The sequence below is a fragment of the Ictalurus furcatus genome, chromosome 7, assembly GCF_023375685.1.
Source record: "Ictalurus furcatus strain D&B chromosome 7, Billie_1.0, whole genome shotgun sequence".
NCBI lineage: Eukaryota > Metazoa > Chordata > Actinopteri > Siluriformes > Ictaluridae > Ictalurus > Ictalurus furcatus.
Window position 1 is genome coordinate 34,742,673 of NC_071261.1, and position 72,089 is coordinate 34,814,761.

Here is a 72,089-nt window from a genome sequence, read left to right on the forward strand (position 1 = left end):
AATTAAACATTGATACCATTAACTTTTGGCCCTCCATCAATTTCTTACCATTGTATATACTAATAATACAATAGGCTTTATATTTTATCAGGTGTAATCCTTCTGGACCCAGAAGGACTTTGAGCCAAGTCAAAATTAACCACAAGAAAAATAATATTTCATAAACTAAATTTAACCTAACTAATTGGACCAAGATTCTATAATAACCTTTATCTAGGTTCTATATAGCCACAGGAAGAAGGCAGAGGCCCATAAAATGGGTGTTGGACCAACAGCACCTTCTCTCACTCCCGCTCAGGAGCTGCCACTGTCCCTTAATCCAGGGGGCAGTTCCAGGGGGCAGTTCTGATCTCATAGTAACTCTGGATGGTCTTTCTGTTTCATCATGTGCAGCAGTAAAAGACCTTGGAGTAATTATTGACTCCAGTCTATCATTTGATGCTCATGTAGATAATATTACTAGGATAGCCTTCTTTCATCTCAGAAATATTTCTAAGATAAGAAATATAATGTCACTACATGATGCAGAAGTATTAGTTCATGCTTTCGTCACCTCTAGACTAGATTACTGTAATGCCTTACTGTCTGGATGTTCCAGTAGGAGCAGAAACAAACTCCAGTTAGTCCAGAATGCAGCTGCTAGAGTCCTAACTAGAACCAGAAGATCGACCACATCACCCCGGTCTTATCCACACTGCATTGGCTCCCAGTGAAATCTCGCATTGATTACAAAATACTTTTATTAACTTATAAAGCACTAAACGGCCCCCCGCCACAGTATCTAAGCGACTTTTTGGTTTTCTATGATCCGCCATGCCTACTTAGATCAAAAGATGCAGGCTATTTGTTGGTACCTCGAATAGTGAAGGCTACAGCAGGGGGAAGAGCTTTCTCTTATAGAGCCCCACAGTTATGGAACAGTCTTCCTATTAGTGTTCGGGACTCAGACACAGTCTCAGTGTTTAAGTCTAGGCTTAAAACGTATTTGTTTACTCAAGCCTACCCTGACTAGACTTTCTGTTACGCTAAGCACAGTCCTAATAATCTTTTCTCTCCCTCTCTCCTTCTGCCGAGCCACACACGATTTTATGGAGATACTAGAGATCCAGATCCTCTCTGCTCTCCGGACCTGCCTGATCCGTTTCGGATGTCCTACCTCTAGAAGGAGCTCTCATCTTCTCCAATTCCAGACTGCTGGGACTACGGCTGCTCCTAAGGCCATACAGACTTCATATAAATCCATAATGAACTTTTTCACACTATCTGTTGTTACCCAGATGAGGATGGGTTCCCTTCTGAGTCTGGTTCCTCTCAAGGTTTCTTCCTCTTAACATCTTAGGGAGTTTTTCCTTGCCACCGTCGCCACTCAGTGGCTTGCTCAGTTGGGATAAATTCGCACCTTTAATATCTGTATACCATGTTGATATTTCTGTAAAGCTGCTTTGAGACAATGTCTATTGTAAAAAGCGCTATACAAATAAAATTGAATTGAATTGAAAGTTCATCAGAGTCGATGACCACCCATGATATAAGTGGCTTGGTAAAATTTATGTGTAGCATATTAGTAGTTAGACTTGTTTTGTTTTTTTTAAGTTTCCAGTGTTTTAAGTGATTTATCCTTAAACAATCAAGATGACCATAAACACTGCCACGGTCTTTTAAAATAACTCTTTATTGGCAATGTTTCACTTGTGTATTATGCATGTTTATTGTGTTTTACTGCATATGGTGTGTACTGTAATCTTAATTGTAATGCCCTTACTAGATGTTCCTTATGTCTTTGTATATTAGTTGTATTTGTTTGAGAACATACATGATTTAATTTTCTTACAGTTGCTGATGGACACGTCGTATTACTAAACCCTCCTGCAACAGAACATCCTGCTACAGGTGAAAGTGATGATTGTCTTCAGGTGTTATTTGTTTTCTAGACCAAACATCATTAGTAATGTGCACTGTAGGATGACGATGAAGAGACCACCTCTGCTGTGAAAGAATACAAAATGAAGATGCTGGGAGGCCCACAGAGGTTTAACATATAATGCATTCCCCTTTATTTATTTATTTATTTATTTGTTTATAGAATGATTATTAAAACTTTGTCATTGTCCCCTTAAAGATTATGCCAATTCCTGTACAGAAGAGGGTCCATCTACCTCCACACAGAATCTTGGAAGTGTAAAAAATAGTTTGCAGTTGACCTGATTAAAAATATTTGGTCTGTGTCTGTATTACAGACATTTATAATATCAATTATATTGAATTATCATTCTGTTTTCCTGCAAAAGGAGCTGAATAAGGTCCATCTTCAAAGACAAATTAGAAAAAGTGACATGGAACTGGACCTTCTACAACTTCAAATGGAGGCAAAAAAGCTGAACATAAAAAAGTCCAGACTTGAAAGTTAATTGCTGAAGCACTGGTTAAAGGTGGACAAAGTATTTACCTACTGATTATTATTATTATTATTATTATTATTATTATTATTATTATTATGTGAATTATTGTTAAATGGTAAAGCAATCAATTCAAATGTCTTTTTCAATTACAGAAAATTAAGAAACAATGAACCTCAACTGTTCATTTTGTGCATTAGTCATTTAATTAGAAATTAATTGGGCAGATCACATCCTGAAACACCCTGCAATCTCTTTGCTTCACTGAGTTCCTCTTGCCATCTTCATCAATGGTTCATCATGGTTTATGGCAAGGGAACTGCGCAAACTTGTGTAGCAACCATTTGAGTGCAAGGCTGTACTGTGTGAACCCTACACACCATTTTCTTTTCCACATGCTCTGCATCACCCACGTTATATACACAAAACACCCTGTGGCAAAAAATGAAGGGCAATGCATAAAATGTGCTCGGTGTTAAGCACTGATCCACGATGTGTCAACGATGTTAACGATGTGAGGTTTCAAAATATTACATTAACGTTTCTCGCGAAAAATGGTAACACTCTTGCAAATATTCATCTGGGTATGAAAAAGTTTTTGTATAATCTGTGCTACCTCGTCCACTGGATCTTCTTCAAAAGGACATGCTACACTCCATCAGCTCTCTGAAACAAACTAACCCTGGAACATAACCTGCTCCGGACCAGGTTATGCCATAGCAACTTACATACCCTGAAAGTTATCTCCGTTTTTGGAACCGAAGGTTGAGGTTATCCATTTACTCTGAGTAAATTTACCCAGGTAAGTCACATAACCTGCTTTCTGGAATACCCCCTGCTCTTCTGCTCATCAGTGTATGTGACGAAGCCGATGTCCCAGAACGGAGTCCATGACATCAAAATTAATCACTTTGCTCCATCCACTGCCGCTTCTGTTTTTCTCTCTTTTTTGGTCCCTGTATTCCTTTTTAAGGTTTTTTTTTCCTTTATTTTGTTGACCACTTGATTGGCAGAACAGCTACATCCTAAGGTGGCCATTACCCCTGCTATCTCCTCATGTACGCTCTTTTTTCTGATGCTACGTTCCAATTTGTCTTGACTTTCTCTAGTCGAACAGATGAGAAGGAGAGCGTTGATCTCTTCTGCCAACCACTGTAGAACCGACATGTTTAATCTTGGTTTCTAATGTTTACCGCAACTCTGAAAAGCTCTCTTAAAATGGTGCCTTTCAAACTGCATTCTGTAGTTAAAGCTCCGCGTACAGATGTCACCGGTGGCCTTGCTCGAGACCAGCAAGGTTTGAGCGCCGGTGCGGCTCCAGGAATGGGGCATCGGCCCAGGGGTATTTTTGTGTGGAGCTCTGGCTCCAGCCCTGGTGGAAATGATCTATCAGTCACTGCATGGACACTTCCACAACCGAAATATAATTATCATCTATAAATGACACTTTTACTGTCAGAATAGTTCCACATTTTATTCAGTAATGTCACATGATCACTGAGAGAGAACACTTCACCCTTTAAACATCAGATTATTCATAGTTTAAAATATTTATCTGAACACTCAGCATTGCATACCCTGCTCTGACTCTTTAAAAGTGAATTCCTCCAGTCTCACACTGACAAGGAAATCCTCTACACTTTCTTTATAAATAAACACTGTAAACTGAATTTTATTCACCAGGCTTGGAGGAGATGTGACGAAGTTTAATGACTGTGTGTATGTTAACTTGTACAGACGTACAGCTGTGATTGAGAAGTGATGGATAGAGATGGAAGCCACTTCTGCAGCACAGTTGAGGAGACAACGCAGGAATGAACAACCTCCCTCACAGAAACTGGGATTTATAAAGAAATACTTGGTGTGAAATTGGGCGTATATTTACAGAAGCTTTGCCCCATGTGTAGAGCCATCACTAACAATTTAGAAACAGCAGGAATTAGCGGCACCCTGTGGATGTGTAGAGAATTACAGCTAAATGTACAAATCACTGCTTTACACTTAACATGCAGACCGAAAATAATACGCTGCAGCGTGCGGTGTGAAACAGGCTTTAAATGAAGATGCAGGTACAGCAATAAAATCGGGGAGGATTGGCAACACATCGCCCCAGTTTGATACACCAGATTTTAACTGACATGTTTCGCGTCAATGAATCATTAATAAAAAATAAATGTAAAAAACCCAAACACAGTCTGTTCATTTGTATTGTTTGTGTTCAGCTAATATATAAAACGATGAAACCGTGTCGCTGCAGCTGAGATGACCTGCTGAATTTCCTGAATATCTGTATATAAACTATATCATGCCGGGGTTAGGAAAAAAGGACCTCATAAGACTGGCACACCGGGAACGTTCCCGAACTTCCCAATGGCCAGTCCGCACCTGAATAAAACTGATAGGTTACTAAAACTCCTCAACATCCCACTCACAATAACTACTGAATATATTTTATTTTGCTTTTCAAGGAAATTTACTATGAAACCCGAGAAACTTTCTGCAAAACGCAGTAGTTTTTACACTTCTCCTCCTCCTCCTCCTCCTCTTCTTCTTCTTCTTCTTCTCCTCCTCCTCCTCCATTTCTCCTGCACACTGAACCGGGAAGGAAGGAGGGAGAAGTTTGAACTCCGAGTGGAGTAGAAGTAAAGAGAGTTTTTAACCTTCACACGGTGAGTTCATTACAGATATTATAATACACTAATGTTATATAAATATTACAGCGCGGTTTAAACGACTGAGATGAGTTTATGTGTTAATACAGAGCTGAACTTTTAATAAACTCGTCGTGAAGAGTTTGTGTAAAATGTCCGCTGTGGAGAAAAAACACCGACAGTAAATAGTTGTGTACATTGCTGTATAGAAATACCGGCTTCTTAAACGGTGATGTATTTACTAGAGAAAATATCCTTAATGTAGTGAGGTTGATGTCTCAGGATAAACAGCATAGTAGACTGGGTGTAACCTGGCCAGGAAACAGGGCTGTAGCCAAGAAGATTGATTTTTTTCAGCCTGGGATACACTGGAATAAAGTTGGTGTGACGTTCGATATTCGCAGGTATGCGGAAATTAAGAGACAGTCTTTAAAGTTGTTAAACACGACGTTGTTAAACACGTTTATAACTTCAATAACATTTGAAGGGAATGACTTACAGTCATATAACCCACTGTAAAGTGTTCGGCTAGGTGTCAGGTATGATGCACACCTTTTAATTTTTTGTTATTTATTAAAATAAGCTATTAAATCGTATGTAAATTAGACATGTATTTCACTACCGAATGGGCTCAACAGCATTTGAAGGGAATAATGTACAGTCACACATGCAAGTGTGCTGACACAGGTAGACGGGTATGCTGAAACAGGTATACTGAAACAGGTAGACGGGTATACTGAAACGGGTATACTGAAACAGGTATGCTGAAACAGGTATGCTGAAACAGGTAGACGGGTATGCTGAAACAGGTAGACGGGTATACTGAAACAGGTATACTGAAACAGGTAGACAGGTATACTGAAACAGGTATACTGAAACAGGTAGACAGGTATACTGAAACAGGTATACTGAAACGGGTATACTGAAACAGGTAGACAGGTATACTGAAACAGGTATACTGAAACGGGTATACTGAAACAGGCATGCTGAAACAGGTAGACAGGTATGCTGAAACAGGTATGCTGAAACAGGTAGACAGTTATGCTGAAACAGGTATGCTGAAACGGTTAGACGGGTATGCTAAAACAGGTAGACGGCTATACTGAAACAGGTAGACGGGTATACTGAAACAGGTAGACAGGTATACTGAAACAGGTAGACGGGTATGCTGAAACAGGTATACTGAAACAGGTAGACGGGTATACTGAAACGGGTATACTGAAACAGGTATGCTGAAACAGGTATGCTGAAACAGGTAGACGGGTATGCTGAAACAGGTAGACGGGTATACTGAAACAGGTATACTGAAACAGGTAGACGGGTATACTGAAACAGGTATGCTGAAACAGGTAGACGGGTATACTGAAACAGGTATGCTGAAACAGGTAGACGGGTATACTGAAACAGGTAGACGGGTATGCTGAAACAGGTAGACGGGTATACTGAAACAGGTAGACGGGTATGCTGAAACAGGTATACTGAAACAGGTAGACGGGTATGCTGAAACAGGTAGACGGGTATGCTGAAACAGGTAGATGAGTATACTGAAACAGGTAGGCAGGTATGCTGAAACCACCAGCTAAACTTTTCCTAATATTATCAGTATTTTAGATGCTTATCACCGCTAGTTGTCTAACTGATTGAGAGGGAATGTGTTGGTAAGTACTAGTTACTCAAGTTCATTATATTTCCAGACATGCAAGTAACCCTGTTATTTTATATGCATATTATATAGTCAGTAAAGACACAATGCTTAACAGAGAGAGATGGCAGAAATTGAAAGAAAAACTGAAGAAGGAGGCAGAGAAAGGGAAGCTTCCTTATCAACATGGGTGAAGAAAGGGAGCTAATATGGGAAAGATATTTGCAAAAAAAAAGGCATTATATGTTTACAGAGAGTTGGGCTTGCTGTGATATCTGGTGAGATAGTTGGTGTTCTGTTCGGCCATACACTGATTACCCTTTGCCCCCTATGGTACTGCCCCCACAGGTCAGTTGGAGAACGTTCAGCGGCTCTATAAACTGAAAGTATCTGCTCCGTTCAGCCTGAGCTGCTGAGTCTCAGCACAGAATAATAATCACCCACTTTTCAACATCGTGAATATAGTTATACTATATACATATAGTAACTTTCCCCTTGTTATCTAATATGGTAAACTTATTCCTGCAGCCTAACTGATATGAAGAAATTCTGATAAGATCATTAAAATCTCAATTTATCTTTTTAAAATGAAATTTATAAGGCAAGAATGAGAAGCTTTGAGAGTAAAAAGCCAGTTCAGCAAGCAGTGCTGCAGTTTTTTGGAAATAAAGTGCTGCTGCCAAGTTTACTTTTAATTGTGAGATTAATAGTTTTACAGACTTTACAGTAAGAGATGTACAGTGGGCGTGTCACTACATTTGTGGATGGTAATACTGTAGTTCTTTTTTGATTTATTTCATCATGTTTAAATTTTCTTTTAAAGATTCTTTGGATTCATCTCTCCACTAAAAGTTTTTGTTCTAATTATTTCTATAAATGTAAAAATAAAATGCCCTTAGTTTATATTAGTAGTATCATTCTCGTATTCATTATTGTGACCACACACAGTCTGTTTACAACGTCGACCAGGGTGATAAGAATATGGAGTTAAATTAAAGTTAGTAAAGTAGTTAAAGTAGTAAAATTAGCTCTTTGGTGATCTAGCCCTTTTTGACATTCGAGCCCCTGAGGAACTCTCTGCACGTTCCTGTCCACACATTCATGACTTAATTAACATTCACAAAATACGACTTACAACAGAGCCCCTGAGGGGATATTGTGGTGAAAAAAAAAATGAGATGGGAGGAAAATTTATATTTCTGTGGTTTTGCGTTCCCCTGAGAAACTTTTTTTTGCGTTCTCTTGCAAAACTTTGTGTTCCCCCATGGTTGAGTTCGAACATTTACATTTATTCATTTAGCAGATGCTTTTATCCAAAGCGACTTACCAATGAGGAAATAGAAGCAAAGCGATATATCAAGCAGAGAACAATACAAGTAGTGCTACCATACAAGATCCATTAATTGAGTTCCAGAAGAAGCAAAGTGCGCAGAGTGGAGGTGTAAGTGCCAGAGTAAATTTTTATTTATATATATATATATATATATATATATATATATTTTTTATGGGTTGGTTAGGTGTTCATGGAAGAGGTGGGTCCTTAGGTGTTTTGTGAAGATGGTGAGAGATTCTGCGGTCCAGATTGAGGTTGGAAGTTCATTCCACCACTGAGGAACAGTTAGTGTGAAGGTTCTTGAAAGGGATCTTGAGACACACTTAGTAGGAACTACTAAGCGTCGGTCGTTGATTGATCGCAGATTGCGAGAGGGAACGTAAGCCTTCAGGAGAGAGTTGAGGTAGGAGGGTGCTGTTCCAGACAAGGTCTTGTAGGTGAGCATCACGACCTTGAATTTGTTGCAGGTGGCTACAGTACTTCTGGTTTAATTTCTCGCTGGTAGCAGGCAGTGGTTTAAACATAACACCTTCACAATGGAGCTGTTCATAGAGTTTTATTTTGAACTTGGACTCCAATAAAGAAATAGTTAGTGGTTAGTTCAAGGTGGATTTTACACACTTGGCGGTTATAGTGCCAATAAACTACACGGCCAACGCAGTTTAAAGTTCTACACAATGATCATTTTAAATAAATAAGTAACAAAACCAACACACATCAGGGTTAGTTTTTATATGTATGCTTTTACATTAAATAAAGGGCAAAATCGATCAAGTTTAAAGCATTAAGCCAAATAGGAAAAAAAAATCATTTAAGATTTTTAAAAAATATATATATATATAAATTAAGTATGTGTGTGTGTGTGTGTGTGTGTGTGTGTGTGTGTGTAATATATATATATATATATATATATATATATATATATATATATATATATATATATATATATATATAATTTTATTTACAATTTTTATTTTTAAAGTGTAGATGGTTAATTTCAAAGACGTCGTCTTTAACACCAAAATATTAAAGGGGTCATAACATTTTCCTTCTGTTTGGGAGTGTAATGTTTGTACATGTATAAGCTCTGCTTTTCATAGATTATTATTATTATTATTATTATTATTATTATCAGTAGTAGAAATTCTCAGTTTATTTCCCACTGAAGTTATTGTGATTAGGTACCTGGTTAATTCCTCACCTGTTCTCACCTGTGCAGGGCTGCTGGTGGTGTTTTGTCTCAGACATGGAGTCCTGCAGGGTTCCTCACCATGTCCTGCTTTTATTCATCCTGATGTTCATCACAGGTGAGTGTGATTTCAGTCTCACTGCTCACACTGGACTCAGCTAGTTCCTCTTACAGTCTTCCAAACCTCTATTAAACATGTTTCAGGATTCATTTCATTTACTTCCTCAGGATTTCATTCCAGAGTTCAGGGGTCAAAGTGAGAAAATTGTTACTGCAGTGGTTTTGATCATTTCTTTTAAGAAACAAACCTGAGTTACAGGAGAGAGTTACTGCGTCATCAAATATAAGAACCAATCAGGTTCCATATGCAAATACAGGCTGAACAACAGCAGTGTGCAGATGTGGCCATTACTAATGCGTGAGAAAGAGAACGTGATCCTGCAGTACACCGTGGTACACTGCGGTACGTCACTCAGTCTGCGCTGGTGGGATAAGACCGTTAGGTGGCAGTCGTGTCACATTCTTTGAGCAAACACTGATTCTGAAGGTGTAGTGAACATGAGACACGGCTGTTGGCACCAGGATGAATAATGTAAAGGGGCATTTATAATATCGGATGGAGCACACACTTTATCTACATGTTACAGTATGTTATTTAAAGCTAAGTGTCTGATATTTGACCACTGTTTTCTGGTACGGAGAAGTTTAAGGCGATACCTTATTGCCTTCCAGTCACAGGGTGTAATGGGATCATGGAATTTCCTATCAACTGTCTCTGTTAATGTTTGCTGCAGGTTGTTAGGTATAGCATTTTTCCCCTTAGGGACATAAAAGTTAACGGAACCTACCCAGTCCCGGTAAATGTTATGTGGGATTAGATTCTTAAACAAAAGCACAGCAAAGTGTTCTGGTCTGGGTCTCTCGTCTGGTCCCACTGAATCTAAGTGTAGTTTTTTTTCTCTTTCTCTAGGGACATTCGATTTATACACACATCGGTTACAATCACTCCCGGGAGGAGTTAATGTGACCAGTTAACGTGATGTTGTGATTTTAAAAAAATGTTAAGGGTTTCTGGCAGTCTCAGACATAATGGGGACATTACTGAAGAGTAATGGGGTGAAGTGTTGAGCAAAGGAGAAACTGCTGATGTAGATCTTTGAACTGGTGGCTCACAATACATGTCAAATGACAAAATTTCGGCAAGTGAACCACCGGTCTGCCTGAGATGCAGAGCCTGCCAAAAAAAACCCTTCTCAGATCAGATCTTTCAAAGGATTGTCGGTTAAGAGTGTGGACACTAATGTGTCTGTGGTCTGGTGGAGAATGTTCTTCTTGGGCACACTGATGAGGAGATGACCATCTTCCAAATTGTTGCTCACAATCACTGTGAGTAGCCAAAATTGTTGGTGTCCCTGGTGGAACAACAACAGGACTCTCAGCTGTGGATGAGGACTGATCACCTGTTGGCAGATGGGGCAGATTTGTATTCTTCTCATCCATATTTTGGTCCAGCAAACTAACCCTTGATTCCAATTTAATCAGCCTTCTTATGAATGCCAAAATCTGCTAATTGAAGATCCTGATTGTTGATGATCATCGACGGTCAATCAGTACAGTCTGTAGAAGCCAAAATGAATGAACGAATAAATAAATAAATAAACACTCAGAATTGTATGTGGTACTATCTCTTGTCAGGTATTAGTTAAAGGAGAGATAACATACGGATTTCTTTTTGCAGTCTGTTGCTGATGGTTTTCCTTGTCAGCAATCTATACAGACAAAATGCACATCAGTCAACACTTACAGCTGTGGAAAAAAAATTAAGAGACCACTGCAAAGCATCTCTACATTCCAGTGTTTGTTGAATTCCAACACAGGCACACCTCATTCTATTGAAGAAAAACCACTGCTGTGGTCATCACTATCCTCTTACAGTAGGACCAGCTGGATGTCAAAGACAGTAAATGGTGCACTTATATGGCACTTTTATCCAAAGCGCTTTACACTGTGTCTCATTCACCCACTCACACACACACTCACACACCAGTGGTAGCCATCGGGAGCAATTTGGGGTTCAGTGTCTTGCCCAGGGACACTTCGGCATGTGGAGTCACGTGCACCAGGAATCGAACCGCCAACCCTATGATTAGTGGACAACCCGCTCTACCACCTGAGCCACGGCCGCCCCAAGACAATGCTAGTAGTACTTCAAAAGTAATTGGAATACAAAAATAACTATTGACAATGCCAAAGGAGTTGAAAAGGAAAGTTTTGAGTGAGGAAAAGAAGCATTAAATTCTGGCTTTACTGTCAGAGGAATGCAGTAGGTATGAGGTTGCTTCCATCCTTAAAATTTCAAAGATGGTGGTTCATAAGAACAAGGTTAACAAGCAGACATTGGGGACAACAAAGCTACAGACCAGCAGAAAATGACACTCCACTGACTTGGGTGACGGCCAACTCCTTCGATTGTCACTCCGTAGGATGACATCCTACAACCATATGATGACATCCTACAACCATGTGATTACATCAAGTGACCTACAAAAAGAAAGGCAAATGGAAGCTGGGGTGAAGTGCACGGCGAGGATGAGAAGCAAAGAAGATCCAGACTGAAGTTTCAAAAGGATTGGACTGTAGAGGGCTGGAGTAAGGTCATCTTCTCTTATGAGTCCGATTTTCAGGTTTGCCCACCACCTGGTTGTCTAATGGTTAGACGGAGACCTGGAGAGGCCTACAAACCACATTGTCTCGCACCCACTGTGACATTTGGTGGAGGATCAGTGATGATCTGGATGTGCATCAGCAAGGCTGGAATTGGCAGATTTGTCTTTGTGAAGGATGCATGAATCAAGCCAATTTACAAGGTTGTCCTAGAAGAAACTTGCTTCTTTCTGCTCTGACAATTTTTCCCAACTCTGATGATTGGCTCCATGCCGCACAGGCAGGTCAATCAAAGTGTAGATTGAGCACCACCAGATCAAGACCCTGTCATGGCCAGCCCGATTTCCAGACCTGCACTCCATTAAAACCTCTGGAATGTGATCAAGCGGAAGATGGATGGTCACAAGCCATCAAACAATGCCGAGCTGCTTGAACTTCTGTGCCAGGAGTGGCATAAGGTCACCCCACATCAACGTGAAAGACTGGTGTAGAGCATAAGACGCATGAAAGCTGTGATTGAAAATTAGGGTTATTCCACCAAATATTGATTTCTGAACTATTCCCAAATTAAAACATTAGTATTACAACTTATTTTCTTTGCATTATGTGAGGTCAGTGTTGTCAGACAGGTTTATAAAAAAAAAATAATAATAAAAAAAAAAATTTGTTAAATATGTGTGCAACAATTATTGGCACCCTTTTAATCAATACTTTGTGCTACCTCCCTTTGCCAAGATAACAGCTCTGAGTCTTCTCCTATAACACCTGATGAGGTTGGAGAATACATGGTGAGGGATCTGAGAGCGTTCCTCCATACAGAACCTCTCCAGATCCTTCACATTTCGAGGTCCACGCTGGTGGACTCTCCTCTTCAGTTCACCCCACAGGTTTTCTATGGGGTTCAGGTCAGGGTACTGGGAGGGTCATGGCAGGACCTTGATTTTGTGGTCAGTAAACCATTTCTGTGATGATTTTGATGATGTTTTGGATCATTGTCCTGATGGAAGATCCAAGCTTGCCCCATTTGAATCTTTCTGGCAGAGGCAGTCAGGTTTTCATTTAATATCTGTTGATATTTGATGGAGTCCATGATGCCATGTATCCTAACAAAATGTCCAGGTCCTCTGGCAGAAAAACAGCCCAAAACATTAAAGATCCACCTCCATATTTAACCGTAGGCATGAGGTATTTTTCCATACGGCTACCTCTCTGTGTGCTCCAAAACCACCTCTGGTGTTTATCACCAAAAAGCTCTATTTTGGCTTCATCTGACCATAGAACCCGATCCCATTTGAAGTTCCAGTAGTGTCTGCACACTGAAGACACTCGAGTTTGTTTTTGGATGAGAGTAGAGGCTTTTTTCTTGAAACCCTTCCAAACAGCTTGTGGTGATGTAGGTGACTTCAGATTGTAGTTTTGGAGACTTTCTGACCCCAAGACACAACTAACTTCTGCAATTCTCCAGCTGTGATCCTTGGAGATTTTTCGTCCACTCGAACCGTCCTCTTCACAGTGTGTTGAGACGATATAGACACACATCCAATTCCAGGTCGATTCATAACATTTCCAGTTGACTGGAACTTCTTAATTATTGTCCTGTTGGTGGAAATGGGCATTTTCAATGCTTGTGCTGTTTTCTTATAGACACTTCCCATTGTGTGAAGCTCAACAACCTTTTGCCGCACATCACAACTATATTCCTTGGTCTTACTCATTGTTATAAATGACAAAGGGAATCTGGCCTGTGTGTTACCTCATATTTATACACTCTTTCTGTTTCATCATTGTTGATCCTAATTTTAGCTTTGTTATTGATTTGCAGGTTCGACCTATTTGCTCTGAAGCTTTACTGATGTTCGCTCAGTAAATTGTATTCTTCTATGAAATTTTCATTCCTGCGTACAAATAATTTCTCTAAATTTTTTGAGAACAGGGAAAGCAGAGAAATTGGTATATAATTGGAGAAAATATATTTATCTCCACTTTTATTAATAGGAATGACTATCACTGTTTTCATATTGCTTGGAAATATACTTGTTTGAAAAGAGTGATTGCAGATATGTGTATATGGTTTTACTATACATTTTATATTTTTTACTAATGACATCAATTTCTATAGAATACGTGGAATATTTATTCTTATGGCTATTAACAATGTCAAGTATTTCCATTTTATCAACTCTCCCAATAAATAAATAAAAACGGATGATGATGATGATATTCATGATAATTAATTATAGCCTTGCAAGAAAGGGAGCACTCCTTATGAGAGTTTCATGAGCTGAGCTCCAAATATGAGAGCGCTTGAGTCCATGCGCCACCTGGTGGACATTCCGGGAAGTGTAAGAAATGTATTTAATTCCAAGAAACTGGTCTGATTAGTCCTGGGGTATTCTATGTGATAGGCTTTCTGATCCTGCATGAAAAAAAGGCACATTTTTAATTCCACATCAATACCAGTCACCAGGGGAAAGGGGGTGGAGCATGTCAGGATGGAGGGTTTTATAATTTGTCTATTTATGTTCCCTGGATTTATTGATGTGTGAAAGTGTCAGTACTTTTCAGTACCTGCTGTCTCCAGAAACAATGTAATGATTTAAGAGCGAGGAAGTGGGAGTGTGTATGAGATGTGTGTATGTGTCCGGTCACTGCAGGCTAGATCACCGCTGATCATTTAGTCACTGACAGGACGGAGAGCCGTGAGGATCTTCTAGAGTTACCCTGTTTGAAAGTGTTCGTTTATCTGAACAGCACTCGCTGTCTTTTAGTGCTAATCCATAATAATAAGTGGAGAACATTTTAGCTAACATCCGTCTGATTCCTGAAAGAATCTGTAGTTCTCTTACGACAGGTTCTGGTCTCTTATGGTCTTCTAGTAACCAGGTCACATGTGCATCTTTTTTTCTTTATAAACACAAAGGGTTCTATAGGAATGCTTTATACTGAAATGTGTATGATAAACATGATTTTAATTTAATCATATGTGCATGTATAGATTTATATTTTATTCTGTTTATCTGCTTCTCTCTTTCAGTATCTGTATCAGCTCTCACTACTGTATGGGTGAAGTTTAATCAGACTGCTGATCTGCCCTGTAAATATGAATGTTCTGGTTCGGTTAAATGGACTCTGTTCACTAACCCAAAAGATGTATTGGCTGAGTGTGATCAGACATCCTGCAGGTCATTAAAGGAGGGATTTAAAATGTCCCATGATCAGTACCCGAAGCGAGATCTCAACCTCACCATCACTGCAGCTGATTACAGTAAGAGGGGTTTATACACATGTTGGTGTGATGGCAGAGACATTGATGTGCGTCTCAGTATCGAGCGTAAGTGTCTTTACCTGCTCTATAACTTATAAACTCTTACTGATTTAGGTTTAATGTGTTATATCACATTTACATCCAGTTAAGATCTTCAGTGTTTTTTCTCCTCAGCGTTGACATCATCAGATCAGATAAACACTGGTGAAGATCTGAAGCTGGATTTGCACGTGTCAGAGGGAGTGAAGGTGATCTATAAGGGTGAAGATTCAGCAGATCCACATGGTGAAGAGATCTGCAGTGTGTATAGAAGCTCACTACACTGTACAGATGAATACAGACCGAGAACATCACTCTCTAACACAGTTCTTACACTGAAAGGAGTAAAGTCCACTGATGGTGGTGCTTACACCGTGGAAGACACAGGGAATAATGAAGATCTTCATATTTACTCTGTATCAGTGAGAGGTACGTGTTCTGTGTGTTTGTGTGTGTGTGTGAGCAGGGGGCGGCACCATTACTCTAAAAGTTGTGGGACAAGAGTTTTGTCCTAGAGAAGATGTACATGTGTTATTTGTGTATAAAAACATACAGACTAACTGTGTATTCTGCTTTCAGTGCTATATGGATCCAGGGTCTGATTATAATACAATAACAGGCACAACACACCTTTTTATGAACGTCAGAGTAGTTTGTTTCGACTCCACACCCTTCATTTTGCATTTTACGCCTCAGGCAGCTGATATCAACAGAAAATCACTTCAAGTTAGATAGCACTAATTCTAAAACATCTTTTAAAAATCGAAGACATGTTCACGTTCCGCAGTAGGCTGTGTGTCGCTGTAGTAACTGTTTCCTTCATCATTCCTCCAGCAAGCCTTATTTACTTTATTTGAATAATGTCATTTGAGGAATGTTCCTGTAATCGATACAGAATATGTGCATATGTCATTTCAGATATTGAAATATTAGAGATACTGATTCAACACACGATTATTAAGTGTCAGTGAAGTGCGGTTAACCCTTTATTGCTCATAGGAGATCCATTTTAGGAGAAATGTCCCGCCCCCCAGCTGAACTGAAGCTTTGATTGGTTTCTTTCAGACCTGTCTGTTTTTACCTGAAGTGCTGGTCACCGCTCCAGTAGTTTCAAAAGTGCCGGGACAAATGCCAGCTTGCCCCCTTTGCTCCCGCGGCACCTGGGTGGGAGGATCTGGGGAAGGGGGCGGGGCTTCCTGACAGTGTCTGGTGACATCAGAGAATTCAAAACACTCCTTCAAATGATTCCAGCTTCACAAATAATTTAACATAAAATATCATTTGAAATATTTAAAAACCTATTTGATCATGGTTAAACAAAAAAGTAGTATACACAAATAAAACTATATAAAGTTTCCTATTAAAAATTAATAATCCAGAGCTGTTCCTGTTCCCCCGGTGAGCAAGTGAAGAATATTACTCACCAATTCATCATTTCTGCTCTGAATTGTGCAGTTTAGATACGTTTGTTGGTCACAGCAGGAGGAAATGACATCAAATGACAGGAAGTGATTAAAGGGCTCAAGACGTCAAAATGATGACAATACAGTTCTGTTATTTAACCTTCAGTGTAGTCTTATCATGATTTACTGATAATAACACCTGTAACAAACAATTAGAACACTCACGTGAGTGTTCTGTGTGTGTGTGTGTGTGTGTGTGTGTGTGTGTGTGTGTGTGTGTAGAGATGCATCCGAACAGACAGCAGGAGAGCGCTAGACCAGTGTGGACGATTGTCCTGATAGTGCTGGTGGTGCACTGGTTGTTGTGCTTGTTGTGAAAACGAGGGGAAACCTGTAAGTACCCGATGCATGACTGTGACATCAGAGACCACATGACTGTGACATCACAGATCACATGACTGTGCTGTAAACAGAATAAAATCCCCAGCACATCCCCCTGATTAGACGCCACTCAGTCACTGCGTGGACACTTCCACAACAGAAATATAATTATCACCTATAAATGACACTTTTACTGTCAGAATAGTTCCACATTTTATTCAGTAATGTCACATGATCACTGAGAGAGAACACTTCACCCTTTAAACATCAGATTATTCATAGTTTAAAATATTTATCTGAACACTCAGCATTACATACTCTGCTCTGACTCTTTAAAAGTGAATTCCTCCAGTCTCACACTGAGAAGGAAATCCTCTACACTTTCTTTATAAATAAACACTTTAAACTGAATTTTATTCACCAGGCTTGGAGGAGATGTGATGAAGTTACTGAGAGTGGGCATGTGGAGCTGGTCAATAGTGTGTAATCATTATTAATAGTGATTAATGACTTTCTGTGTGTGTGTGTGTGTGTGTGTGTGTGTGTGTGTGTGTTAACTTGTACAGAGGAACAGAGAGATGAGCTCAGAAACAACACGGAATAACCGTAATGATGAAGATGAAGGTCTACAGCAGGATTAATCTGAGACAGCGCAGGACTGGAGTAAACACGTTCAGTCTTACAGTGTTGATATTCCAGCTCTCTACTCACTTTCTGGAAACAGCTGAGTTCATGTTTTATATTCTACTGTTTTTAATATTTCATATTACACAAATTTTCTTTGAAAAAAAAAGATTTATACTTTTCATTGCCATTTTTTAGACATTTTATAAAAGTATTATCAACTTGAAATGTTTATTTTTAAATATAATTTTTTTTTAAATACAATTAATTTTTTTCTGTTTTTCCTACCAAACCTTCACATCCTGCTGCATGTTGTATATTGCAGAAATGCTGTTAAATAGCACACTATTGTATTCTTGTCATATTTCCCACCTCTAGTATGTGCTCATGTTTGTGTTTAGCTGATAATCAGCTATTTACGTTCTAACATTTGCTTGTTTATTACTTTCTGCAGTTGATGTGATGTAGAATATCAGATGTGTTTGTATAAATCCAAAGAATACAGAAATTACAAATAAATGCAGAAAAACACAAATATACTTGTATGTTTTTCTTTAGGAAAATAATATTTGTTGGGGCTTTTTACCAGGAACATCAGAAAATATTTAAAAGATTTATCCTTTAATGTAATGTTATATTTTATTCTGTCTTTATTCAAATGTAGATTAAATCTTCAGCTGCTTCATTATTCCATCTGTAAAAGAAGCAGAATTTCTCCTCCATTACTCCAGTGGGTTTTCGGTTCTTGGAGGTATGACTCTCTCTGGATAAGATTCTTTGATAGACACTATAATAGGCTGTGTCACGTTTCAAAGGTAGATGCGGAAGCAATCGCAGATTTACACTGTTTTATTATATAAACCAACCGAAACACAAAGGATACTTGGACTGATGCAAAACACTGTGGTACAGACTACACATAAACTAACAAGACCAAAACACGGTAAAATGGAACACGGTAGTCTAAGAAAAACGTAAGACAGGGAAGCATTGTACAAACAATGGCTATATGTAAGTGTACTCGTTAACAGAAACGTGGTCCAGGTGCACGTGGTCATGTGACATATTGTACAGTTCAGTGGCTGATGGGAACTGAAGTCCAGAGTTACCTCCTTGATATATGACAGGCTGTTAATATTGTTTTTTATAAATGTGGTCGATATCAGATTCCAGTGTGAACTGACCATGGTCCTGAACTGACCCGCATGTGCAAAAGAACAATATGATGATGCATCACACACAGCGCGCTGTCCTATGGAAATAAACATGGAGGCCACTGCAGTCAGTATTTATGCGTTAGGTGCTTACATTTATAAGGTGATGTGCAGAGGAAGCCAGCAAATCCATGAGCACTCGATAAGGAGGAAGAGGATGAGTAGAAAAAAGGCAAAAATTTTAATGATTGCATTTTGTGCAGCAATGGCATCAGTATGGAGGTGTGTGTGGATGTGGAGTCAGAGCCAGGAGTGGTGGGATAAATATCACTAAAAGGATCACTGATCATTTATCAGTCCACTAAACTGAGCTAATAGCTACTGTCCCCATTCCTTTCTGGATCTTCCACTCATAAAAGTGCGGATTTAACACATTTTGGGGTTATTTTGTGCAACAACAGCTCTAGTTCATTGTCAGTGTATTTCATCACCTTAGACTTTTCAACATTTTCCATGTCTTCCACTAAAACTTGCACCTTTAACTTATTTACCATATATGGTGGATCCTGGCATTCATGTTGAAGTAATGGTGGGCGATAATTCGCTAAAGATAATTATCACAATAGAATTTTCTTTAATATAATTTTAATAAAAGTTCGATAAATGTTCGATATATGTTCATGCACCGTGCATGATATGTGCATGAGCACAAAATACTGCGCGAGTGCGTGTTGCAGCTAATGTGGAGTGGAGAAATGAGCGACACTGAAGCAAATGTAGAGCTGCTAACGACCAGCTCGAAGGACAATGACATCGTTGATAGAAAATGTAATTTGGAGATATTTATGCTTTTTAGCCAAATCAGATGTAAAACAGCAGTGTGCACTGCAAACTGTGCCGCAGGTCCGTGCCAGCAAAGACAGCCGACACCACGAACCTATTTCACCATTTCAAACATCACCTGTTAGAACACGCAGAAAGTAAAAAATTACAGGTACAAACTAGCATTGTTAGTGGAAGGAGACCATCTACAAGCACCAGGCTGGTATTCAGTGTGACTACACAGCAGCAAACCATCGTAGCATCATTTTTGAGCACCGTGTCTTATGACAAAAAAACGAAAAGACCCGAAGACATCATAAATGCAGATGCATATTGCATTGCAAAAGACATGCTTCCCATTAGCACTGTTGAAAATGAGGGATTCAAGAAGCTGATCAGAGTCCTTGACCCCAGATACGAGCTACCAGTTCGGAAACATTTCGCACTGACTGTACTTCCTCGGCTGTGTAGTGTAGGGAGACGGTAGATGGCAGCTGCAAATGGTGCCATTCTTTGCCACTACTTCTGATATGTGGTCTAGTCGCACGTCTGAGCCTTATATGAGCCTCACTATTCACTTTACAGACATAGACTCGAATCTTCAGAGCAAATGCCTCCAAACGGCTTCCTTTCCTGAAGACCATACAGGTGAAGTTATTGCCCCCGGAACGATTGAAGCATTCACCTCCTGGGGGCTGAGTAAAGACAGACGAGTATGCATCACAACTGATAGCGCTTCAAACATGATAAAAGTCACTTCAATCAACAAATGGGCACCGCTTCAGTGTTTTGGACATCAACTAAACAGTCTGTGTTCCTGAGGTGAGGAGTATTACCGTCTAATGTCTGAACGGGAAAAATGTAATGTAATGTAAAAACGGGAACTGATTCTATGGTATATTTTCTGGTATGCTACGTGTCCTGACAAAGGTATGGTGTGTGCAAGATGTAAAATGAGAGATCGTGAACACAACAAGTCCTTTGACACCATCAGACAGAACATAGAGAACACCATTTTCCAGAACATACATTTCAAAAACGTGTGTGTGGCGTGTTTTAGGCATTGTTATTCTGTTGACTATTACCTGTCTATATTATATTTCAGCCCAGGTAATTGGTACCTGGTTAATTCCTCACCTGTTCTCACCTGTGCAGTGCTGCTGATGGTGTTGTGTCTCAGACATGGAGTCCTGCAGGGTTCCTCACCATGTCCTGCTTTTAATCATCTTCATGTTCATCACAGGTGAGTGTGATTTCAGTCTCACTGCTCACACTGGACTCAGCTAGTTCCTCTTACAGTCTTCCAAACCTCTATTAAACATGTTTCAGGATTCATTTCATTACCTTCATTTCATCAGGATTTAATTCCAGAGTTCAGGGGGTCAAAGTGAGAAAGTTTCCTCGATGTTGTAATCATAAAACATTAAGTCTTGAAGTTGGAATCATCAGGAGATCTGTATGTCAGGGGCGTTACTAGAGGTTTGAACACTGGGCATGCCAAGAACAAAAGTATGTAGAAATTTCTAGAGGGATCCGGGGCATGCCCCCGGGAAGAATTTATTACAGAAACAGCACCAAAGTGTTCATTTCTGACTTTGGGAATAATACGTATGTATGTATGTATTTAATTATTTATTTAATTATATTATGTAATAAACATTACTGTAAGGCTGCTTTGACATTTTACCATATCTGGGTAATTTGTTGATCTTGTGATTGTAGAGTAGTGTCCAGGCTATAGAAGATTTATTTGGTAGTGAAATGAAATTCTGCAGTGAAATTGTAGATGGTTGAACTGCAACGTGTGTCCCTGCTGTCTGCTTCCCCTCACCTGACTGGTGATGCTCTTCTCTCCCTCTGACACCTCTGGGAATGAAATATGTTCATACATCCATCTGGATAAATAAAACTAACCCAAGTAGATCACTTCTTTTAACAGAACAGCTAACACAATTTTTTTCAAATCTATTAAAAAAAAACCTTGAATCCACGACTAGCATTTTCGAGAGTAAACCAACTAACTACCCCCTAAATGAACAAATCACTTTAAAAGGTTTTCACTGATGATGGCTAAGTCACATGGTTTGTGGCAGAATGCCAAATTAGCAGAGATAAAAACACATTCTTTTAGCAGTTAAGCTAATGTTATCGATCACATCTGTGCCAAGTAAATTAGATGTGGAAAACCAGATATCCTCCTTCAACTAAATACAAATTTCCACACTACTCATTAACACCGTGATAAGTGTTAGCCTGGTAGTTACCTCTCCTCATCTACAGTGTTGTATTATGAATTATCCTCTGACTGCAGGTGGAGGTTTCCACATGGAAAAGTGAAGGGAGGAGGAGCACAGTGAGGGGGCGGGGATTATAATAGAAGAGGATCTGCAGGATATTTTCACTTCAGCTGGTGTTACAATCAGCCTTCATGTTTTAAATCATTCAAATGATGTAAATGATAATCAATGAATATGAGAGCCTGTTTTCAGTCGTACAGTGCTGTGAAAAAGTATTTCTTCTGGATTTGTACTAAATAGTTTTAGATCTTTAATAGAAATACAACATAAATACATAAATACAGTACCAAACAGGAAACCTTAGTAAACACACAATAGTGTTTTTATATATTTATTCATCTTTATTGGTAAATGGTCTACACTTATATAGGTCTTTTATAAACAGTTCTACAAAGTGCTTTACACTGTTTCTCATTCACACACACACACACACCGGGAGAAACTTGGGGTTCAGTGTCTTGCCCAAGGACACTTCAGCATGTGGAGTCATGTTGTCCGGGAATCAAACCACCAGCACAATGATTAGTGGACAACCCGCTCTACCACCTGAGCCACAGCCACGCAATTTTTATTTTATTTTATTGAAGCAAAAAAAAGTTGTCCAACACCTATCACCCGTGTGAAAAACTAATTGCTCCCTTAAACTTAAAATCTGGTTGTGCCACTTTAGGCGCAATAACCGCAACCAAACTCTTCCGATAACTGGAGATCAGACTTTCACTTATTTCTAAGACTAGGATTTACTCCTACACTTTGGATCATTGTCTTGCTGCATAATCCAGTCGCGCTCTAGTTTCAACTTACAGACTGAAGACCGGACATTCTCCTTTAGGATTTTCTGGTAGAGAGCAGAATTCATATTTCCCCTCAGTTACTGCAAGTTGTCCAGACCCTGAAGCAGTAAAGCATCCCCACACCATCACACTTCCTCCACCATGCTTGACCATAGGTATGATGTTCTTTTTGTGGAATTCTGTGTTTGGTTTACGCCAGATGTAACAGGACTCCTGTCTTCCAGACAGTTCCACTTTCCACTCATCAGTCCACAGAACATTCTCCCAAAAGGTTTGAGGATCATCAAGGAGTGTTTTGGTGAAATTCAGATGAGCATTAATGTTCTTCTGGGTTAGCAGTGGTTTTCACCTCGCCACACTTCCATGGATGTCATTTTTGCCCAGTGTCTTTCTGATAGTGGAGTCATGAACAGTGACCTTTATTGATCCAAGAGAGGCCTGTAGGACCTTTGATGTTCTCCTTGGCTCTTTTGTGACTTACTGGATGAGTCGTCGCTGTGCTCTTGGAGGGATTTTGGAAGGTCGGACACTTCTGGGAAGATTCACTACTGTGCCAAGTTTTTCCATTTGGAGATAATGTCTCTCTGTGGTTCTCTGGAGTCCCAGAAACTTTGAAATGGCTTTGTAACTGTTAGATTTCCATGTATCTCAGGAATCTCAGATTATGCCTTTCAGATCTTCCGTCATGCCTTCCAGCCTTTTTTACCATTACTTCTATTAACTTTTAGTTCTGTGCTTAGAAAGTGTGGTTCTCCTCAGAGCGTTTCAGATCGATCTGGGGAGCCTAAATGAACACACACTAACACATGCATGCTCAAATAGACATCCCAGTTTATTCATGCAAACCAGTAGTATTTATACACACTGTACACATTGATAACAGCAGTGCGTGGACAGTTTCTACTGGTGCAGGGGTCAGACAGATAGACAAAACAAAACACACAGCACACTATGAAAATAAGTCTTTTCAAGAGACAGAAAATGCATGGCAGTTGATCAGCTTATTTAACCCCTTTCGCCCCGACACTAGCGTTCATTCCGCCGGCGGAATGGAAAACGACTTATCGGACATTTTCAATTAGTATAAATAAAAGAATTATTTTATCGCCGCAGTTCTGGTATAAGATTAATCAGGACACTGGTGGCTTTCTGTGTGTGCAGTTTCATGACTGTGTGCTTAACTGCTAGTGAGCAGGGGGATGGGAAAGGGGCGGAGTTTGAGCTCCCTGCTGGGCAAACAATTCACACCTCTCCATGAAAACACTGAGACAGCGATAAATCGGAGAGCAGGAGTAAAGCTTTTTTGACAGTAAAACACCGTATACAACTGCCACAATAAAATTATAACATTTAAACCAAAGATCGGACTTGTATAAACGTTTACTACCTTACATTACCTACATAGACGAAAATCCAGTTCACTCGCGGTTTTATAAATCATGCACATTTCCATCGGTATAAAGTCCATCAGCTTTATTGAAGAAAACAAATGCAAAGTTCCATATTTAGTCACAAATGTCCTCTTCAAAATGCATTAAGTGTTTTGGTATCACACCCCTCTGGAATTTAGTAATTAGCCATAAACTGAACTGAGACACCATCTAAAAAAAGCTAATCTGCTTTGGCTAGCTGAACAACCCGCCTCCTAAATTTTAATCGGGCAGTCTAACTTGATTGACACCCACTTGGACCAATTGTAGATACTTCTAGCTTCTACTGTCTTCTCCTTAATGTTACTCTCGTCTTCTCGCCGGTAGCCAAAAAATGGCATTTGTGTCTGTTTTGGGGTCCCTGTGTTCAGCACTGATTTGTTTTGTGATCTCACACACCACAGTTGGTTAATGGCTCATGCAGGTGTGAAAACACCTTGTGCAGTGTGGGCGTGTCCCAATCCACATTCTCTAGTCACTATACAGTGCATATATTGACTTAAAATGGGTTTATTTGTAATGTTTGGTGGCTTTTTAACTGAACAAGAGAAGTTGTTCCATCACTACGCTCTGAACGTGCCACTCTACACACACTTCACCTCTCCAATCCGCCGCTACGCTGATGTCATCGTCCACCGCCTGCTGGCCGCCTCACTTAGTGAGACACACACACACACACACCCCAGATGTTCACCCATACCATAACAAATCCATGAGCAATTTACTTACATTTGTAAATAACTCCTTGAATGAATCAGTTGTTAAACGATTGTTAAACGACTCCTTGATTCATTCCCTAACATTCGACTCCACCAGTGAATCACTTGCATTTGTAAATGAATCATTGAGTGATTCACTTACATTTCAGAATATTTCCTTATTTGCTTCACCTGCATTTGTCAACCTAAAGATCTTCACAAAGTGTGTGTGTGTGTGTGTGTGTGTGTGTGTGTGTGAGACAGAGTGTGGACCTCGTGTGCATCTCGCCCAAGATGAAGTGCAGAAGCAGGCCACCCACTGTAACGATAAGAAGACTGCATCCAAGAGGGTTCAGGAGATGAGCACCGAGCTGTTCTTCAGTATCTTCGTCAGGGTAACACACACACACGCACACAGCGGTACATGGTGCTATCACACATCATACACGATCACATATGGACTGTTCCTCATAGCTGCCATTTCTGCTGTCACATTTGGTGTGTGTGTGTGTGTGTGTAGGAGTGTGGGCCTCTGGAATCGAAGGCGATGGTGATGGGGATGCTGGATAAATCCTTTGATGTGTTGGTGCTGGACTATGGGGTTCAGAAGAGGATCTACTGTAATGTCAGTCTCTCTCTCACACACACACACACACACATACACTCAGCAGCACAGATGAATTTATCTGTATTATTTACTTTTAATACTAAAAATAAACAAAACTAAAGTATGGTTTATTGAATATTTTCATATTGTGTATTTTTTCTCCATATTTATATTAGAATAATTATGAGATTGTTGTTTTACATGTTAAAAAAAACTTAAATTAATTATTCTGTGTTTCAGGCCATTGAGGGTCTGCAGTCGTTTAATTTCCGTAAAGTCGGTAAACGGCCTGAGATGACCCTGGTTTGGACACCTAACGAGCTGGAAGATGAAAGCATTACACAGGTATGACATCATCACTTAACCGCTCACTGAGGTTTGGTGGACGGTGTCCTCTATGCAGAGCTGCACTTGTGTCACATTCTTTAATAACAGATTTAACATCGCTCTGCTCATGGTCAATATTTTTACAGAACTTTGTCCCGGACTTGTTTTAATGGCTCCTTGGTCTTTATAATACTGTCTGTTCAGGTTCTCTAACAGACTCTGGGTTCTTCCAGGAACAAGTGTATTTATACTGAGACGCTTTACACGTCACGCTTTAATTACACACAGAGCGACTAAAATACAGCTAGTTATCGGACTTCTGATAGAAACTGACCTGGAACCAGTTTAAGGGGTTTTACAGTAATGAAAATTTATGCACTCTCAGCTGTTTTTATAATATTTGAACGCTAATATTATATTATGGGATATTGTGTGTGCATCCATAACATAAAATCCCAGTTAAGCCCATTTCAGTTCCAGAATCTAACACTGCAACACGTGGAAAAAGGACATGGGGGTGAATACTTATGCACAGCATTCTATACTTGTTCCATGAGACATGCGTGTTCAGAGTAGAAGGTCCTGTGGTGTGAACAATGTTGTGAATGTATTCTACAGGAAATCAGACATTTAGAGCTACAGCTGTAATATCGATACTATAGTGTGGTGCTTGGACCCCGTTTATCGCTATTTTAATGATAATATATATGTGTGTGTGTGTGTGTGTGTGTGTGTGTGTGTGTGTGTGTAGGAGATCTCCTTGTTTTCCGTGGTGGATGTGCTGCTGACTGCTGCTGAAGGTCCTCTCAAATACACTGCAGTACTGAGGAGTCCCACACACACCCAGTTCTGAACACACACACATTTAATATTCTCATGGTTCTGAGGTCAGAAGTATTTCACATGGCGTGTGTCATATGTGTTTAACACGTGGTTAATAATATCTCTGATTAGCAGTGTGATTAACATCATTAACGATTGCACTTTTACTTCAACTCATTTTTAAAAAAGTTATAGTTTATAAATTGAAGATAGGAAACTCTTAAGTGTGACGTGTTCTTGTGTGACTCGATGGCACTAATAATTATTTTGCTGTTGTGTCTGAGCTTAAACCAGTGCTAACCACGTGTCATATTTTTATTTAAACGTGTGTGTGGTCATTTTTACACAGGTGATTACCCACAATCCCACAGTGCGGTTAGTTTACTGTAATCACCTGTTATTTTATTTAACTCCATTTCAAATCCCACTGCAGGATTCGTTTCCATTATAAACCTCAGCTACAGTTTCCAGTTTTTAATATGAATTCTAAAGCTGCACGTAAAACTGTGTCCGAGGTTTATAACGGAAATGAAACCTGCAGTGGTACGACGATTCGGTTCTCCCAGTGGGAGGAGTTTAATTTTTATTTTTTTAACACAGGTTTGTGTCGATTTTTTCCACTGCACGTGTGACGTCTCTGCTGTTTTCATTACTGCCTAACGGTCACTGTGCATTTTTATTTTAATTTTAAAGAGTTTTAATTTTTGTTGTTTAATGTCCTGTCACTGAGGAGAATTAAATTATTTCCATTCAGGAAAACATTTGTGGTGTTCTGAGTTAATGAACTCACTGTAGTGAAGTGTGTAACTGATGGAAACAGTGTGTAATGTCACAGTCAGGCCAGTAGTGGGCACTGTTCACTTTAATATACCTGCCGCTGAGGTCTTTATTCTAGAGTGCGGTAGATAAACACGACCACACTGAGGAGATACATGTACTATAAATGGCAATAAAGTCACCTGTTACAGTGTAATTTAAGTTTATTATTATAGCAGTAAATGTCCACGATGGTATAGATGCAGATTTCTGATCTGCCTTCTCAAGTGAAAAACGCTAATTTGGAAATTTTCAAGCACTGACCAACATAAGGTTAGATAGATGGATTGATAGATGGAGAGATGGATAGATAGATGTACATTATTTATACCAAATAAGATTTAGGATAAATAAGCACAAAATCACAGGATCAAACTTGTAGGAAAGCGCTATAATAGGCTAATGTCATTGTGATTGCCAGGAGAGAGCGATTATGCCCCTCCCACCCAGAGAACACTGCCAATTGAGCTCTCTTGTGCTCCTGGCCATGAAGATCTGTAGCAGTGTCGGGATTTAAACTCGAGATATCCCGGACGATAAGGTGAACTCTTTTCTGTTGGTAAAAGCAAATGTTTTAGATATTTTTTTTAATGTTTTAATGTTTTTAATGTCAATAAACTCCGATCTGACCGAGATGGCCATGACTGGTGATCAGAGAGCACAAAAATATCTCCCACATAAACAAATCATTACACTCTGTACAAAATAAAAATAAAAATGTATTTATAGTCAGTAAACCTGTGCTTTTTACAGAATTAGTGAGCAGTTTTGTTTAGGGCAGACGCTGCATTACTAGGGGGAAGGGGGAGGGTTTTAGGTATGCTACTTGGTGGGACTGTTAATATTTTAGTATTTGGTGAGCTCAAACGTAGCGGTCATTACTGTTCACACCAGACTATGATGGAGTTTACCGTCTACTGCTGCGACCAGCTGCTGGTTTTTACAGCTGTGCTGTTTCAGAGTGACTCTGTTCCAGTGTAGATGTACAATTCCACTTCAACACTCTTCCTGTAGACCGGCCCTGCCTCTGGACCTGAGGTTTTACTGCTGAATGTGATCACTGATCAGATCAGAATTGTTTTAAATGTTAATATTGAACATTAAATCAGTAGAGTGTATAACATGAACTCAGCTGTTTCCAGAAAGTGAGTAGAGAGCTGGAATATCAACACTGTAAGATTGAACATGTTTACTCCAGCTGTGTTAAGGCCTCAGCATATGGAACATGGAGATGAGGGGTGTGAGCGCTGTGTGAAGATAAAACCACCTTCGTGAGCTCACACACTCTGCAGTTTCGTACTGGTCGTGTTGTATGACTGCTCCAGTACTGCAGGTGGCGCTGTTACCATTTAATGACCATTTCCACAACTACAGGAAGATCGTTTGCAGATCAAAATGTGTTCCATTAAGAAGGAGAATTTTCTGATGTGACTTTCTGAAGCCTTCTTTAATCCAGACACCGCAAACGAGCTATTTACATATTTACATTATTCTATTATTTGGGGATAATGACTGTAGCTGTCATTCTGTAGCCTATTAATAAATCTGTGAATGTGTGGAATCACTTCTCATCTGTTTTCAGCCTGTAATTACCCACAATTCATACCAATATATAACCAGTTACTATATCATTCAGAGAGGGGATTAAGCACACTGCAGACTGCAAATAGTTCACTGGAGAAATGAAATGAAATGGACAGAAACAGATAATTACCCGCTCTACACACATCTGTAAATAAAGTCCTGAGAATGCTGTTATGCTTTAATGCTTCTCATGTCCCAGTAGCCTGGAAGCAGTTATTATGGAGCTGCATTATTGGATATGAAGTGTGTTATAACACAGTCCAGGTCAGGCCGCACAGAACCAGCTCACGGTTCAAAGGAAATGATCTCTAAATAATGGAAGCCAGGAATGACAGACACCAACAGATTGCAGTGAGGTTGTGGTATATTGTGAAACAGGCAAGTGTATATACACACAACTGTACGTAGAACACAACAGCAGGCGTATCTTCAGTGTGGGCCAAGGCCAAAATAATAAACAAAAGAATTCTTTAGAGATTTAGTTTAACTAAAAGAAACATAACAATTCAAATGTACTTTCCTAACTCCCTAAACCAAAACCGAGACAAGAAGGACCCCTCTCCCAAAAGAAATGGCAGCCGCACCCCTAGTGTCAGTAACCCGAGTGAAACATATAAACAGGTACAGGGAGGACCAAACTCATAGTCAGAACCAGGCAAAAGTCAGAACCAGAACAGCAGTCAGAACACAGAATACTATAACCACAAGGACAAGCAACACGAACATCACACATAACAACCTCCAACATCCCCCTCGCTCTCTTCTCCTCTTCCTCTTTAAATATGGTCACCATTCAGTGATGTCATCATGGGAAGCAGGGAGGCAGGCTGGAAACTCTGGGAGGGAGTTCAGACCTGCACACAAAATATGGCACAATACACACACACACATACACACACACACACACACACAAAGAAAGGCTTTCCATCCCAAAGATAAGTACGTAGCCCCCCTAGTGTCAGGTAAGAAAAAAAAAATACAGTCCTGTGTAATCCATACCATCAGATTTGTAATCCGTGCCCTCAGACAATAGTAATGGAGTCAGTAAAGAACGGTCTAAAAGGTGCATGACCTGGGTAACTGTATCCATCCATCTTCTAGCACTTACTCCCTCTTTAGGGTCACAGGGGAACCTGGAGCCAATCCCAGGGAGCATCGGGCACAAGGCGGGGTACACCCTGGACAGGGTGCCAGTCCATCGCACAATCACATCCATTCATACACTACAGACACGCCAATCAGCCTACCATGCATGTCTTTGGACTGGGGAGGAAACCGGAGTACCCGGAGGACGGGGAGAATATGCAAACTCCGCACACATGGCTCCTGCGGGAATCAAACCCCAGACGCTGGAGGTGTGAACATGCTAACCACTAAGCCACCACTGGGCAACTGTCTAAGATTTTTATATGGCACAAGTTTACCCAGGCCATGCACTTTTTAGACGGTCCCTTACTGACTCCATTACTATTGTCTGAGGGCACGGATTACAAATCTGAGGGCACGGATTACAAATCTGAGGGTATGGATTACAAAACTGAGGGCACGGTTTACACATGGCTGTATTTTTTTTCTTACCTGACAATAGGGGGGCTACGTAGATTAGTGGCTTGTAACAAGTGTAAAGTATAAAGCAGTGATTTGTACGTTTAGCTGTAATTCTCTCCATATCCACAGGGTGTCGCTAATTCCTGCTGTTTCTAAATTGTTACTGATGGCTCTACACATGGGGCAAAGCTTCTGTAAATATACACCCAATTTCAGACAAAGTATTTCTTTATAAATCCCAGTTTCTGTGAGGGAAACTCTTTATAAATGAGGCCTGGAGATTTCTGAGTCTCTTTGTGTGAGTCCAGCGCTGTCTCAGATTCATCCCGGTGTAGGCCTTCATCTTCATCCAGAGGTTTCTTATCACTATTATTCCGTGTCGGTTCTGAGCTCATCTTGCTGTTCCTCTGTACAAGTTAACACACACACACACACACACACACACACACACACACACACTATCAATCATTACACATTATTAATAATGATAAAACACTATTAATAATGGTTAAACACTATTCACCAGCTACACAGCTACACATCCGAGCCTGGTGAATAAAATTCACGTTAAAGTGTTTATTTATAAAGAAACTGTAGAGGATTTCCTCTCAGTGTGAGACTGGAGGAATTTATTCCGCTTACAGCACACAGTCATGTGATCTCTGATGTCACAGTCATGCAGGTCTCTGGTACTTACAGGTTTCCTTCAGTGGGGCGGAGTTTGTTTTCACAACAAGCACAACAACCAGTGCACCACCAGCACTATCAGGACCATCGCCCACACTGGTTTAGCGCTCTCCTGCTGTCTGTTCAAATGTGTCTCTACACACACACACACACACACACACACACACACGTGAGTGTCCCGGCACTTTTGAAACTACTGGAGCGGTGACCAGCACTTCAGGTAAAAACAGACAGGTCTGAAAGAAACCAATCAAAGCTTCCAGTTCAGCTGGGGGGCGGGACATTTCTCCTAAAATGGATCTCCTATGAGCAATAAAGGGTTAACCGCACTTCACGGACACTTAATAATCGTGTGTTGAATCAGTATCTCTAATATTTCAATATCTGAAATGACATATGCACATATTCTGTATCGATTACAGGAACATTCCTCAAATGACATTATTCAAATAAAGTAAATAAGGCTTGCTGGAGGAATGATTAAGGAAACAGTTACTACAGCGACACACAGCCTACTGCGGAACGTGAACATGTCTTCGATTTTTAAAAGATGTTTTAGAATTAGTGCTATCTAACTTGAAGTAATTTTCTGTTGATATCAGCTGCCTGAGGCGTAAAATGCAAAATGAAGGGTGTGGAGTCGAAACAAACTACTCTGACGTTCATAAAAAGGTGTGTTGTGCCTGTTATTGTATTATAATCAGACCCTGGATCCATATAGCACTGAAAGCAGAATACACAGTTAGTCTGTATGTTTTTATACACAAATAACACATGCACATCTTCTCTAGGACAAAACTCTTGTCCCACAACTTTTAGAGTAATGGTGCCGCCCCCTGCTCACACACACACACACACACACACACAGAACACACACACACACACACAGAACACGTACCTCTCACTGATACTTCGTAAGTATGAAGAGCTTCATTATTCTCCGTGTATCGGACGATGTAAACACCACCATCAGTGGACTTTACTCCTCTCAGTGTAAGAACTGTGTTAGAGAGTGATGTTCTCGGTGTGTATTCATCTGTACAGTGTAGTGAGCTTTTATCCACACTGCAGATCTCCTCACCATGTGGATCTGCTGAATCTTCACCCTTATAGATCACCTTCACTCCCTCTGACACGTGCAAATCCAGCTTCAGATCTCCACCATGTTTTATCTTAAGTGATGATTTCAACCCTGAGGAGAAAAAACACTGAAGATCTTAACTGGATGTAAATGTGATATAACACATTAAATCTAAATCAGTAAGAGTTTATAAGTTATAGAGCAGGTAAAGACACTTACGCTCGATACTGAGACGCACATCAGCAACGTCTTCGTCACCACACCAACACGTGTACGTGTTCCTCTTACTGTCATCAGCTGCAGTGATGGTGAGGGTGAGATCTCCCTTCAGGTACCGATCATGGGACATTTTAAATCCCTCCTTTACTGACCTGCAGGATGTCTGATCACACTCAGCCACTACATCATCTCCGTTACTGAACAGAGTCCATTTGGCCAAACCAGAACATTTATATTCACAGCGCAGATCAGCAGTCTGATTAAACTTCCCGCGTACAGGGAAAGCTGATTCAGATACTGAAAGAGAGAAGCAGATAAACAGAATAAAATATAAATCTATACATGTACATATGATTAAATTAAAATCATGAATCAGATCAACTTCAAGACTCCATGTTTTACGATTACAACATCGAGGATGTCGTCATGACACTGAAAGCCGAGCTGCTGCTCAAACACATTCCATGAACTCATCTGTTAGCTGAACAAAGTTAGCGAGTTAACTGGAAGCTGGTTAAATAAATCCATTAGAGTTAACTCCTCAATAGCAACATGACACAGGTATCAAACCTCAGCTTCTTCATGTAGAGTTTAGGTGAACTGTGTAGCTTTATAAAGCAAATTAGCTATTGTAAATCAGGTATTTTAGATCATGATCAAGCTAAGATTGTTAAATTATTAGTTATTTGATAGTAACGCAGTGAAAACAAACGTGTTTCTGATGCTGACATCAACAGCACAACGCAACATTTTAGAAAACGAATTCTGTCTCATTACACACTGTTTGCCCTGAATTTGTTTTAACCCAAATTAATTAAGTACACATGAGGAAGATTTTGATTGGGCTGTTTGAACTGACGCCAAGCACGGATGTACAGCGGCTCGCATTTCTATCAACATTTGCTGGTGATTCGAAGGACTTTAGCATGTTTTACTCTGAAACAAGCCATTATTAATTACTTTGAGAAAATTAAATGAGCTACAGATCAAGCCATTGGGCGCAAGGGATAGCGGTTAGCTAATAAAAATAAATATAGTTTAAAGCTGCATTTACATGCCAATTCCAAACCTTTCCTATGATCTTTCACATATCGTACTGTTTCGTACTTTTATTTGGCTTTCTATATCTAATACGTATCCGTATCCGATATATTATATGGGCAAAAGCACCATCTCTATCATGTATGCCGCTTAATCAGTGCTTGTATCTCAGAGAAAGTCGTCATTTGTCTCTAAGGTACGGTTAACAAATGTTTGAACGTGCATTATATGAAGGAATTCGGCTTTTTGAATAATTAATGGCATTCTTGAGATTTTTGCTGGATATTTTTAAGTGACATTCAGAACAATGTCATGGTTGATGGTGTTCCTATTAATCATTTGTAAGTGGTGCTGCTCCGACCATGCCAAGGACAACCTGCTGCATCTGGGTGGGTCAAGTGTAAATCGGCACCAAATCAGGACTGTTCACTAAGGTTATATTGTAAATGCAGTGCAACCTTATCAAGCACCTTGTAGAATTTTTCACATTAGTTTTGTGAGTGAAGTATTACACAAACTAGCTTACAGTGACTACGTTTACATGGACAGCAGTAATCTAATTACTGACCTTATTCTGAATGAGACAATATTGTGATTAAGGTGTTTACATGAGTCGTTTTAGAATACTCCTGTCATGTTCATGTTTTACATGTTATAGAACATAGTTCGATTAACAGCACACGTCATTACGTCCACACGCCACACCGTCCGACGTCCCTCCAGAATTTCACGTATCAACATACAGTTGGTCTTCGTTATGGGACCGTATACAGTTCTGGGTGATTTTATTTAAAATTTTTACGAACGCTTCAGTTAATTATTAGTCATGCTGTACGTGCAAATAGACGACTGCTTGAAGCCGTGGGCTGTGTCCCAAACCGCGTACTTAACTGCTGTATAGTAGCCGAGATGCATGTATTTCGTCTACGATAGGCCTATAATAGGTAAGTACACGGTTTAGGACGCAGTCGTGCTAGGCGAGGGCACACTTGGGAGCTATGCAAGAAGCCAGCCATTTTCATCCCTACATCCGGAGTGCTTGTGTACTTTTATGTCTTTCGATAGCTTTAAAATACACTTAACTCGTTTTTATACGGGAACTCCGCAACAACAATCTGTGAGAAAGTTTCAAGTTAAGTTTCGCTGTCAGCTTTGTGATTTTCCTGAACCCTGTCAGGATACTGAATATTTTGCCCATCTTCAGTGTACATAACTAAAAGACCACCAAAATGTTCAGTGTCCATTTCAAGGCTGTGGTTTTCAAAGCAGTGTGTATTCCACTTTCAGGGCACAGAAAAGTAATCAGCGCTGAGGTCACAATGAGAGAATGTTTAAACCCGAGCTAATAGTAAGAATAGGGCGTAATGAGAATGAAAACGATGATGACAGTGTTAATTAAGCTAGAGATGTTTCCAGATGAATTAGGCCAGGATGATATAGAAGCAGAATCAAATGAGAAAGTATCTCAAGTTTTAGGACAACAGCTGGAGCATAATTTAGCAGCTCGATTTTTACCAGACATCTCTGTTCAGGAAGTAATTCTACAGCTTTGCCAAATAGTTCAGTTGCATAAGAACATGAAGGATGTTCTTCAGAAACATGCTGGGATGGCTGGTCCTGGACAAATTGGCAGTCATTTGAAATCTGTGTAACTTGTAGATTATTTTCCTTACAGTGGAAATACATCATTATGTATTTCAAATCATTTGGAGATCTTTTTTAATCCTTCGCCAGACTCATAGGTATCTACAACCTTTTGTCTGAAGGCCTTACAGAACTCTTTAGATCTTGGCATGATGACACCACACACCTCAATAAGAAATGGAACACCAGACAGATATGAGAGGGGTATAAATAAGACCGGTTCCACCTGCACTCCCTCAGCAGGTTCTAATCACTGGAACCCGACCTTCAACACCTGATTCTAATTTTATGGATTTGAAGGTGTGATAAAACTAGGGGTGTACTTAATTGTTCCATGTGACTGATCTGTTTTTTGATCATTAAAATTGTGAAAATTGCTACAAAAGGTAAATTTCATGTGTCATGTGATAGAGTGTATCAACTTTATTAAGAGACACTGTTTCAAAGAGGATCAAATCTTTGCTTGTCCAAATATGTAAAAAAAAAAAAAAAAAAAAAAAAAAAACAGTTTACGTGGGGTGTACTTATTTTTTCACGCGACTGTATATTTGATGATGCAGAAACTCTCTCTTGTGATCAATGATCAAATGAATAAAACCACTCCAGTAAGAATTTTCTCACTTTGACCCCCTGAACTCTGGAATTAAATCCCGAGGAAGTAAATGAAATGAATCCTGAAACATGTTTAATAGAGGTTTGGAAGACTGTAAGAGGAACTAGCTGAGTCCAGTGTGAGCAGTGAGACTGAAATCACACTCACCTGTGATGAACATCAGGATGATTAAAAGCAGGACATGGTGAGGAACCCTGCAGGACTCCATGTCTGAGACAAAACACCACCAGCAGCCCTGCACAGGTGAGAACAGGTGAGGAATTAACCAGGTACCTAATCACAGTAACTTCAGTGGGAAAGATTAAGAACAATGAATGACATGGACAGAACCCTGAGTTATACTGTACACACACACACACACACACACACACCTAACACTGGAGCTGTGATGGCTGGGTGAGAGGACAGTAATTACTAAGATTGATTAACATTTATTTGCAACTAGCTACTTCATAAAACTTTGTAACCTCAACAACTGAGAATTATTAAATATAGCTGCAAGCAGCAATTATGGGGCCAAGCACTACAGAGGCAACATAAGGATATAAGCAAGCATGATTTTAGCATGGTCATGATTTTATGACAAACCATTTAGAAGTTATATGTAAACATGTAAAACATGTAGCAAAGCACATCCTATGACACATGCTATGGTACGTACATAGTGCTCATATGTTGGTCCAAATATTACGTTTATGTGAGTGAACTAAAGAGAAGGTTGTTTGAACCAAAATGATGTATGGGTGAAAGAATGTGGTTTCCCAGAAAAAGGTAGTTTTAGTGTCAGATAGTTAGAACAGCTGAAACTTAATTTGGAGACAAAGGAGAGAGATATTCCTCAAACAAAGAATGAAGCACAGTTTTTATCAGACTGGAAGGCATTTGGGGAAATGGTAGAGTGAGGCACATAAAAGAGAAAAATGTCAGGCAGGGCCCTCATCTGTTTCTCAGTGTGCTAAGTTACAGAAAGACGCAAAGGGACTCCGCCCCTCCATGGCGAACACAATCATCAGCAAAAGCGGGTCCCTCAGCACCATCATCCGATCTACATTTCTATCCAGACCTCACTGCGCTGGAAGCTCTGCCTGATTACTCAGAAAATACAACACAGTTCTTCTCACCACTGGGCACAAGATCAGGACTCAAGTTCAGGGGGACAAAACATCTGTCTAAAGCACATGCGCAAAAAGGACGTGGACTAGGAAGGCCAGGTGACAATCCCCATAGATTCAACTTCACATGTTTTATCTGCAGAAAATTTGGACATTTTGCAAGAAATTGTCCAGAGCAGAACCAAGAGGAGGCCAACTGAGGGGCGGAGGAAAGGAAGGGTGAGGCACCTGGGAACAAAAGAGGTTACATCAGACACTCACTAACTGTGAGTTAGCTCATAAAGAGCAGGCATATACACATACATGTACACCCAATACTGGTCAGACTAATAATTCCCAAATGCCTAAACCAGTTATAGCCCTTAACCTTTTAAAATACAATGCCTCTCCATTTACACAGTTTCCATGTACATCTCTTGTAATTAATGGGCAGAGTGTCACATGTTTGATGGACTCAGGAGCAACGTATTCAGTAATAAAACACTGCGAATTAAAAGAAAATGAGTTCATGATCACTGCACTCCATGGGTGTAACAGGACATTCAGTATTAGAAAGTTTCTCTGAACCGCTAATTTGTGAATGTGAAAATGGGAATAGGGTGACCCATAAATTCTTAATCTTTTTCTCGTGCCCAGTTAATTTGGGATTTAATGTGTGTCTTGCACTTAAATTTGATTTCCTCACCCCGGGGCGTGACAGTGACCGACGAACCATTAATGGGAACTCCGTTTGTTAAAGAAACAGAGCTCTGTGTTTATCAATGGTCAATACATAACAAGCCTAGAGCCTGTGCTCACCTGGTGGCATCAGCACATGATAAGATGAAGGACAAGTGTGTTGATTTTATGTTGTCCTCTGCCATTCATTGCACAACACGAGTGCATGAAGGGAGTGATATTGAGTTTGAAAATGAACGGTTTATGGATATCCCATAAAGCAAAGAGCTGTACCTGAAGACACTATACTGGTGTGAAAAATTTTGTGCATGTTCAGTCAAATTGAGTGACACACAATTGCGTGTATTTTTCATCCCAGAATCATCTCCTCACATCTCAATAGCCAAAATAAAGAACAAACAGTGGATAAAAGTGGAAAGACGTGGGACCGTGGGTCGGATTATGTGAAAGTGGGAAAATTACAGACTGGGAACAGAAACCTACCTCCAACATGTGGTACAGCCCGACGCTGAGAGTTTATAAAAAATTCTTTCAGGAAATGTGCGAGGTTAACCTGGATGTAATATGTCATGACAAGGGAATGTTTCTGAACCTTGGGACAAGCTGAAGGCGGTGTCTCTCCAGCTGTAGGCCCAAGGGAACATGACGTAGGCCTGATTAGAAGTGCACCACCAGTCGTGATCACGCCCAAATGTGACTTTAGACCTAGACAATCTCAACACCCTCTTAAATCAGAAGCTATTGAGGGCATTAGACCAGATTTCAATTCATTATTGAAGGCAGGGGTCATTGTCCCCTGTCCAGATTCGCCAGTGCACACGCCAATATTTCCGGTAAAGAAAACAAGAAAACCCCCCACAACCTGATGAATGGAGATTTGTAGAAGATTTGCAAGCGGTTAATGCAGCAGTCAAACAGAGAGCTCCAGACGTGCCAAATTCTTACACTATATTAAGCCAGGTTCCAGCAAATAGCGAATGGTTTTCAGTCGTAGATTTAGCTAATGCATTTTTCAGTATATCTCTTGATAAATACAATCAGTTTCAGTTTGCATTCATATTTGACGGATGTCCTTACAATTCCACTCGCTTGTGTCAGGGGTATTGTGAGTGACCAGTGATATACAACCAAATGCTAAAGGACAGCTTAGCACCTCTACCCCTTTCTCCAGGGCACACTGTGAAACTGACACCATTAAATTGTTGCAGCATCTTGCCAAAGAAGGACACAAAGCCAGTCTCTCCAAATTACAGTATGTACAACAAGAAGTGAGCTTTCTAGGGCACGACATCTCCACCAGTGGAAAGAAACTCTCCGCAGACAGAGTATCTGCCATTCAGAAGATTCCCAAGCCCCTGAGGAAGAAACAAGTTCTCTCTATCCTAGGTATGTGTTCATATTGCAGAACTTTCATTCTAAACTATTCCAGTCTAGAAGCACCACTGAAAGATATGGCATATGTGACAGGTTCGACAGATCATTCTCAGGTAAAATAGATCCAGCCGCTGCAGGTTTTCCCCATGCATGCGTGCATGCGTGCAGTGGCAGAGGTTGAGAACACTGTGGTAGCCTCCAGAGATTTGGTAGGTTACTCTGAATTGACTCTTTTAGTCCCACATGAAGTATCGTTGTTGCTTGAACAGAAAACTTCACACCTGTCAACTCAACGTTGGCTGCGTTACAATACAGTTCTACTAGACATGCCGAATATCACTATTAAATGATGCACTGTCCTTAACCCTGCTACTCTTCTCCCAACAGAGGGAGATGGGGAGCCACATGATTGTGTTGCATTAAGCAGTGAACTCTGCTGTCCTAGAATTGACCTGAAGGATGTTCCGTTGCAAAATCCAGATCTAATCCTTTTCCTGAAAGCCTCAATGTCACGCAATACAGAGACAGGTAAAAATCGAGTGGCTATGCTGTGGTAACCGCACATGAGACTGTCGGAGTCAGGAAGCCTCCCTCCAAACCTCTCAGTGCAAGCAGCTGAACTGTCCGCACTTATAGAGCAAATCATGACAATCTACACAGACAGCAGGTATGCATTTGGAGTAGTGCATTATTTTGGAACAATTTGGAAACACAGGAACTTCCTGACTAGCTCTGGTACACACATAGCCCATCATAAGCTAGTCTCTGAATTGTTAGATGCTATTTTGCTCCCTAAAGCTATTGCAGTTTGTAAATGTGATGCACACACTTACCACTCAGATCCGATCTCCCTAGGTAACGCCCAAGCAGACACAGCAGCGAAACAAGCAGGAGCTGCACCACTAGTGGCCTCTAAAGTCTGTCTCCTGAATCAATAACCACTCCTTGCTTACAGCTCTCAGATCTCCAAGTGCAAGAGCCCAACAGTGGCAGTTTGATGGTGTTGGGATTTGAACTCATGACCTTCCGATCAGTAGTGCAACTCCTTAACCGCTGAGCTATCACTCCCCCACAAATAGGACAGTAGGGTTTGATTGGTTGGACTCTGTTTTCGGAGGTTGGGGCTCATGGGTACTGACCGTTTTTGTTCCTATAGTAGCTGTCATTTTGCTTATCCTCCTCGTGACACTGTGCATAATTTCCTGTGCACAGGGGTTCTCATTTCACTCTAAAATGAGATATGCTTTACAGTTCAAGTTATCAGCATAAACTTAAGTGCAATTTTGAGCTGTTGGTGGTGCTAGATGGTTTGAGATAGAAACTCTAAAAGTGCTCTGGTTAATGGTGAGACTGTCCTCTAACTGCGTGTCAAGTTTCTGCAAGCAGTTCAATGGGCTGCCATAGAGTGGACGAAGAAGAAGAAGAATAAAAAACACTAACCAATACAATAGGTGCCAGCACATCTTTGGTGCTTGGCCCCTAATAAGCTATAATCAATCAATGTTATGATAAAAGTGCCCTTTTATCACAACAAAACCAAGCTAAAGCAACAGTAAAACAGGAAGTGAAGCCTGTAAACGCACAAAGCATTAAAACAGGAAGTGAAGCCTGTAAACGCATGCGGCATTTAAACAGGAAGTGACTCATTTCCCAAGCCGTTATGTTATTTATCCTGAGACATCAAACTCACTACATTAACGATATTTTCTCTAGTAAATACATCACCATTTCACATAAACACTACTAAAATAAGAAGCCGGTATTTCTATACAGCAGTGTACTGAACCTTTTTACTGTCGGGTGTTTTTTGTCCACAGCGGACATTTTACACAAACTCTTCACGACGAGTTTATTAAAAGTTCAGCTCTGTATTAACACATAAACTCATCTCAGTCGTTTAAACCGCGCTGTAATATTTATATAACCTTATAACTCATCTATCATGGCCCCCTAATAATCTCCATCTCTGAATTAGCTCCATCACTCTCCTCTCCTCTTCACTAATTGCTGGGGTGTGGTGAGTATTCTGGCGCACTACATCCTCCTCTGTACTGACTCCACTATCCTCAGCTTCATCCCATTCATCAGATTCCACAATTGTCCTTGAGTCCACAAGAAAGAGGAGGAACCCAACAGGGTTAATGGAGCAGAATGAAGCAAGACAGGTAAGCTTTGAATAAATGCATTTAAAATCCTCAGTTACGTAATAGTTTATTATTGATACTTATCTGTAGAAGTGTTTTGTAAATGTATTCTCGGAATAAAGGAAAGGCATTAAAGATCCTCTTAAATTTCCATGAGCATGTCATAAAAATGTAAGATGTTTTGGCAGAAAGTTGATTGTGTTCTGAGGGCCAATCCAAAGGGTGAGGAAATCTTCAAGGAGTATGAAAAGACCAAAACACTAACAGATGCCACACGTAAACAGATGATGAACGTCCTGGTTGCAGACATGTTAGAGCTACATGGGTGAGAATTGGAGGTCACTTCCCTCCCTTTGTCATAAGAACAGATTCATGTGGCGCAGCTAAAGAATGCTATTCTGTGCTAGTGGAAAAGGCGCATTTATCCTTTAACTTCTTGAAAAACATACACGCTTGCAAAAAAAACTGATTTATTTTAAAAGGAGGATTCCACCATCAAGTGTGAGGACCAGTTCTGCACTGGGAATTGTGACACTTTTTCCATACCTCCAAGATCCTTTCTCCATGGATATGTAAGTTCTTGTATTCTGTCTGAAAACCCAAACCAGTGTGTGTTTTTATATTTTCTTCCCTTTTATAGTTTTAAAGTTTAAATGATCTTGTTTTAGATGAGTGTTTATAGGTTTCTCAGCTTTGTATTTTCCACTTCGTGGACAGTGGGCAAGTCATAAGAACTTGCACGGGAAGATAGACGCTCCTGTCCTCCACGAGCCTCCCAGCTATGGGGAAATAGTAAAGACTGGACTCGGGAATCTGCGCGTAAGAACCACTTAACTGGCCAACGGGCAGAAAGGCGGTTCCCAGCAAAGCGTCGTGCAGCACTTTCAAGAGCATGGCGAGTCACAATGGTTGTCAAGGTCATCCACTGCACTCAACTCAGACTCCAGCCGTCTTGACCTTGTCTTGCTGTTGGACCCAGTTGGTTTTGGGCAAGAGAGTGAGGTCGACGAAATGCGCAACTCTTCCTCACTTTAAACCAAGTCACCGCGCAAGTCATTTTGTCATCTACCATCCATCCCAACCCCCAAGTCCTGTGGCGACAGGCAAGTGACGAAGCGGCAGGTGTGGGTACACTAGCAGCCGCAGCCGTAACCCTGCACACAGGCGGCCCAGGCCATATGGTCATCCTTCACGAAAGGTAGCAGCAGTGAAGTCCGGCAGCCCCCTGAGCGACTGAGCAGACGTATTTAGGATCGCACTGCTTACCTCCAGGCATGAGGAAGGGGCTAGAAAAAGTGCCTTAAACATTGCCTGCTCCAAAACTTCCCTAACCAGCTTACTGTGGCTGGTGGGGGCCCTAATTAAGTGGTCAAAACACAAAGAAGAAAACGAGGATTGTTCCTCTCACCTTTGGTGCATGGAATGTGCACGCTCTCATGGACCGGCATAGACAGACCCCAGAGGAGAACCGCTCTGATAGCAAATGAACTATTCAGATACAACATCAACATTGCGGACCTGAGCGAGACCCGGCTAGCAGGCGAAGGTGAACTTTGTGAAAGGGGCTCTGGATACACCTTTTTATGGATGTGGTCGAGGCAACAATGAGCGCTGTGAAGCTGGTGCCAGTTTTGCAGTAAAATCAGCGCTGATTGGCAAGTTGGCAGGCCTTCCTAAGGGAGTCAACGACAGGCTCATGACCATGAAACTCCCCCTCCTGTCTGGAAGAAAGCACCTTACAATAATCAGCTGCTATGCTCCAACCATGACCAACCCAGAAGAAGTGAAGGCCAAGTTCTACCAGGACCTCCACTCTGTCATCGCTGATGTTCCTAGAACAGACAAGCTCGCCATTCTAGGCGACTTTAACGTGAGAGTCGGCAATGACAGCTCTGCCTGGGATGGAGTGCTAGGAAAGCACGGAGTTGGTCACTGCAACAGCAATGGTCTCCTTTTGCTTCAGACTTGCGCCGAACATGAACTGCTGATTACCAACACAGTATTCCACCTCCCAACCCGTAATCAGATGTCATGGATGCACCCTCGCTCAAAGCATTAGGGACAATCAGGATGTACGCGTGACCAAGTCCATGTGTGGAGCCGAATGCTGGACAGACCACTGTCTCATCATCACCAAGCTCAACATCCGCATCCAGCCAGAGAGACGCCCGCAGAGGAAGAAAACCCCTAAACGTCTAAACATTACAAAGCTGAAGTGTGGTAGAACCAAGCAGTCTTTTATGGATGCTCTGGACGATCGTCTGGAATCCACCTCTCTGGACAGCCAGAACATGGAAGCTGACTGGGCGGCTCTTAGAGAACTGGTCTACGACACAACTACTGAAATTCTGCGTCTTTCAGTCAGAAAGCACAAAGATTGGTTTGATGAGAACAGCGAAGACATTAAGCAGTTGCTGAACGAGAAACACCATCTACATCAAACCTACCTCAACAACCCTATGTCCACCTCCAATAAAGATGCGTACAAAAACGTACACAGATTGGTACAGCAGAGACTCCGCCAGATACAAGACACATGGCTGAGCAACAAAGCTGATGAGATCCAAGGCTATGCAGACAGACATGACATGAAGAGATTCTATGACGCTTTGAAAGAAGTGTACGGACCCACGTCATCAGGCTCATGTCCTCTCCTCAGTGAAGATGGGAATACATTGATCACTGACAAGAAGAAGATTCTCGAACGTTGGGCCGAACACTTTGACAAGGTCCTGAACCGACCTTCAGCCATCAATGATGAAGCCATCAGATGTCTCCCCCAAATACCCATCAGTGAAGCACTGGATGATCCTCCAACCTTGCTTGAGACCCAGAAAGTGATACGTCTCCTCTCCAGTGGCAAAGCTCCTGGTTCAGCCTCCATCCCAGCAGAGGTCTACAAGGAAGGAGGCACAGCTTTAACACAGAGGCTTCATCAGTTTTTCCTACTGATGTGGCAACAAGAGATGATCCCCCAGGATTTCAAAGATGCCTCCATCATTTGTACAAGAGCAAAGGAAACCGCCAGTCCTGCGACAACCACCGTGGAATATCCTTACTATCCATCGCAGGCAAGATTCTTGCCCAGGTCCTGCTGAACCACCTGAATGCTCACCTCGACCAAGGGCTTCTACCAGAGAGCCAGTGTGGATTCCAGAAAGAGCGCGGTACCATTGACATGGTGTTTGCAGCATGGCAGCTACAAGAGAAATGTATGGAACAGAATGCCGACCTCTTCTCTACCTACATCGACCTGACCAAGGCCTTTGACACTGTCAGCAGAGAAGGCCTTTGGAAAATCATGCCCATGTACGAATACCCAAGGAAGTTCATAGCCATGGTGCAGCAGTTCCATGATGGCATGCAGGCAAGAGTCCAAGACAACGGAGAAGCGCGCAGCCATTCCCAGTTTCCTATGGCGTCAAGCAGGGTTGTGTCCTGGCGCCGACCCTGTTCAGCCTCATGTGCTCCGCAATGCTGACTGCCGCGTTTAGAGACGGTGATGTTGGGATAGGCATCAAGTACATTTACATTACATTTACATTTATTCACTTAGCAGACGCTTTTATCCAAAGCGACTTACAAATGAGAAAGATACAAGCAAAGCGATATATCAAGGTATATCAAGTACCGCACAGATGGTAATCTGTTCAACCTTAGGAGGCTCCAAACGAAAACCAAGGTTTCAACAAACATCATCAGGGACTTCCTCTTTGCTGATGACTGTGCCCTTAACGCTAGCACAGAAACAGACATGCAACGCAGCATTAATAGGTTTTCCAGTGCCTGCACAAACTTCGGTCTCACCATCAGCACCAAGAAGACTGAGGTTTTGCATCAGCCAGCCCCAGGGAAGCCCTATACAGGGCCCAACATCACTGTCAATGGTCAGAGACTGAAAACAGTGACCTAAAAGTTCACCTACTCGATAGCACATTGTCACAAAATGCCACAATAGATGACGAAGTTAACGTCCGAATTGCGAGAGCCAGCTCATCTTTCGGGAGCCTGTATGCCAGGGTTTGGAACCGATGAGGCATCACCATCCAGACCAAGCTGAAAGTGTACAGGGCAGTTGTGCTCCCCACACTGCTGTATGCAAGCGAAATGTGGACAGTGTACCAATGTCATGCCAGGAAACTGAACTATTTTCACACCACCAGCCTCAGGAAAATCCTTGGCATCAAGTGGCAGAACAAAGTCCCAGACACTGTGGTTCTCAATCAAGCAGGCCTCCCTAGCATCTTCACCATCTTGATGATGTCCCAGCTACGCTAGGCAGGACATGTGGTACGCATGACAGAGCAGCGTCTGCCAAAGAGACTCTTCTATGGCGAGCTCCAGAAAGGTCAGCGTTGCCACTTAGGCCAAAAGAAACACTTCAAAGATACCCTCAAAGCCTCACTGAAAGCATTTAACATCAATCCTGCCTCCTGAGAACAGACTGCATTGGATCGTGATGCCTGGTGCTCCTCCATCCACCAGGGCTCTTTGCTGTGTGAGACAAATCGGACAGCTGCACCCAAACGAAAGAGTCAAGCCAGAAAAACCTGTGTCAGCAACCCTCCCGGAGACGTCTACCCTATCCCCTGTCCCACCTGCCATAGGACTTCCTGTGCAAAAATTGGCCTGACCAGCCATCTACGTACGCATCATCGCTGATGTCAAAATGGTCTTCGTCGCTACGACGGACAACAAAATGAGAAGATTTTCTACTTGTTTTTGTAATGTTATATAGTCATTGTGAACTTATTGTGTTGAGTAATTCATTCTTGAAGCCAAGCACGAGATGCCTCTGTTTGGGTCTTTTCTTAAACAGGAACACTCCTATGATCATGAGGGTAATACTGGCTTCATTGCATGGAGGATCAAGACAGTTCAACATAACACCTGTGCTGGCTCCCGGTGTCATTCCAAGACTGTTCTTCAGGATGGTCCAAAAACCAGATGAGAATCTCTGTTAACCTGTCAACAGCTATTTGGTGAGGATTGCAGGGATGTGATATCTAAAATACGATATTCCACTGATGAATCTGTGGTAAAAGAGAAAATGAGAGCAACTTTCCAGTATTGACAGAAGATGGTCGGTGAGGATGCATCATCTTCAGTTCTGGATTTGTTCCCTCGTATCCTTGATGTATCTGGATTGGTAAGAAAATCTTTAGCTTTGGAAGTAGTTTTGAAAAGGAAATTACCTTCTCTGTAGTTATTAAAATGAGTTCACTGGTACAGTAGAGAAAGGAGTTGTTCAATGATCACCGTAACACCAACAGGCCGGTCCAAACTGAGAAATTCAACGTTCTAATCTTTTATATCCCAAATGTATGTATAAATAACACAGCAGATCTTAATTTTTAGTATTTGGCCTTTCATCCATTTATGTCCATTATGTTTAAACCTGTATAAACCTTGTTTATAGATCGACCAGGATTTCTCCATGATGTTTGGTGACGAAGTGTCTCAGAAGTTCCTGGCAAAGTGGTCAACATTCTTCAAGCCAAAAATCATTGCAGACTGCAAGACTCTTAAGAATATGGGCGAGCTGCTGTCAGGAACTGAACCTGAACCTGAGGACTCCAATGGTCAGTATAAACTGTTTTGTATTTTAAAAATGTTCCAGTCTTTAAAAAAATAATTAAAGAGAGATCATTTAATTATTTTGTGATGTCTTTAGGATGGGACAGCGATATGTCCTCAATCCTTTTGCTGCTGCATCTGCTCCCTCCAACCTCAAGAGGCCAGAAAAAAAAACATCCAAGATCAGTTCAGCTCAAGCAACCAGCCATCTTGTGAGATATCTTAAGGTATGCAAAAGTTACTATTTAAACATCAGATCTGAATTTTAGGAATTCTTGAGTTGTAGATTATTTTGGGATTCTGAGACCTGCATCTCATTTTGCTTACTCCACCTGCAAACAAGATGTGACGGTGCTAGTGATAATGTAAAAAAACATGCAAAGAGTTTTATTTTCATATTTATTTTATGTCCCTTTGCTGACCTTCAGGAAGGAGCCAGTGTGACTACCTTCACAGAGAGTGCTGACACAAGACAACCATTCCTTCTCTGCATCGTGAGTGAAAGAAGGATATCCAAAAGTTCTACGTTATTATCGACCCAAAACCGATCCCATGTAAGGTGCACACATCAATGGTAGCTTTTGATGAACTGTTCAAAGCTCACTATGTCTTCAGTTTCTCATATGATGAAGCTCTTTGTTATTTCTATACAATGATCCAAACCACCATCTATAACATCGACGTCGGAAGAGCAAAGCAGAGCCCGCGCGTTAAAGAACTTCGAGCACGATTGCTGCAGCCTTGAAGATGTTCACGTGTTTTGTATGTAAAGCACACCTCAGAACTTGTTTGGTTCTTCGTCAACATTTAAAATTTCAGCATGGATTATATTCTACCAAAAAGTTACGTTTAAAATGTGGAGAGCCAGGTCGCCCGTTATCATTTTGTATTTATAGTGGCTTCTGAAAACACCTCAGCAAGGTACACAGTCACACTATGGATCAAGAGATTGATACTAATCAGGATCTTTCCACTCAGGGAGAATATGAGGCGGAATGTTCAAATGATCGCCCAAATTCTGTTGCCACTTTACATACTTCACAAAGTTCTGTTGTTACAAGTCAGCTATCTTCAATGTGTGGATTGTTGCTTATTTGCAAGCATCAGGTCTTTCTGAAAGTGCTGTCCAAACAATTGTTTGTTCAGTGGAAGAAGTTAATGATGTTTAAATCCAAGCACGAGATGCAGTTCTTAAAACTATTACTCCTGAAAGTACAAGTTCAGACACTTGTAGAAGAATAGAACACTGTTTTGATCAATTAGGTAATCCTTTTTCAGCATTAAACACTGAGTCAAAGAGGCATAAATATTATGATGAGAGATGGGAAATAGTTGAACCTAAAGAATGTGTTCTTGGGGTGAGAATGGATTTGCGCAGAGATAGAACTACAGCTATCTATAGTCAGGTTCCCGTAAAGGACAAGTGCATGTATGTACCCATTCTGGGTACACTGAAATCCATATTCAAAAACAGTCAAGTTAGAGAGAGCTTTTTACAGGACAAACAGAGCGGGATTGGAGTTTACAAAGACATTAATGATGGGTCGTATTTCCAAAACCATGCACTGGTCTCGCAGTAAAATCACGCTTTACAGATTCTACTCTATTACGACGATTTTGAAACTGCTAACCCTCTAGGTTCCAAGAGGGGGATCCACAAACTTGGTTGTATCTATTTAACTCTAAAAAATCTTCGACCCAAGTGTAACTCTGTATTGATTAATGTACATCTTGCAGCTCTATTCTACACGGAAGATCTTATGTGGTTTTGATGTGATACTTAAGCCCCTTATTGATGACCTGAAAATCTTAGAAACCGAAGGCATACAGCTTCCTTGTTTTGAACAACCATTGTTTGGCTCAGTAATTCAAGTAACAGGAGATAATTTGGCTTTAAATGGCTTGCTGGGATTTGTGGAATCTTTCAGTGCAACTAATTTCTGTACGTTTTGTTTAATTATTAAGGAAGAAGTTCAATCTATATTTACTGAAGATAATTCTGGGTTAATTTTCAGTTCCAAAGAGGTTCATACTGAACATTGAAAGGCACTAAATGAAAATCCTGAACTGCGGTCAGTATATGGTGTCAAAAAGTCATGTGTGCTCAATTCATTACAGTATTTCCATTGTACTGATAACTATGCTGTTGACATCATGCATGATCTGCTAGAGGGTGTGGTACAGTATGAACTTAAGCTGGTTTTTGAGTACCTTTTTAAACAGGACTATGTCTGTTTGAACACATTGTCAAATAGGATACAGAGCTTTAATTATGGTTACACAGGCCGTAAAAACAAACCAAGTGGGTTAAAAATGGATGATAAGAGCAAACACCTGGGTTTGAATGCCATACAGTCATGGTGTCTTCTGCACAACACTCCACTGATATTTGGTGGTCATTGAAAGGAATAACAATCACTGGAACTTTCTCCTGCTTTTGATACAGATTGTCAATATAGTGTTCTCCTACACCAGAACTGATGGGATGATATGTTACTTAAAACATCTGATCTGTGATCACCATACTCTATTCAAAGAATTGTTTCCTGAAAAGAGGTCGATTCCCAAGCACCACTTGATGATGCACTATCCAAGAGGCATAAAAAAAAAATTGGCCCTCTTATCCATATGTGGTGCATGCGATTTGAAGCTCAGCACCATATTTTCAAAAGATGTGGCAAAAGTTTCAAAAATCTCATTAAATCTTTAGTAGAGCAACATCAATTGGCATTTAACTATGAAAATGATTGTTTTAGAAGGTTTGAATTTGGTCCTACATCAAAAACCATCTGTAACTTGCAAGGTGGGAAGAACTCAGTCAGACATGTTTAGAAGCCTGTTTGAGTGTTACAAGTAAAAAGTGGGTCAGACATTATGGTACTATCAGGTTGGTTTGTTCATATGCACTGGATGTACCTATGATCTCCCTGTGTTCAAAAAGATCTGAGATATAATAATATATGAAGAGAGCGTTTTCATAATTTCCTGTAATGTAAAAACGATGTACTATGATGACCACTTGAATGCATACTGTATATAAGATAACCAAATGGATGAGTTTTCTGTCATCTCTGTGAATGAACTGACACACTTTAGGCCATTTGACCAGCAGTGCTCTAATGAGATTAATCACAGAGAGTACATAGTGCCCAGCTGTTATATTTAGAAAGACTTGACCTGAGGGGTCAGTAATGTTAATGCCCTTGAAAAAATAAAACTATTATAAAGCAATCAACTTGTTTTTTTTTCTTTATTTTCCTTTTAGATTTGTAATCATTTAAATGTCATTTTAATTGTGCAGTAGCATATTAACACTTTATAGTGTTAGAGGCAACTCATTTTATAGTATGCAATTAACACTAAGAGAGTTAATGAATTACTCCTATAAGAATTAATTTCTAACACTACACACTGGTGTTGAGAAACTAACACTTGAGTAGCGTTCAATTTCAACTATACAAAGAGTCTATAAAATTAATATAACTATAAAATCGTTGAAATTAACTCCAATAGAGTTGATTTTATTTCTGTGGATTTTGATGTGTACAATGTAAAGTGCTTTGAGTGTCTAGAAATATATATATATATATATATATATATATATATATATATATATATATATATAATTATTATTATTATTATTATTATTACTATTATTATTATTAGTGTATTATAATGTCTGTAATGAACTCACCGTGTGAAGGATAAAAACTCTGTCTGCTTCTACTCCGCTCTGTGTTAAAGCTTCTCCTTCTACATCTAGTTTCAGTACAGAGGGAGTAAAGGGGCGGAGGGAGAAAAGGGGTAAGAACCTTACCTTAGTCAGTTTACTACTTTTTCCTCTCAGATGTCACTTCTTGTTGCACATAAATATTATAGAAATGTTACATTTAGAAATGTTGGTCCATTGAACACGATAAACGATATGAATTATGAAATACACACATCCAGTAAAACAGCTGTTTAATTTTAAACCTGTGAGAAACTGAGTTTAATCAGACTGTTATATAGTGTCCTACAAAAACTAACAACATTGAAAATAGGGAGACAATAAATAAATAAATAAACAAACAAACAAACAAACAAACAAAATTTGTTCCATTTTACACTTTTAAAGATTCAGTACAAATTGACCAGTTGATTCCATTCTCCATTAGTTTTTAATTGTTATAAACATACTAATGATATCTGTAATATATTATAGAAACGTTTATTGTGACATAATTTATCACAGTATTATAATGTCATATTGTACAGCCCTATATGACACTAAAAAACATTTAAAGCTTTTGTCACAAAGGGGAAAGTCAGTATTTCAGCATGAAGAGAGTAATCCTGTACTAATGCCACACTTTAATTTCGTGTTGTAGCTCATGATCTTGTCTGGGAAGGCTTTCCACTAGATTTTGGGGCGTGGCTGTGGGGATTTGTGATCATTCAGCTACAAGAACATTAGTGAGGTCAGGGCTCTGTACAGGACACTCGAGTTCTTCCACCTTCTTCCAACCTTCACACACCACGTCTTCATGGAGCTTGCTTTGTGCACTGGGGCGTCGTCGTGCTGGAACAGTGTTTGGGCCTCTCAGTTCCAGTGAAGGGAAATTGTAATGCTACTGGACACAGAGACGTTCTATACAACTGTGTTTCAATTTTGTGGGGAAAGTTTGAGGAAGAACCACTTATAGGTGTAATGGTCTTCTAATTCTGCCCAAACACTTTTGAGCTTGTGAAAAATAGCTGTAATTCCTAAATTACAATAATTCCTAATTATAATATTTTTGTTAAACCCCTTGAATTAAAGTGCCCCTATTATGCTATATTAAAGTGCCTAATTTTGTTTTAGAGGTCTCATACAATAGATTTACCTGCATCCAAGGTCAAAAAACACTTTAATTTTCTCACAATTTACATTGCAGCATTACCTTTTCTTTTTAGGGTCACAAACGACTCGTTCATTCTAAACTACACCTTTCAGAGAGCATACTCAGCTCTGATTGGTCAGATGTCCCAGTCTGTTATGATTGGTCTACCACTTACAGTGCATGTCGGAAAGAAAACTCCCACTACCATATCAGAGTTTATGATATCCCTAATAACATCTGTTTTACCTTATCAATTTGAGACCGAATCCGATAGTGATGTATCGGAAGATCAACCTGAACCACCATTGCAAGCACGACGAGAACAGGACGTTTATCAGCGGTAAGCTTATATGTAGTTTGACAATAACGTGAGTTAGCTGGTTAGCAGAGGCTAACAGCTAATAGCCTAGCAGCTGTGCACTGGCTGTACACGTATACAACACAATACTACACATTTTTAATACTCGGTAGAAAATATATACATAAATAATTAAAATGAATCTAACTCTTTCAGGACGCAACGTCAACTGTAGTGTTTGAGGGCGGGTCAAAGCATGCGTTGTTCATGAGCGGCCAATGACGACCAGAGGCGGGGTTTTGTTACAAACCTATGTAGGTTAGTACAGGAAGTAAATCTGGAATCACTAACGACTCATTTCAGCTGTTCAGAATCAGCTCCTTGTTTTGGGAGTCGATAACTCCGTTTGTCGTGCGCTTTGATTTTTGAAACTTCGCAGACGTTTTTACATTCACAAAAAGCTCTATAACACACTAAATGAAAGGGAATATCTGAAAAAAACACATAAGAGGTGCACTTCAAACCTGAAAGTCTATACTTCAATCACATTTTGAATGCTTCATTTACAATCCATTCAAATCCATTGTGGTGTACAGATGCAAAAATATGAAAATTGTGTCACTGTCCAAATACATATGGACCTGACTGTAGTCTGTGTGAAATATATATTAAATTACTGATCCATGTGTTCATGTATAGAAATGATAGAAATGAATCCTAAAACATATTTTACTGAGTATTGTTAGACGGCGAAAGGAACCGAAGAGTCCAGTGTGAGCAGTAAGACTCACCTATGATGAATGGAAGAGCAGATAAGAACAGGACACTGAAGGACTTCATGTCTGATCCAGCAGCAGCACTGCACAGGTGAGAACAGGGTGTGGAATTAAACAGGTAGCTGAACATTATAACTTCAGTGTGAAAAGTTCAGAACAGAGTAACACATGAAAACGAGAGGAGGACCCTGACACCACACAGCTAACACTCGATCCATGTTGATTTGCAGATAGCTATAAATGTGGCCATCAGTCTAGTTTCCACTCTTTCAGGGGTCAGGTAATTCATCAAAATAGAATTATGATAAAAGAGTTTTATGACTAAAACTTTTAACAACAAGTAAGACGATCTTTTTCAGAAATAATATAACTTTTTTAAAAACTCAGCGATTACATTATAAAGATAAATTCTTGTGTTTTCTAACCTTCTGCCTGTACATGTGTTTAAGATAGAGAGATCTGAGAGATAGTAAAGTCATGTGACAGCATAAAGAGTCACGACCAAGACCAGAGCTCTGAATTCAAATAAATTCAATAAATATGACTAAAAAATTAAATAAAACACAGCTATATATTAAAGTTCTGAATGTAACAGTTACAATTAAGAATTAAACAATGTACTCATAAAAACTTCAGTTCTTACACTACGTGGATTTTTCACAACAAAACCACAAAGCTGTCAGCAGCAGCAGCAGTAAAACCAGAAGCACCGCCCTTCAGAAGTAAATTAGGTCAAGTAAAGACATAATCATCATTTTGCATTTAAAATCAATAAAAATATTAATTTATTGCTTTAAAAAATTATCCAGTATTATATATAAGAATTCACACAATTTATTATTTTATTATGTTTATTTCTCCACAGCGGCCATTTTACAGAAACTCTTCATGATGAGTTTATTCAAAGTGCAGCTCTGTATTAATTACAGATGCACAGATGTATCGGACGATAAAGGCTATTTTTCAGTCTATGGACTATCGGTCGATAGTTTAAAAACATCTGATGATCAGGGACGATTATATTCTGTCAATGGATTTGGTGCTGTGTGTAAAGATGATGTCTCTTGTGTGGAATGATGATAAAACTGCAATTTATAATCTCTGAAATCTCTGCACTGATAATATTTTACACCGGAACTGAGCAGCAGCGAAACCGAGTCTACTAACCACTAACCACTTGTGTTTGTGGAGAGTGAATGTGAGACTATCAGGAGTTTTTTTAGAATTCAGTCAATGTTAATATAAATTAATAACATTCAATAAGTTAATAATCTTACTTTAATCTTCAGAATTTAGTTGATGTGTTTATGTTAATGTGAGTAATGTGTTTTGTGTTTATGAGACCAGTTACTGTGAAACAACTTGCTGAAATGGAGAGAATAAAGTTATTATTTACATTTCTTTCAGAGTTGTGGAATTAAATATTATTAATTTAAAAGACGGGATAAAAGGCAGAACTATCAGTATCGTCCGATATCATTCTGAATAATCGCTTATCAGCTGAGAAATTTTGTATCGGTGCATCTCTAATATTTACACATAAACTCATTTCCATTGAGCTGCATTGTAATATTTATAAATCATGTGTAAATTATAATATCTGTAATTAACTCACCAGTTTACAGTTCTCTTAGCTCCACTCTGCTTGCTCTGGTTAATAATATTTTCTTAAAGTGAATGGAGAGTGTCAAAAGTTCATGCATGCACATTTAGTTCTGGTTATATATATATATATATATATATATATATATATATATATATATATATATATATATATATATATATATATATATATATAATCATCCATTTTCTTGAGCATTTATCCTACACAGGGTCGTGGGATGCCTGAAGCCGATCTCAGGGACTCAGGACACAAGGATCAAACTTGTAGGAAAGCGCTATAATAGGCTAATGTCACTGTGATTGACAGGAGAGAGAGAGTATGCCCCTCCCACCCAGAGAACACTGCCAATTGTGCTCTCTTGTGCTCCTGGCCATGTAGATCTGTAGCAGTGTCGGGATTTAAACTCGAGATATCCCGGACGATAAGGTGAACTCTTTTCTGTTGGTAAAAGCAAATGTTTTAGATATTTTTTTAATGTTTTAATGTTTTTAATGTCAATAAACTCCGATCTGACCGAGATGGCCATGACTGGTGATCAGAGAGCACAAAAATATCTCCCACATAAACAAATCATTACACTCTGTACAAAATAAAAATAAAAATGTATTTATAGTCAGTAAACCTGTGCTTTTTACAGAATTAGTGAGCAGTTTTGTTTAGGGCAGACGCTGCATTACTAGGGGGAAGGGGGAAGGTTTTAGGTATGCTACTTGGTGGGACTGTTAATATTTGGTGAAAATTTGGTGAGCTCAAACGTAGCGGTCATTACTGTTCACACCAGACTATGATGGAGTTTACCGTCTACTGCTGTGACCAGCTGCTGGTTTTTACAGCTGTGCTGTTTCAGAGTGACTCTGTTCCAGTGTAGATGTACAATTCCACTTCAACACTCTTCCTGTAGACCGGCCCTGCCTCTGGACCTGAGGTTTTACTGCTGAATGTGATCACTGATCAGATCAGAATTGTTTTAAATGTTAATATTGAACATTAAATCAGTAGAGTGTATAACATGAACTCAGCTGTTTCCAGAAAGTGAGAAGAGAGCTGGAATATCAACACTGTAAGATTGAACATGTTTACTCCAGCTGTGTTAAGGCCTTAGCATATGGAACATGGAGATGAGGGGTGTGAGCGCTGTGTGAAGATAAAACCACCTTTATGAGCTCACACACACTCTCTGCAGTTTCGGGGCTTCCGGCAAACTGAGAGCATGTGCTTCTGTGAGCTAGTTTGATAGTTCCAAGATTTTTGTTTCTACCAGTCCTTCTGGTGTAATTTAATTAATTATTTGACACTCTAATGTGCAACAGAGCTGATTTATATTATATGATGGAACTTTTGCTGATGATCTATGCAAATATTATAATATATATTATAATTATAAATATAACGCAAATATTCTTGAGGCCATTAACACAATAATCTCACAGCCATGATGGAAAACTTCAGGGTTCAGCTAAAACAGAACACTGCTATGATTGCAGAGCTGTCCAAAAGCACAGAATTCCAAACTTGAGAAGGAAAATTTGGACTTAAAGGAGACAGTACAGGACCCGGAGTGTTACAAACACTGTTGGAACCTAAAGATTCATGGGTTGAAAGAGCAAAATGATGAAAAATCACAGGACAAAGTGCATGGGATCATAAAGCGGATTGCTCCACAATGGGCCGTGAAAATAGAAGAGAAAGGAGGAGGGAAGAAATTATCATGTGATTATGATGTTCATTATGAGATATGGAGATGAAAGCTGGCGTCTAAGGAAGAATTCAGAATTCATATGAAAGGAACTGAACATCAGTTTCGCTGAGCACATCTCACCGCCTGACAGGGAAGCGAGAGCACTGACAACCACAAATTACGCAGGCAAAGGAAGCAGGTCTTAGAGCATACTTCAGAGGCCCCCCAACAGGAAGAGGATCTCTGCCACATTCTGGCTTATGTTTCAAATCATTAAGGGACGCTAGTTACAGAAGAAGGTTAATAATGTATTTTTAAAAGGGACATTATCTGAAGTCTGTTAACACAACAGTATGTAGGTTAGGTTTGTTATTTATTTCAAGCACTTTGTTCTTCAAAGGTTCTCTCTGAAGATTGTTCTACGCTTTGTTTCTTTAAATGTAAGGGGTCTTTGTGTTAAACGAAAAGCATTATTTTTATTTTTCAAAGGTAAGAAGCCACACTGTGGTATGTTGCAAGAATCTCACTTCTGCTCCAGTCAGTGGGGAGACAGGATTTTATTTGATCAGGATACGAATCGTTCTGCAGGCACTGCTATTTTATTTCAAAATTAGTTACAGTTCAAATCAGTAAAGATGGTCATTGAACTATTTGTGTTCTACACATCAGTGAAGTGTGGGTTATTGTGGGCAGTTTATATGGTTATAATAATGCCAGTCAAATAAAGAATCATAATCTCATTTTGGAGAGGTAATGAAATTCACTTATCCCACGGACAATGTAATACTAGGAGGAGATTTTAACAGGGTACAGGATGACTGGTCTAAATATTGCATGCATCATTATAATCCTGTGGTGGTAAATTCTTGTAGGATCCATGGCCTAGTGGATATCAATACTCATGGTTTAAACCGAATGGCTCGAGCAGATCTAGATTGGACATTTGGTTAATTTCTGATCACATTCAGGGGACAGTCTCTGACTGTCATATTTCACCTGCTCTTATTTATGATCATTGTGTCAATGAATTAACTTTAAAGCTTCATGATGGTCAACTTTATAAATTCTGAGGATTTTTGTCAAGGCATTAGGGATATTATTTGGTTAAATGTGAATTAATGGCTTCAAATGACTGCCATCTTGTGGCGGCTTGTGGTATCCCTATTAAATCTTTATATACAGGCATAACTATTTCCAAGGAAATAAAAATGAAGACATTGATATTTTTCGTAAGGTAGATGACTGTAAGGCCAGATTGGATAGATGATTGCAAAGGGATCTCTCAATTTTTGGTCGAATACTCCTTACTAAATGGAGTGCTTATCTAGATGTATTTATCAGACAAGTTCCCTCCCTGTTCTGGACAGTTTGATAAATATGATTAATTAGATGAACTTTAATAATATATGGGAAAGTAAAGTGCACTGTATTAAAAAATATATATTTTAGTCAAAGAAAATGCAGAGGGGGTCTACAGGCCACTGGCTTTGATTGTATTAATGGAACCTTAAAGATAAACTGGTTAAAATCTTTTCTTGCAAACAGAACCAGTTTTTAGTTAAGTGCTCCCAGGGAAATTTTGGGAAACATGGGAAGTACTGATTTTCTTTTGTGCTGTGATTTTTCTGTACAAAAACATTTAAATTATCTAATTTTCATCAACAGTTTCTGTTATACTGGAAGTTACTGTACAAACATCATTTCACACCACATAATACGTCAATTTTAAATAATCGCTATAATTTGTTTAGAAATAAGTCAATTTAAAAAAAAAGATTAGTTGGAGAAAAGTATATGGTCTATTGTTCAACTTTTGGATGTAGATGGAAATTTTATACAGTGTGGAGACTGCATAAAAGATTTGTTAATTTGATCCAGGAATTTAATTTAATAGAATATAAAGTATACTTTATGTTATACTTTACATGTGCTCTGTTTTCTTGAGACATTTGTTAACATGTATTGCCTTATGTGTATATTCCTCCAGGGTCGGGGGTTCGATTCCCACCGTGGTCCTTGTGTGGAGTTTGCAAGTTCTCCCCGTGCTTGCGGGGGTTCCTCCGGGTACTCCGGTTTCCTCCCCCAGTCCAAAGACATGCATGGTAGTCCATGTCCAAAGTGTCCGTAGTATGAATGGGTGTGTGAGTGTGTCTGTGATTGTGCCCTGTAATGGATTGGCACCCTGTCCAGGGTGTACCCTGCCTTGTGCCCGATGCTCCCTGGGATAGCCTCCAGGTTCCTCGTGACCCTGAAAATGGATGGATGGAAATCTCTGCAGTTTCGTACTGGTCGTGTTGTATGACTGCTCCAGTACTGCAGGTGGCACTGTTACCATTTAATAACCATTTCCACAACTACAAGAAATCGTTTTCTTATCAAAATGTTTTACATTAAGAAGTGCCCTGTTCCAAATGGCACAGCTATTAGTCCATAGTGTGTCCGATTTTTGATTGCAGGTTTTAGCCTACATGGCAGAGAAGAGGATTTTTAAGTGTGTTTTATATAATTAACAATGATTTACAATATAGTTGAACTGTAGCTCTAGCTTTTAGTAATATTTCATTATATTGTTTTAATTTTAATGGGATTAAAATGGAATGGAACTTCAGGCTATGACTGTTGTCAATGGTTATCTGATAAGATAAGATAGTAAGCCATCTGGCTAGTGCCAAAGTGAAAACAACAACAACAACAACCACCGGCAAAATCTTCCTCTTTCCGGTGTCACGACGTCAAGTCCGTCCAATAAGCCGTCTATTGATAGCCCCGTCGCCCTCATGGACTCGCTCCTTAGCGCCCCACAAGTCTGGATTAGCTGACATCACCAACATGTGGACTCGGAGTGTGGACTACATTTGTCCCATTTATAAATTTATTCATACATTGTGTAAATACTACATCAACAGTGACACATGCTGCACGAAACACTAATTATTTTTATTGCCTATTGGGGTTTTCAGAGTATGAAGTGATGGATTTATTACATGAAACAATAAAAAATGTTTGTGTCCTCTGGGAGTCAGAGGCAGCTTTTCAATATTTTGACCACAAGATGTCGTTAGTGTGCACTTTCACTATCACTAGTTTCTACAGTGACAAAGTTACTCTTTGATTAAAAGATATTTTAGAATTAGTGCTATCTACCCTCGTGAAATAATTATTTGCTGATATTAGCTGCCTGTGGAGTAAAATGCAAAATGAAGGGTGTGGAGTCGAGCCAAACTACTCTGATGGTCATAAAAAGGTGTGTTATGCCTGTTACTGTATTATAATCAGACCCTGGCTCCTTACAGCACTAAAAGCAAAATACACAGTTAGTCTGTATGTTTTTATAAACAAATAACACATCTACATCTTCTCTAGGACAAAACTCTTGTCCCAGAACTTTTAGAGTAGTGGTGCTCCCACTGCTTCCTCAAAAAAAAAACATGCTTGCTAGTAGGGTTTCATCCAAAGAAGCAAATTGTGTAGAGCACTGCTGCTAATCTAGAAGCCGTGAGGATCTTCTAGAGTTACCATGTTTGAAAGTGTTCGTTTATCTGAACAGCACTCACTGTCTTTTAGTGCTAATCCATAATAATAAGTGGAGAACATTTTAGCTAACATCCGTCTGATTCCTGAAAGAATCTGTAGTTCTCTTACGACAGGTTCTGGTCTCTTATGGTCTTCTAGTAACCAGGTCACATGTGCATCTTTTTTTCTTTATAAACACAAAGGGTTCTATAGGAAGGCTTTATACTGAAATGTGTATGATAAACATGATTTTAATTTAATCATATGTACATGTATAGATTTATATTTTATTCTGTTTATCTCCTTCTCTCTTTCAGTGTCTGAATCAGCTCTCACTACTGTATGGGTGAAGTTTAATCAGGCTGCTGATCTGCCCTGTAAATATGAATGTTCTGGTTTGGCCAAATGGACTCTGTTCATTAACGGAGATGATGTAGTGGCTGAGTGTGATCAGACATCCTGCAGGTCATTAAAGGAGGGATTTAAAATGTCCCATGATCAGTTCCTGAAGGGAGATCTCACCCTCACCATCACTACAGCTGATTACAGTAAGAGGTTTTTTTTTTTTTTTTTTTACATGTGTCAGTGTAATGGCAAAGAAATTACGGATGTGTGTCATCGTGGTCTTCCCACGATGTACAGTGAGGGTACAGTGAGCGGGCTGGAGTAGCACTGAGGCGAGACCCAGAGAGCGCATCATTTGAGTCTACGCAGGAGGACGTGCTCACCTCTCTGTGTTGCTGTGCCCATTTAAATTCTCCTGGCTACTGCAGGGGGGTGAAGAGCAGAAGCTCCAATCATTGGCCACCAGGCATGTGTGCTTGTGCAGCCACATCTTGCAGTCATGTGCTCCCGTGTTGACCACAACAAACGCAGCAGAGCTGTCCGTTCAGCACCCGGGGTGGCAGTTACGTGAGGAGCGTATTGGCCTTGGTGTGTGTGAGCAGGGGTGCACTTACCATTGGGCAAACGTCTGCAATTGCCTTGGGCCCCGAGCTACCAAGGGCCTCCAAAAAGCTCCATAAACTTATGGTTAAGAAAGTTTTATTTTTATTTTTTGCTAATTAATTATGTTTTTCTAAAAGTTCATATGCAAAAATGCCATCAGAATGCTTCATTGTGTCAAGTGTATCACTCTCTCTCTCACTCTCCTCTCTCAGCAGGGTTTATTCTCTCTCTTTCTCTCTCTCGCTCTGTCCAAATGAACTCTGCAGACATGACCATATGTGAGTTTAATGTCATATGCTGATAGTGGGCCATTCAGATGTGGATTCATGTTCAGTGCTACTTCAAATAAATATGTTTAAATATTACCACAATTTAGAAAAAGGAAGAATATTTAAATAAGCTGCTGTCCTAAAGTCCAAGTCACTGTATGGTACAGGAACATGGCTTGTGAGGCCGTCTCGTGGACCTTCGACTGGAACTTGATGTGGGAGGTCACCTCATTGACCTCATGCTGGAGCTCTGGAGATGAGACCACCTCGTGGGTCTCGTGCTGGATCTCTGGGGAGGATGTTGCCACGTTGACCTCCGACTGGGGCTCTGGGGAGGAGGTCACCATGTAGACCTTCGATGTGAGCTCAGCAGGTGAGACCATCTCGTGGGTCTCAGGCTGTAGCTCTGGAGATGAGGGCACCACGTTGACCTCTGGCTTATTGTTTGCTCTTGGTTAGTGGTCATGGTGAAATAGACTTATTTATTAATATAGGCCTGAAATAAAAATTAATTTCATAACATGAATACTAGGGAAAAAAATAATTATTATTATTATTATAATAGTAGTACTGGTCTATTTTTTGAGGGTAAAATGATTAGATGGAGATTCATGTTAGTGGTGAACTTGTTTGGCCACGTCAGCAGACTCAGGTGCAAGCAGAGCTTGGGAGGCTGTCTCGTCGATCTCAGGCAGGACCATGGCTCGGGAGGGCTCTGGAGCGGAGGTTGCCACATTGACCTTATGCTTCAACTCTGGAGATGAGGCCACCTCGTGGGTCTCTTTTTGGAGTGCTGTGGAGGAGGTCACCATGTTGACCTCCAACTTGAGCTCTGGGGAGGAGGTCTTCTTGTCGTAGGTGGTGAACGGCCTCGCAGGTTCACTCATGAGACTGGCCCTCACCAAAACCTCATCCAGGTTAGGGGTGTACTCTGGACTCCAAAATTCCTTTCTCAATAGCGCCACAAACTGAGTTACATTGTGAAGACCCTTGGATTCTGTACTGGCCAGACACTCCACCCACTGGTGGGCTTGGCCAATGAACTGGGACAGTAGGAAACCCAGCCAATGCCTTTGGTCAGGTGTGGGGTGCACCAGGCTCAAAAAAAATTTAATTGGCAGTTGAACAGAAAATACTCAGGGTAGCCGATAAATCCATCGTAAGACTCTGGGGAATCCATGGCAACCCATTGAGGAAGCTCGATAGAATTGAGTCTCGGTAGGGTGTTCTTTATTACCTTGGCATGATATTGCCTTCACTTTCCTGCTGCTTCCATGTTATCGGCGAAGTATTTTGTCACGTAAATGAGGGTTAGGATGGAAGAATGTGCAGGTATGGCAGTTTAATAAAACAACAAGTCCAAGATATAAGGCAGAAATTGATAAACAGAGACAGGCAGAGGTCAGGCAAACAGTCCAAACAAGGCAAGGCAAAAAGGCAAGCAAGGAAGGGCTCACGGCTTGGTAACAGCAGAGACAAAACATAACTGAGCGTATACTTCACAATGGCTGTGTGTGAAGGTCTCTTAAGTATCGGTGTCATTGATATTGTAATTGGGAACTGGTGTGTCCGATTAGTTCTCAAGAGAAGGTGAAGTGACAGTGTGTGGCTTTGGGAGTTGTAGTCATCGGCCATGTTTGTAGTTCATGGTGGATTCTGGGAACTGGATTCGCACATCACAACTATATTCCTTGGTCTTACCCATTGTTATGAATGACTAAGGGAATTTGGCCTGTGTGTTACCTCATATTTATACCCCTGTGAAACAGAAAGTCATGGTTGAACAATTTCCTGTTTCACACAGGTGTACTTAAAAAATGTAAAATATCAGTGGGAATATACTTTCTCATATGAAATCATAGGGGTGTCAATAATTGTTGCACACCTATATTTAACAAAGTTTTTTTGTGATAAACCTGTGTTGGGTTTGCACTTGTTTGATATCCATGAAATCAGAGTATTTTCATGAATTTTTTGAAGGTTAAACAATTTTTCACAGCCTTCTTTGTTAATATTTAGCAAGCATGCCAATATTAGTGAAGGGCGCTGTATGAACTGATTCATATGGAGTTTCAAAGACTGTCATTTTCCAAAATGCTGTGTGGTGCTTCAGGCTGAAGAGAAGCTATAGAAACAAAAGATAGTGTTGTTTAATGCAAATGAAAGAGAGATACATTTTTTTTTTTTTTCATACATTAGTCACAAAGATAGATCTCCAGGAACAGCGTTGGTGAACACTGATCCAAAACAGGGATGGTTTGGGTGCAGGTTTTTATTCCAATGAAGCAGGAGCGACACCTGAATCACCTGTTTAATCAGTTGATCCTGGCTTTCAATAGACTCAGGTGTGGCTTCTGCTTGGTTGGAATGAAAACCTGCACCACACCGGCCCTGTAAGAATACTATTGGACACCGCTGCTCTAAAACAATTAGTAACACTGGAAGGGATGTTGTGAATAAAATAAACCTTTTTAGCCTAAAGTCAAAAACTTCAGAGACAGAGAGTTTAGTAGATGTCAAAAGTGAATAACTTTATTGAAAACCAATAAAGTGTGACTGTCTGCAGAGAGTCCAAATTGTACATACACAAACATGTCTTTATATACCTCCCTAAAACAGTAAAATTATCCCTAGGTGTGGCATTCAACTTTTCTTTTTAGAACAGACCAATCTCCATTGCCTTAACTAATTATTCATATCCATATGATACCCCAAATTTGTGGCGCATGCGCAGCCAGTTGTATGTTCTTCAGACGTCTTACCAGACCTGGGTTCTCCACCATGTCACGTAATTCACCCCATAGCCTCATCTTGGTACCCTTCCCTTGAACTCTTATCTCTTCTTATGTTACTGATTTGCAAGCCCAGGGGCCCAATTCAGAAACCCAGTTCTGGAGTGTGTCTAATTTACTGCCACAAAGTGAAGCTGCGTTTAGACAAACACAAGCTCTTACTTTACTTCCACCAAGTGAATCTGCTTTAGACAAACCCAAAGTACCTAATTTACACACTTAGAAGTGAAGCTGAGTTTAGACAAACACAGGTTCTTACTTTACACACTTAGAAGACCGCCTGTTGGAAGTGTTTTAGTTTTAGATTTGCCACAGAAAGCAATTAGGCCTACTGTTTAGTAAGACACAGAATTCTTCTAACTCAATCCACACTCAGAATATAACTTGATCAAACATTGTTCTATGGGTTTAGGTTATGCTTCTAACTATTGATTATACATATAGATTATGCTTTTTAACCCATACTGATTATTCAATTATGCTTTAAGTAGTACTTCTAAATGTAGGTTACATATTGAATACACTTCATTAACATATCCAGAAGTGAGTTATACATTGATTACACGTCATAGATATTTTCTATATATATACTTTCTATAGGGAAAATGAATACAGAAATGAGAGCAGATTTTCTATGTAGTAGCTCTTGCATGGCTAATTGATTTTAGTTTTGTAATCGTTCAAAAAAGTTTTACCTAATGTTAATGACACTACACAACTGTGAAAATAGTTATGTCCCTTGTGGTTGATGTTACTGTTAGTTTGGACAACGCTCGATTATTATCAAGGAAAATAAAATGGGACCGTGGTTCACACATATTGTGGTTACTGATTTACTTTAATTTTCAAGTAATTATAAATACAATTGACCATCTCCTTTTACCATGCAAAGCTAATAATGTGCAGATGTACAAATCTATTAGCTAAAGAAACATCTTCCATAGCATTTAATTACTTAGTATATTTTATGTCTTAGTGTCACATAGATGAAGGAGAAGCCGATGCAATTGCAGGTGCAAATTGCAGTTTATTTAGAAAAGCCAAAGTAGATAATCCAAAGGGCAAGGCCAAACTCGAAGTCAAAAAACAGCCAGAAGGTCAGACGTTCAACAAACAGACTGAACTGGGCAAGGCATAAACTCACAAAAACACTAGATAGAAAAATGGGTCAAAAATAGGACACTCAAACACGAGAATAAGGCTTGGCAACAACAGAACACAAGCTAAGCGAGTGTATACTTCACAAAGTGTGTACTGACAGAAAGTCCTTTTATACAGTGTGTGTGGGTGTGTGCTTGATTGAACCCAGGAGTGATGTGTTAGAAGTTAGGTGATTTTGAACAGCAAAGTGTGTGCGTGCGCGCGCGTGTGTGTGTGTGTGTGTGTGTGTGTGTGTGTGTGTGTGTGTGTGTGTGTGTATATATATATTTTGTGTATTGGAGTCCATGGTGGCCATATTTGTAGGCTGCTGTGCTTGCTGGGATGTTGAGTCCATGACAGGCTGTGACATGACAAGTTTTTGATCGGTGTAAATTGTTAGTATTTTGTCTTCTGGGAGACACATAACTATCTTATTTAGCGTCTGAAGTGCAGTACTAAATTAAAAAAAAGATTGTTAAACAAAATAACAATTTACTCCAATCATCCTGTTCAAAAGTTTACACCCCCCTGGCTCTTAATGTATTGTGTTACCTTCTGGAGCATCAGAGAATGTTTACACCTTATGTAATAGCTGTGTACGAGTCCCTCAGTCATCCTCAGTGTGAAAAGATGGATCTCAGCATCATACAGCCGCAGATCAAATATACAGAAGATGCCAGAAAAGTAAAGAATGTGCAGGACCTGGAGGATTTTTCTGAAGAACAGTGGACAGTTTAACTGCTCAGGACAAACAAGGGACTCGTGAACAACTCTCACAAAACATAAACACAGTCATGGATCATCCAGGTAACGACACTGTATTAATAATCAAGGGTGTGTAAACTTTTGAACTGGGTAATTTTTATAAATTCAGCTATAATCTTGTCTTGTGGACTATATGTAAACATCTGTTATGTGAAATAGCTTATTCAGGACAGGACTTAAAAAAAAGATTGTTTAAATAAATAAAAACATTATGATCTGTCTGATTTTGTTAAAAGTATTATGATTTAGCGGATTCTGCAAAGGGTATGCACACTTTTGGGCACAACTGTGGGTGTGAGATTATACATACATACATGCACACATACACACACACACACACACACACACACACACACACACACACACACATACATACACACACAGTATCTCACAAAAGTGAGTACACCCCTCACATTTTTGTAAATATTTGATTATATCTCTTCATGTGACAACACTGAAGAAATGACACTTTGCTACAATGTCAAGTAGTGAGTGTACAGCTTGTATAACGTGGAACCTGGTGGAACCTGTCCTGTTAAACCGCTGTATGGTCTTGGCCACCGTGCTGCACCTCACTGTCAGGGTCAGGGTCTTGGCAATCTTCTTATAGCCTAGGCCATCTTTATGTAGAGCAACAATTCTTTTTTTTTTCAGATCCTCAGAGAGTTCTTTGCCATGAGGTGCCATGTTGAACTTCCAGTGACCAGTATGAGGGAGTGTGAGAGCGATGACACTAAATTTAACACACCTGCTCCCCATTCACACCTGAGACCTTGTAACACTAACAAGTCACATGACACCAGGGAGGGAAAATGGCTAATTGGGCCCAATTTGGACATTTTCACTTAGGGGTGTATTCACTTTTGTTGCCAGCGGTTTAGACATTAATGGCTGTGTGTTGAGTTATTTTGAGGGGACAGCAAATTTACACTGTTACACAAGCTGTACACTCACTACTTTACATTGTAGCAAAGTGTCATTTCTTCAGTGTTGTCACATTAAAAGATATAATCAAATATTTACTAAAATGTGAGGGGTGTACTCACTTTTGTGAGATACTGTGTATATATATATAGAGAGAGAGAGAGCCTATATATATTTGCGATCTTGAAAAGTGGGCTCATTATTATTCTGTACTGCGACTCTGAATGGAGCAGATGCTTTCAGTTTGTAGCAACTGAACTAAATGGTTTTTATATAAAAAAGCAAGATGACAGTGGGGGTGGTGCCATGGGGGGCAAGGGTAATCGCTGTATGGCCGAACAGAACACCAACTATCACAGTAAGCCTAACTCTTTGTAAATATATGATGCCTTTTTTGCAACTATCTTTCTCATATTAGCTCTCTTTTCTTCACCCATGTTGATAAGGAAGCTTCCCTTTCTCTGCCTCCTTCAGTTTTTCTTTAATTTTCTGCCCTCTCTCTCTGTATTTGGCATCGTGCCTTTACTGCCTATATAACATACATATAATATAACAGGTTTACTTGCATGTCTGGAAATTTAATGAACTTGAGTGACCAGTACTTACCATCACATTCCTTCTCAATCAGTTTGAAAACTACCGGTGATAAGCATCTAAAATACTGATAATATTTGGAAAAGGTTAGCAGAAGAGTTAGCGGTTGAAGTGAGATGCATCGCGATATTCGGAGTTGCATTGCATCCAATAAGATGGCAGCATGCAGTAGCACAGTGGCTTCACGAGCTCCCGGTTCAGCTCTTAGTGTTTCGCCGGTTTTTCTGGCTATAGTGAAGGATAGTGAGGGTATGTGTGCAGGGAGGTGTGTGCAATACACCCCAATCGAACTCTGTGAAATTAACAGCGGATATGAAGCAAAACTACCACAGAACCTGAAATCAGAGCTGGGCAGGATGAAGCTTCTGAGGACAGTGGCATGGCGTTGCAACATACGCCGGCTCAGAGACAGGAGGAAGCGGTGCGCTCGGACGCAGAAAAGGGGCAAGAGAGCCAGCCTGCAGGCTAAGCTAAAGGCTAACAACAACAGACTTGTGATTCCGTCTCTTTTTTAGCCAATGTTCAGGTGTTGGATAACAAAACGGATTTTCTAAGGCTGTGAGTGAATGTGTACAAGGAGCTGAGGAACTGCTGTGTACTTTTATTGATGGACACATGGCTTAAATGCAATGTACCGAACTCTGTGCTCCAGATTAGCGGCATGCTACTCCACAGAGCTGAAAAGAGTTCCCTCTCATAGCCCTGTTGTGAAACCAATACAAAAGTCAATCACAGTGTGGCCCAGTAATGCTGCCTCTGTGCTTCAATGCTGCTTTAAGAGTACTGATTGGCATGTCTTCAGGGAAGCAGCGACAAATGCTGGAGAGGTGGATCCGGAGGAGTATGCATCTGCTGTCACCAATTACATCAGTAAGTGTGTGGATGATTTTACTACTACGAGAACAATAAATATCCTCCCTAACCAGAAGCACTGGATGACTCCAGGGGTCAGATCTCTTCTGAAAGCATGAGCTGGAGCATTCAGGAATGGTGACACTGAAGTGCTTAGAGTAGCAACGAGAAACTTGAGAACCGGCATTAAAAGAGCCAAGGCTGAATATGCTTTTAAGATACAGAGTCACTTTTCTACAAATGACCCCCAGAGCATGTGGGCTGGCATAAAGAGCATCAATGATTACAACAGAAGAAACACTGAATGCCCTAGTGACCCGTCTCTTCCTGATGCTCTCAACGCTTTTTATGCTCGCCATGAGGATTCTAACACCACTCCTAGCGCTAGACTCACTATACCACCTGGTGAGCAGCCACCCAGTGTAACCACAGACGATGTTAGGAGGGTCTTGCAGAGAGTCAAGCTACGGAAAGCTGCAGGCCCAGATAACATCCCAGGCAGGGTCCTGAAAGACCCTGTCTTTAACAACTTGTTAAATATCAGCTATCAGAGGTACTGACTGACATCTTTAACATCTCACTTTCTAAAGCAGTTGTACCATCATGCTTCAAATCTGCCACCATCACCCCTGTGCCTAAGACCACTACATTGTCTTGGTTGAATGACTATCGTCCGGTAGCACTCACCCCGATAGTGATGAAGTTCTTTGAGCAGTTGGTTATGACTCAAATCAGTGAGAAAATTGATGCCAGCATTTACCATAATCAGTATGCATACAGATTGAACAGGACCATTGCAGATGCTGTCTCATCGGTTGTACATCTGCCCCTCACCCACCTTAAGAGCAAAGACACCTATGCGAGACTGCTCTTTCTGGATTTTTCTGCTTCTAATATGATCATTCCACAGACACTGATACATAAACTGGATACTCTTGTACTAAGCTCTTCGCTATACAACTGGGTACTGGACTTTTTAACTAAAAGAAGACAGTCTGTAAAGATCCATAACATTATTTCCTCCCCCAGTGTTCTCAACAGAGTAAAATCAGAGCACATCCCCCTGATTAGACGCCACTCGTGCCGTTTTTCCACCGGGGGGGTATTCCAGAAAGCAGGGTTAACTTACCATCCCACAAACCCTGAACTCTCGGTTGATTAACCCAAACCTGGCTTACTCTGAGCATGATGGTTCCAGAACACCGGTTAGGAGTAAGTTCAATCAAACTCCAATTGGTAACTCAGAGTTAATGCGCATGCACAGCGAGTACATAAAGACATTATCAATGGATCGCTGATTTCAGGAGTCACTATGGAAACCCATGGCAAAAAAAGTGAGCTGCATACTTCAGTGAAGCAGAGTTATAGGTTTTAATACATGTTTATGAGGAATATAAGCCATTTATACAAAAAATTAACCTCTGCATCAATTTCTTCATTGTATATACTAATAATACAATAGGATTTATATTTTATCAGGTGTAATCCTTCTGGACCCAGAAGAACTTGGAACCAAGTTAAAATTAACCACAAGAAAGATAATATTTCATAAACTAATTGTAATCTAACTAATTGGACCAACCTTCTATAATAACCTTTCTCTAGGTTCTATATAGCCACAGGAAGAAGTCAGAGGCCTATAAAATGGCTGGGGGACCACCAGCACCTTCTCTCAGTCCGGCTGAAGAGCTGGAGCTTAATCCAGGGGGCAGTTCCAGGGGGCAGTTCATCAGAATCAGCTATGCCCCATGATATAAGTGGCTTGGTAAAATGTATGTGTAGCATATTAGTAGTTAAAACTTGTTTTTTTGTTTTTTAAGTTTCCAGTGATTTATCCTTAAACAATCAAGATGACCATAAACTCTGCCACGGTCTAAAAAATGAATTTTAAAATAATTGTTTATTGGCACTGTTTCACTTGTGTATTATGCATGTTTATTTTATTTTACTGCATATGGTGTGTACTGTAATATTAATTGTAATGCCCCTACTAGATGTTCCTTATGTCTTTGTATATTAGTTGTATTTGTTTGAGAACATACATGATTTAATTTTCTTACAGTTGCTGATGGACATGTCATATTAATAAACCCTCCTGCAACAGAACATCCTGCTACAGGTGAAAGTGATTATTGTCTTCAGGTATTGTTTCTGTTTTCTAGACCAAACATCATTAGTAATGTGCACTGTAGGATGACGATGAAGAGACCACCTCTGAGGTACAAAATGAAGATGATGGGAGGGCCACAGAAGTTTAACATATAATGCATTTCCCTTTATTTATTAATTTTTTTAAAGAGTGATTATTAAAACTTTGTCATTGTCCCCTTAAAGATTATGGTAATACCTGTACAGAGGAGGGTCCATCTACCTCCACACAGAATCTTGGCAATGTAAAAAATAGTTTGCAGTTGACCTGATTAAAATTATTTGGTCTGTGTATGTATTACAGACATTCATAATGTTAATTATATTGAATTATCATTCTGTCTTCCTGCAAAGGAGCAGAATAAGGTTCATCTTCAAAGGCAAATTAGAAAAAGTGACATGGAAATGGACTTCTACAACTTCAAATGGAGGAAAAAAAGCTGAACATAAAAAAGTCCAGACTTGAAAGTTAATTGCTGAAGCACTGGTTGAAGGTGGACAAAGTGTTTACCTAATGATTATTATTATTATTATTATTATTATTATTATTATTATTATGTGAATTATTGTTAAATGGTAAAGCAATGAATTCAAATGTCTTTTTCAATTACAGAAAATTAAGAAACAATGAACCTCAACTGTTCACTTTGTGCATTAGTCATTTAATTAGAAATTAATTGGGCAGATCACATCCTGAAACACCTTGCAATCTCTTTGCTTCACTGAGTTCCTCTTGCCATCTTCATCAATGGTTCATCATGGTTTATGGGCAGGGAACTGCCCAAACTTTTGTAGGAACCATTTGAGTGCAGGGCTGTACTGTATGAATGGTTCTACACCCTGTTTCCTTTTCCACATGCTCTCCATCACCCATGTTATATACACAAAACTCCCTGTGGCAAAAACTGAAGGGCATAAAATGTGCTCAGTGTTAAGCACTGATCCACGATGTGTCACGTTAACGATGTGAGGTTTCAAAATATTATGTTAACGATTCTCGCGAAAAAAGGTAACACTCCCGCAAATATTCATCTGGGTATGAAAAAGATTTCGTATAATCTGTGCTTCCTCGTCCACTGGATCTTCTTTAAAAGGGCACGCTACTCTCCATCAGCTCTCTGACAAAAACTAACCCTGGAACATAACCTGCTCCGGACCAGGTTATGTTCAGAGAGTAAGTTGCTATGGCAACTTACATACCCTGAAAGTTACCTCCGTTTTTGGAACCGAAAGTTGAGGTTATCCATTTACTCTGAATAAACTTACCCAGGTAAGTCACATAACCTGCTTTCTGGAATACCCCCTGCTTTCTGGAATACCCCCTGCTGTTCTGCTCATCAGTGTATGTGATGAAGCCAATGTCCCAGAACAGAGTCCATATGTCACGGTTTCCCCTTTAAGCAACGCGCTGGAGAGCATGTGGGTGAACGTGCACGAGCAAGGTGCGCGAGCACCTGCTTTTCGTATGTTGACAATCGTGACATTGTGTACACTGGACACGTGCTTTTATTATGTTTCTGTTATGTCTCCTCCATGTTCTGTCATTGACTGCTGTTTAGTGTGTGTCTAGATTGCTGTCAGCCATCAGCAATCAACATGCTGATTGTGCTTGTATATATACCGCGGGTCTCCAAGCACACGGCGCGGAATATTAGATTAGATACGATAGAGTAGATTAGTTTAGATTCCACACGATAGTTAATCACAGTCATAGTCATAGTTATTGTCCATGTTAGATTAGTCTGTTTAGTTCGCGCAGGTTTTTCCGCTCCCAGTTAGTAGTCATAGTTTATGTTTCTTGTTTTGTTTCTCGACCCTGTTTTCCATGACCACGACATTGATATCTGCCTTGCCCAGTTTATGTCTGTTTGCTGATCACCTGACCTTTGCATGTTTCTGGATTACGTTTTGGGATTTACTTGCCTGTGTCTCTCTTCAATAAAACTGTAAAACTGCAATTGCATCCGTCCCTATCTGTGTTACGTCTCGAGATGTGACACCATGACATCAAAATTAATCACTTTGCTCCATCCATTGCCGCTTCTGTTCATCTCTCTCTTTTAGGTCCCTGTATTCCTTTTTAATTTTTTTTTTTAATTTGTTGACCACTTGATCGGCGGAACAGCTACATCCTAAGGTGGCCATTTCCCCTGCTATCTCCTCATAATAATAATAATAATAATAATAATAAACTTTATTTTATAAAGCACCTTTAAACGCAGCTTCTCAAGGCGCTGTACACAAAATAAG

General features: G+C 40.1%; 3 protein-coding genes across 3 annotated transcripts; 2 read left to right on the top strand and 1 right to left on the bottom strand.

Annotated features, from left to right (window-relative positions):
• Positions 1-4,792: 4,792 nt before the first annotated feature.
• LOC128610604 (uncharacterized) lies at positions 4,793-18,122 on the top strand. The gene is made up of 6 exons (XM_053630022.1): positions 4,793-5,065; positions 9,242-9,329; positions 14,910-15,206; positions 15,315-15,608; positions 16,865-16,975; positions 17,530-18,122. The coding sequence occupies exons 2-5, from the start codon at positions 9,269-9,271 to the stop codon at positions 16,957-16,959; spliced, it is 747 nt and encodes a 248-aa protein (XP_053485997.1). The 5' UTR covers positions 4,793-5,065; positions 9,242-9,268; the 3' UTR covers positions 16,960-16,975; positions 17,530-18,122.
• Positions 18,123-24,589: 6,467 nt separating this feature from the next.
• Positions 24,590-28,109, top strand: LOC128610608 (DIS3-like exonuclease 2). Its single transcript, XM_053630025.1, has 5 exons — positions 24,590-24,742; positions 25,047-25,177; positions 25,303-25,407; positions 25,630-25,734; positions 26,468-28,109. Exons 1-5 carry the CDS (start codon positions 24,604-24,606, stop codon positions 26,567-26,569), a joined length of 582 nt encoding a protein of 193 aa, XP_053486000.1. The 5' UTR covers positions 24,590-24,603; the 3' UTR covers positions 26,570-28,109.
• A 1,053-nt stretch (positions 28,110-29,162) lies between these two features.
• LOC128610605 (uncharacterized) lies at positions 29,163-50,465 on the bottom strand. Its single transcript, XM_053630023.1, has 6 exons — positions 50,351-50,465; positions 35,919-36,006; positions 32,474-32,770; positions 32,072-32,365; positions 31,184-31,308; positions 29,163-30,893 (listed from the first exon to the last, which is right to left on the bottom strand). The coding sequence occupies exons 2-5, from the start codon at positions 35,977-35,979 to the stop codon at positions 31,214-31,216; spliced, it is 747 nt and encodes a 248-aa protein (XP_053485998.1). The 5' UTR covers positions 35,980-36,006; positions 50,351-50,465; the 3' UTR covers positions 29,163-30,893; positions 31,184-31,213.
• Positions 50,466-72,089: the final 21,624 nt, after the last annotated feature.

Bases quoted from the DNA above. Each gene is read 5' to 3' on its own strand.
- LOC128610604 (XM_053630022.1), top strand. From the start codon at position 9,269: ATGGAGTCCTGCAGGGTTCCTCACCATGTCCTGCTTTTATTCATCCTG. The intron at 15,207-15,314 runs GTAAGTGTCTTT...TTTTCTCCTCAG, and splicing joins TGTGCGTCTCAGTATCGAGC to CGTTGACATCATCAGATCAG. The intron at 15,609-16,864 runs GTACGTGTTCTG...GTGTGTGTGTAG, and splicing joins TTACTCTGTATCAGTGAGAG to AGATGCATCCGAACAGACAG.
- LOC128610608 (XM_053630025.1), top strand. From the start codon at position 24,604: ATGTTTGGTGGCTTTTTAACTGAACAAGAGAAGTTGTTCCATCACTAC. The intron at 25,178-25,302 runs GTAACACACACA...GTGTGTGTGTAG, and splicing joins TCTTCAGTATCTTCGTCAGG to GAGTGTGGGCCTCTGGAATC. The intron at 25,735-26,467 runs GTATGACATCAT...GTGTGTGTGTAG, and splicing joins AAGATGAAAGCATTACACAG to GAGATCTCCTTGTTTTCCGT.
- LOC128610605 (XM_053630023.1), bottom strand. From the start codon at position 35,979: ATGGAGTCCTGCAGGGTTCCTCACCATGTCCTGCTTTTAATCATCCTG. The intron at 32,366-32,473 runs GTAAGTGTCTTT...TTTTCTCCTCAG, and splicing joins TGTGCGTCTCAGTATCGAGC to GGTTGAAATCATCACTTAAG. The intron at 31,309-32,071 runs GTACGTGTTCTG...GTGTGTGTGTAG, and splicing joins TTACGAAGTATCAGTGAGAG to AGACACATTTGAACAGACAG.